At 38.5% G+C, this 72,089-nt stretch overlaps 1 protein-coding gene across 1 annotated transcript; it reads left to right on the top strand.

Annotated features, from left to right (window-relative positions):
• The first annotated feature begins 14,635 nt into the window (after nt 1-14,635).
• On the top strand, nt 14,636-58,738 carry LOC149022390 (uncharacterized). Its single transcript, XM_089150515.1, has 10 exons — nt 14,636-14,908; nt 15,147-15,500; nt 16,329-16,487; nt 18,991-19,077; nt 35,729-35,809; nt 41,036-41,128; nt 41,223-41,366; nt 56,902-57,009; nt 58,083-58,134; nt 58,209-58,738. Exons 2-10 carry the CDS (start codon nt 15,174-15,176, stop codon nt 58,235-58,237), a joined length of 1,080 nt encoding a protein of 359 aa, XP_089006641.1. The 5' UTR covers nt 14,636-14,908; nt 15,147-15,173; the 3' UTR covers nt 58,238-58,738.
• Nucleotides 58,739-72,089: the final 13,351 nt, after the last annotated feature.

The following is a 72,089-nucleotide window of genomic DNA, read 5'->3' as shown; positions in this document are numbered from 1 at the left end:
CCATAGTTAGGGACTATGAGGACTCTAGTGTGAAGGATACCGGAAAGGATCGCCAGGGGCGAGGAATGGACGTATCTGGAACTTAGTTGATGACTTGCATTGGAATAGGCTTAACCCTGACATGCGCCAATACTTAGACCAATGGTGATATGAGAGAGCGGTGACCTAACCCCCAGCCATGGATTGTCCTGAGGGATGACAAACCCATTACCAACCGGAGCCGAGTGATTGAGACTTACCCAGAGAAGTATGGTTCTATGACTTAAAGCATGTATGCCAATAGAGACCAGCATACATAGAGTTTAGATGCATACATACATTATCTATTTCATATTGCATTGCATCTTCTTATGTTCTGCTGCATGTTATTTATGTTGTTATGAGTTAACTTGCCTTGTTGAGTTCATTCGAACTCACTCCTTTTTGTGCAATCTTTTTGTTAGATTATTCTACAGGTATTGACTACTATGAAGGACAATACGATGAAGTGCAAACCGATGAAGCGTACTACACACAAGGTGCTGGCAACAATGAAGATAACCCTGATGATTCCTAGAGCAATCAAGTTGCGAACTACGATTAGACGCAATGTAGAGTTGGAACATCTCTGTTGGATTGATGAAGTCCATTACTTTGAAGATGTTATCTATAGGATAGAAAACTCGTCATTCAGTTTGACTTCCTTTTCCTTACTCTTCTTTAGAAACAATTGTAATTCTTTTTAGACTTACGTGCTACATTCCGCTGTAATTGTGGAGTGAGATTCCGCCTCACTCTACTTCTTTTGATGTGCTTACATCTGGTATCATTTTTTCGCACTCTGATTATACTGATATTCATTTCCTAATTTGGATCTTTTGTTTATAATATTAAAACATTGAATATTTTATGTTCATGATTATGCTATTGCATATGTGGGAGGATGATTTCCTCAATACTTGATCTTCGGGGCTGTGGATCACACACCCGGGTATGCCAGTTAGGGTACCGGCTGGGGGGATGTGGACAGGAGGTGGTATGGGACGCATTTTTATGGTGCCCTTTGGCACTTTTTGCAACTACTGGATGTCATACCTAGGACTTGTCTAGATGAGTTTGGCTAGGAAACCCTATCATATCTAACCCCATTGGCAATGGTATTGAAGTCGAGTGACCCGTGGAAGCAATGGGGATTATGGGGGCGCTCAAGACCGATAACCAACCGATGAGAGGACACAATCACATTGTGGGGGGCATTTATTGGTAGGGTCGCACATAATAAGCCTGGGCTCATGGGTGCTCATGACCAATAACCAACCCATGAGAGGACATGAGAGCTTCCTGTTTATTATATGTGGATAACCAATAGGGTTAAGAGTCTGTAGTCCAAGTTGGTTAGAGCCATAGGATACGATGACTCTAGGGAGGGAGCTACCGGAACAAACGGCCTAGGCACAAAAGGGAGGCTATAATACCGGAACTGACTGTCTAGTGCACGGAAGGGAGATATCCGACTCCAAGTTGATGTGACTCAGTAGAGGACTATGCATTGAGCTCTAAGTATAACCCTAACATGTGCCAATACTCATACCAATGGTGGAGTGAGAGAGTGGTGACCTAAACCCTAGCCATGGAATGTCTAAGATGGATGCCCTAACCCAATTACCGCGGAGAACCCAATATACTAAGACGGTTGAGGGAAGAGTGACTGAGACTACCCAGAGGAGTATGTTGTTCTACCTTAATGCATGTCTGCCACTAGAAACCAACATATATAGAGTTAGAAGCATACTTGCATCATTGTTTCATATCATTTGCATTATGCTTGTTCTGAACTGTTTGTAGTTGTTTATTGTGATTGAACTACTTGTTGAGTTCTATTGAGCTCACCCTTCGGGGGATTTTTTTTTTTTTAGATTCTATTGCAAGTATTGATGAGTACGACAGCCAGGACTACGAGGCCACGGCAAGTGACTCGTATTATATGCAAGATCTTGGATGTTAAGAACATAACGGTGAAGATTTCCAGTGTGACGATGGTGCACACTAGGATTAGTCCTATTTTGGAGCTAAAGCACCTGTATTTGGATACGGAAGTCTTCGTGTTTAGACATACATTATTTTTTATTTTTTTGATGAAATAAAAATAGCATTAAGAAAGGTTAAAAGCAGTTACAAATATTAGGTACTGTTCTATTACAAGTCAACCCCCGATTAGAAGCTATATTAGCATAATTTTAAAAATATGATTGAAGCACCGGGTTTGGGAATTTATCATATTGCACATTTTTTGTTATCTTAGCCAGTTCCATTAGCATGCATAATTCCCCTAAAGACCATATCTCTCTTGAGGGCCATGGTAATAGAGCCGCAACTTGTTCATTGTTGGTCCAGATTTCTTGTACTTGTAACCCATTCCCTTTTGCCTTGTCAATTCCTAGTTGTAGCCCTATTAGTATTGCCTCCAAGATGCTTTTTATTCTTCCTTTACCAAAATTGACAGATTGTATATGTCCATCTATGCATATCCCCGTGCTCCATCCTGCTCTATCTAACAGCTGGTTTGGTACCCCTGCACATAATAAAATAATTTTGTTAGATTTTGGTATAGTGATGCACCAACTATCACCTTGTTCTTGTATATTTCCATTAGATTGTGTCACATCCCCCCAGCCGGTACCCTAACTGGCATACCCGAGTGTGTGATCCACAGCCCCGAGATCAAGTATCGAGGAAATCATCCTCCCACATATGCAATAACATAATCATGAATGGATAAAATCAAGTATAATGTTATAAATAAAAGATCTAATCAGGAAATGTATACTAGTATAATCAGAGTGCGGAAAATGATACCAGATGTAAGCACATCAAAAAGAAGTAGAGTGAGGCGGAATCTCACTCCACAATTACAGCGGAATGTAGCACGTAAGTCTAAAAAGAATTACAATTGTTTCTAAAGAAGAGTAAGGAAAAGGAAGTCAAACTGAACGACGAGTTTTCTATCCTATAGATAACATCTTCAAAGTAATGGACTTCATCAATCCAACAGAGATGTTCCAACTCTACATTGCGTCTAATCGTAGTTCGCAACTTGATCGCTCTAGGAATCATCAGGGTTATCTTCATAGTTGCCAGTACCTTGCGTATAGTACGCTTCATCGGTTTGCACTTCATCGTACTGTCCTTCATAGTAGTCAAGTACTGTGGAATAATCTAACCAAAAAAATTGCACAAAAAGGAGTGAGTTCGAATGAACTCAGCAAGGCAAGTCATAACAACATAAATAACATGTTGCAGATCATAACAAGATGCAATGCAATATGAAATAGATAATGTATGTATGCATATAAACTCTATGTATGCTGGTCTCTATTGGCAGACATGCTTTAAGTCATAGCACAATACTTCTTTGGGAAGGTCTCAGTCACTCGGCTCCGGTTGGTAATGGGTCCGTCATCCCTCTCGGACAATCCATGGCTGGGGGTTAAGTCACCGCTCTCTCACATCACCATTGGTCTAAGTACTGGCGCATGTCAGGATTAAACCTAGCCCAATGCAAGTCATCTACTCAATTACATCAACTTAGACCCAAATACGTTCATTCCTCCCCTCTCGGGATCCTTTCTGGTATCCTTCACACTAGAGTTAGCGTATTCCCTCTCGGACTATGGACTCATCAACCCTATAGGTCATCCACATATAGTAAATGAGAAGCTCTCATGTCCTCTCACGGATATAACTCACCGGTCTTGAGCGCCCATGAGCCCAAGTCTATCCATATGCAACCCTACCCATAAATGGCCCCCACAATGTGATTCCCGTCCTCTCATGGATATAACTCACCGGTCTCGAGTGCCCATGAATCCCCATTTTACCACAGGTCGTTCGGTCTCAATACCCTTCCGAATCGGGTCTGATATAACTGGGACATCCTAGCCAAAAAATGCTAGACAGCCCTAGGTATGACAACCAATGATTAGGGAAAGCGTCGATGGGCATCTTCAAAGAACATCCCATGCTATTCCCTCCGATGTCCAAGGACAGAAGTGTCAAAAGGACACCTCTCAATCCCAAACCATACCTAATCAAACACATTCTTAGATCAGTCAAGACCTACAAAATCAACAACTCATCATACAGAGAGAATGTAAAAGCATAATCCAATCATTAAACCACATGAAGTAATAAGCCTTCCATATAATCTTGAATAATGAAAAAGAAGACATAAGTGAAGTGCTACTGTACTTACAGTAGTACATCAGAAGTATAAAATACAAGAAAAGTAAATAACTCAGAGTTTCTTAAGTTAGAAACCAAAGCATACGCGATCTATGTTATTATGAAATAACTGTCCTTACCTTGATTATCGTTGAAGATAATCCAAAGAACAAAGAGAGAGGCTCCAAACTTAGCAATTAAACCCCTAACAATCATAGATACAACATTAGGAAAGATGCCTAAAAGATCAGAGAGCAAACGAATCAAATTGAGCGAAAAACAAAGCTACTGACTTCATTGATCGATTGATTGGTCTACTGACCCAGTAGACCAACAGAGTCAAGATGAAGCAAATACGGGAATTCTGATCTGAAACTCAATCTACAGGGTTCAAAACTTCATGAAACTTGGAGGAAAACCATAGGATAGTATTCTAACACTAAGGGAGTAAAGATCGGGCACTAATAATGATTAAAAACATTACCTTCAATTTAAAATCACGGTTTTCCCCAATTGGGCGACAACCCTAGAATTCGATAAAAAATATACTATGGAACTCACAGAAGAGGCAAGGGATGATTTAGATCTCATCCAAGAAAAAGGTAATCATAATCAAGTACAAGTACGTCATGAAAATTAGATTCGGTCGGCTAAGAAGTCAGATCCATGGAAAGGATTAGGGTTTAAAGAAGAATTTTCAGAGTTAGGGTTGAGATCTCTATGCTGATCATAAACCCTAAAGATTGAATGAGATCATGGAAGAGATGGTTGCAAGAATGCAGCATCTTCTTCCCAATCTCAATCAAGAACAAGATCGAAGAAAGAATAAATTACAATACAGAAGAGATACTAACCTTAGACTAACAGATCGGAGATGAGAGGCTTCAGATCTAGCAGAGGAATCTTCGAAATCACCGAAGAGAGTTTCAAACGAGTCTTCCCACATTCTTAGAGTGTTTTGGAGGCAGAGGACACTAAGAAATACGAAGTGTGTTTAAATAGAGAGTGAAAAACCCTAAAATTGGAGTTTCTCGGATTTAACACACCATTGGCAACTTCTAAAGAGTATATCAAGAAGGTTAAATTACAGGTCTGGTCTTAATAAGAATTCAAAATGTAACATCAAACAAATGTTTCTTCGGTCACATAAAACACATCCTCATAAGTGTAAATATCCGAAGTCCAGTACAGCTACTCCAACACCAGTGTCGGGCTAATCCTGGTGTGCAGCATAGTCCTCTTCGGTACCCTCACAATAATCTTCATAGTAGCCACTACCCTGAGGGTACTGTGGCTCATCATAGGGTGCTTCGAAGGACGTGCCATCGGACTCTTCAAAACCTGTAGAATAGTCTAACAAAACAAATGCACAGAAAGGAATGAGTTCAAAGGAACTCAGCAAGGCAGTTAATCCATAATACATAAACAATATGATACAAGTCATAACATGATGCAAATGGTATGAAATAGATGATGCAATTATGATTCTAACTCTACATATGCTAGTCTCTATGGTAGACATGCTTTAAGTCATAGCACCATACTTCCTTGGGTAGGTCTCAAATCGCTCTTCCCTCAACCATCAGGTATCTTGGGTTCTCCGATGTGAATTGGGTCATGCATCCATCTCGGACAATTCCATGGCTGGAGTTTAGGTCACCCCTCTCTCACATCACCATTGGTATAAGTATTGGCGCATGTCACGGTAAAGCCTAGCCCAATGCAAGTCATTTACTTAGTCATACCATGTCAGATCCAGATACGTCCATTCCTCGCCCCAGGCGATCCTTTCCGGTATCCTTCACACTAGAGTCACGGATATTACTCACCAAACTCATCAACCCCATTGGTTATCCACAAATAGTAGACGGGAAGCTCTCATGTACCCTCACGGATATGACTCACCGATCTTCGAGCGCCCGTGAGCCCAAGTCTGACTATTTGCAACCCTACCAACAATGGCCCCTTTTGGGTATCCGTAATATGATCTATGTCCTCTCACGGGTTGGTTACCGGTCTTGAGCGCCCATCAAACCATACTACTACCACGGGTCGTTCGGTCTCAATAACCTTCTGATTCGGGTCTGATATGACAAGGACATCCTAGCCATACACCTAGAAAAGTCCTATATATGTCATCCAATAATTCAGGAAAGCATCGATGGACACCTTCGGAGAACATCCCATACTATTCCCTCCGATGTCCAAGGACAGATATGTCAGTAGGACATTCCTCAATCCCAAATTATACTTATTGTCACATGCCGCCCTAAATCCACCAAGGGGATACCCTATCTGGATTACCCGGGGAGTGAATTACAGTCCCGCCGATCAAGTTTAGGAACGATTATAGTCACTTAGCACAATAATATAATCAAAAGCAAGAACAATTCCTTGTATTCAATAATTTAATAATAAAAGTCTAGAAAAGATCTCAGAAGGTTTCACAAATAACATCAGAGTGCGGAAATGATACAAATAGGACAAATAGTCAAAGTGTGAAAAGGAGGGGAAAAACCCATCCTATAAAAATAGCGGAAGATGGTTCGACTAAAATTAAAGATTACAACCGGTTCACCAAATAACAAGTGAAACAATTAAGCTATAGTCCCGACAATTCAAATAAAAAAAAAAGGTTAAAAAGGGAATGAGGCGACATCCCATCCCTAACACACAATTATAAAACTAACTACTCCAAACAAGTCCCGATCTCAGTCTACTCGTCTTTATCAACTGGTTCATCGCCACCAGTATGATACAAGTCTTCAACTCGGCCTCCAGAGGGTTGACTGCCATAGTCAACAGTGGTGGTACCTGCAGAAAAGTCTAACAAAATATGTTGCAAAAAGGAGTGAGTTCGAAAGAACTCAGTAAGGTAGTCATTACATAACATATATACCATATGATACAAGCCATAACATGATGCAATATGAAATGGAACACATGATGCAAGTATGGTTCTAACTCTATGAATGCTGGTCTCTAAGGTAGACATGCTTTAACTCATAGCACCGTACTTCTTTGGGTCGTCTGTCACTCTCCCATTCCATATCTTGGGAATGCCCGGGGAAGATCAGTAAAGTCATCAAAAAAACCGTGGTAAGGGGAATCGGTCACCGCTCTCTCACATCACCATTTGGTCAAGTACTGGCGCATGTCACAGTAAAGCCTAGCCCAATGCAAGTCATCTACTCAGTCGGTCAAGTCAGATTCAGATACGTCCATTCCTCGCCCCCGGCGATCCTTTCCGGTATCCTTCACACTAGAGTCAGCGTAATCCCGGATTACGGACTCATCAACCCTATTGGTCATCCACAAATAGTAAACGGGAAGCTCTCACGTCCTCTCATGGATTGGTACCGGTCTTGAGCGCCCGTGAGCCCAAGTCTAGCCATTTGCAACCCTACCAATAAATGGCCCCTTTCGGGTATCCGTAGCATGGTTTATGTCCCCTACCGGATTGGTTACCGGCCTAGAGAGCCCATCAAACCATACACTACCACGGGTCGTTCGGTCTCAATGCCCTTCTTATTCGGGTCTGATACGATAGGGATATCCTAGCCATACATCTAGACAAGTCCTATGTATGTCATCCAATGATCCAAGAGAGCGTCGATGGGCATCTTCGGAGAACATCCCATACTATTCCCTCCGATGTCCAAGGACAGAAGTACCAGTAGGGCACTCCCCAATCCCAAATCATACCTAAGCAATCACATGCTTATTTCCATCCATTACATATCAACAATACATTATCATATTGAAAACATGTCATAACATCTCATAATACAATGTATAAATAAATGACAAGAATAAGTAAACATAATAAACCAAGTAATTAAGCATGGTGCTACTGTCATAAGGTAACTACAGTAGTCATATGATATCTGAAATCAGCTAATAAGTTATGTCTACTAAGTTACCAACAACAGTGTAAAAGTCATACAGTCTATGTTATATGGCAATAACTGTCCTTACCTTAAGTCACGATGATGATAATCCAACAATCTCAAAAGAATGATCCAAAGATGGTAATAAGACCCTAGACAAACATAAATGAAAGGTTAGAAAAGAAATTGGGAAAATCGGAGGTCGAACGGATCAAAATGGAGCAACGTTGCTGTCAGCAACAAGTTTGGTCGATGGTCTTGGTCGATGGTATCGACCAAAAGGATCGACCAAAACTATCTTCGGGACAGAATAGTTGATTTTGGGAATTTTGGTCCGAAATGGGTCTTCCGGAGTTCGGATCGATTTGAAACTTGGAGGGATGATTCATAACAATATAAGAACACTACCTAGAAAGTATTATCACAATCCAATGGTCCAAATGAAAACCTCCAAATTGAGGTCCTATGTTCTAAAGACAAGAATCCTAGCATTCATATTGATGAAATTGAAAGGGAAGCTAGAGAATTAGTTGGGGAATAGGTTAGGAATAGTAGCAGGAGACTATGTAGCAAGAATCAACATGATCCAATGGTCAAATTGAAAACCCCCAAATTGAGGTCCTAGGTTCAAACTTGCAAGAATCATGTTCTTCAATGAAATCGATTGCAATTGCAAAAGAACTTAGGAATTCAATTAAGGGAATGATGGGCAGTAGATTAGAGATACATACTAACATATAATCAGACCTAATTGAAAGAGAAAATCAGATTAAGAGATGAATTCATGTTGTAAAGAAGAGAAAAATCAAAATAAGAAAGCAAGAACATCATGTATGAGAATCATAGCATGGAAAGGGTGAAGAGAGGTTTAATCAGAGCAAAAGAGCTTGTAGAAGAGGTGGTTGCAAGGTTGCAGCACCTTCTTCTCGAACTCAGTAGCAAGAACAAGATGAGGTAGAAGTAGATTAGAGAGAGAGTGAGAGATTACATACCTTGGAGAAGAGATTAGAGAAGAGAGACAATGATTTTTGTAGAAGATCATCACCCAAGCCAAGGAGGAGCCTAAGAGGAGCTTTCCCACGTTCTCAGGTGTTGAAATGAGTGAAATATCGTTCTAGGTTCGAGGTTTCACTTAAATAGATTAAGGAATATCCAAAAAGCATCTTTTTCTCGATTCTGGGCAACTTTGGTCGTTGGTTTTGGTTGATGGCATCGACCAAAAGGATCGACCAAAATAAGTAACAGGTTTCAGCAGAAAATCCAGAAATAGTTCAGCAACTTTGAATAGGGATTCGGAGGGCTATACAAGGTCAAATTGAGTGAGTTTTTCTCCTACAAGTCAATCAAGAAGTCTAGTTTCCAGAAATACCTTTTGATCAAGAATGGGAGGTCATTAGGTCCACCAACTAAGCTCACCTTCTTCAATGCGCAAGCAGGATTTGCCAAACATAGTTCAGCAACTTCGGACAGGGATTTGGAGGGCTATATGGGGTCAAATTGAGTGGGGTTTTCTCCTAAAAGTCAATCAACAAGTCTAGTTTTGGGAAATATATTTTTATTGAGCAGAGGAGTTCATTTGGTATTTCAACTAATTCACCCCTCTTCGGTGTGCAGATTCAAAACTAACACTAACAATGCTCTCAAGTGAGGGGCATCATCGTCAATGTCCACGGGCTTGGGTTCCGACACCAAATCATCAACCAAAAGGGTCCACAAGTATATTTTCCCCCACTTTGGGTCTTCGGACCTATAAACATAATAGGTCCCGGGCCGGGTCAAGGTTAGGATAAGGCCAGACATTACAAATCTACCCTAAGGGAAAGGTCTGACATGGCTTCCTAAGGTTTTCAAAGATAATAATATTGAAATTAAAGTCCAACTTTTAAGGTCTAACATTGAACCAGTCTTTCTTTATCCCAAAATAAATAGGGTGTCCGGGCCAGGTTTGGGCTGGATGTTACACTTATCCAATCACATTCTCAATTCATCATATCACACATACATGATACATCATCATATTGAAAGTCATATCATAACATCGCAAAATTTAAGTATAATGTAAATAACAATAATTAAATAGACATGATATACAAGAGTAATTAAACATGTTAACTACTGTTAAAAGACAACTACAGTAGTCATATGATGTCTAAATAGAATTGATAAGTAAAGCATATCAAGTTGCCAATCATCATTGAATAAACACATAGTCCATGTCATATGGATATAACTGTCATTACATTAATCGAATCAAGAATAATAGCAAATACCACTTAGAATAGTCCCCAACTTAGTGCTTAAACCCTATACAACATATATGCAACATTAGAGAAAGAAACAATCAAATCGGAAATCAAACGAGCAAGTGTTGAGTTGCTATTTTCCTTTGGTCGACTGACTGGTCAACTGACCAGTCAACCAAGCAGTCGACCAAGAGGATCAGTAACGGGCAACATAGGGAAATTGGGCCCAAAACAGATCTTCCGGGTCTCGGATCGATTTGAAACTTGGAGGGAATGATTATAGCAATATAAGGACACTATACAATGAAAATTATCATGATCCAATGGTCCAATTAGGAATACCCAAATTGAAACCCTATGTTTTATATGCTAAACATCAAGAATTGAAATGGAATTTGTTGCAATGACAATGAATGATGGGGAATCAGCTTAAGAAGTGATAAGAACTATACTAGAATCATAAACCAATAGTAAATCATACCTAGCATGCATCTACATATCAGTTTAGATTGATAAGACAAGTTGGAATGACAAGAATCATAGAAATGCAATGCTATTGATTGTATTGAATCCATAGCATAGCAAGAATGAAGAGAAATTAATGGAGATGAAAGGGGAAACACATGAGCAAGTGTTTGCAAGGTTGCAACACTTCAGCCATAGTCTCAATAGTGAGAAGAGTGGAGGAAAGAGTAGATTAGAGAATAAGAGAGAGAAATCATACCTTGAGGAAGTGAATGAAGAGGGAATGCAATGATTGAGACCAAGAATCTTCACCAACTTCAAGAGAGGGCTTTGGGAAGCTCACTCCTCGAGCTCTAGAGTGCCAATGATTAGGTTAGGCTTCTATTCACGAGTTCCCATAAAGTAGGGTTAAAATAATAGAGAATTTTGTGATTTTCAGATTTATTAATCTGATGGTCGACTGACTGGTCGACTGGCCAGTCGACCAAGCCTGAATATCAACTTTAGTCAAGGAAATGGAAGACCAGACTGATCCAAATTGAGTTGGGTTTTCTCCTACAAGTCAATCAACAAGTCTAGAATAGATAAATACCTTCGGAACGAGATCGGAAGTGCATCACGTACTTCAACTACGCTCCCCCCTTCTAGGTGCAGTTTCTCACTAAACACTGATAGTGTATCCAAGTAAGGGGCATCACTGTCAATATCCATAGGCTCTGAGTCATACACCGAATCTTCGACTATGAGGGCCCACAAGTCTCTTCTTCCACTACTTCGGGTCTTCGGACCTAGAAACACCAATGGATCCGGGCCAGGGTCAGGGTCAGGGTTAGGGAAGGGCTGGATTTCACACTACTATCTCAACTTCGTAGAGCAGTGTGAGAAGCTACCAGAAGTTGCAGTGACAAGTCCAAATCCCTAGTTGCCGGATTTACTAGATCAAGGATAAAGTTTTTCAAGATTTATCGGTGAAACTAGTAGATTGCATTCAATTAAGACCACTTTGGCCATTACATTTAGAATTCTTAGTTTGATCGTTGAGGTATAGAGATTCTTGCGTGAATCCAATCTCCAAGCATAAAGCTAGAAATCTCTCCACACATCAGATCATTTATCCCTTCCAGAATGGGAATACCCTCTTTGTCTAAGTTCATTCAAATCATACAGTTACGATATTCATGGCCAAACAATCCACAAAAGTAGCAAATTTTTGGAAGCTTCTTGTATTGGAAATCAACCCATAGTACCCCCAACTGAAGCCTAAAAATCCGAGTGCCTGGCTTAATAGGGTTGCGAATAGAGCGCGAAAGTCTAATTGCCAATGGTCTTCCAAAATCACTAAGACCCTGCAAAGCCTACATATCAATGAAGGTACCCAAATTTTGCCCAATGAACATGGCAACCTTAGTATTGTACATCGAAGGAGGGATTAAGGGCCAAAATCCATATTTCATAAATGTCAAATAGAATTCTATCAATCGGAATATGTTGCTCCCAAAGTTGGATAATCATCAGGTGACCTTTGATCAACCACAAGCTGAACTGCCGTTTGCACTTCCTCTGAATTTAGTAATTGCAAGCGAAAATTCTGCCTACCAACCTTGACAACCTCCAAATCACGTAAGAGACTTTGGGCATTCGTCGAAGACCAAGAGATTGTTGCTGCACATATCCTCTTTGAGGTTTTCATGTTAACTATAACAGTACTTGCTCTATCTAGCATAGGAATGTTTATCAGAGAAGAGTAATTCGGTGGGTCGTCCTCTGGAAGGTGGATGTCAGCTGAATAAATCATAGTGGAATTAGTGGATATGATTTGGAGTACACTATGTTGGCTTATATGGAATGCCCGAAATGAATTTGTTTTTGAAGGGAAGCAACCCCATTTAGAAGGATTGATGAATTGTTTTTGGGCATTATATAATGAAGGGCAATGTGTACAGTTGAACCTTTCATATGAAGAGATTGGACACACAATATCTGGCTCCAACTCACTAGATGTTGATTATCATTTTCAGTTTTATGTGGATGGCGCTTGGGATAAGCAAAGCAAGAAGGGAGGACGAGGTTGTATTATTTGTGACTGGCATGAAGATTTCCTTGCAGCAAAGGCACATTTTGGTCTTAGCATGTCGGTAACTGCCGTGGAATTAGAGGCGATAAGGGACGGGATTTTGTTGGCGCAATCACTTCAATTTACCAAGCTGGTTATCTTCTCAGACTGCAAATGTGCAATTGAAGCCCTAAATGGTGGGAGTCATTCCTTAGACTGGACATGCTGTTGTCTTGTGGATGATATTTGAAGCTTAGGATGTCTTTTGAGTTTGTGTTTTTTACTTTTATTAGTAGGTCCAACAACACTTATGCAGATTGCATTGCTCGTGGGGCTAGAAATTTTAATATCTCTAAAATTTGGTGGAATTGCCCCCCGTATTTCATGTTAAAGAACTCTTTTATTGCCTCTAGGGATTTTCAGCTGGAGAGCTTTATATAAGCTTACTTTTGGACGAAAAAAAAAACATAGTATTCAAAAGTGGGTCAAGTAAAGGAGGGACTTCTGCTGGTGGGGACGCCATAGGTACCTGCACGGGGACAAACTCAAACTCCACCACCACAAAGTTGATGTTGAAACAAAAGTCAAAATGGTAGCAAACAAAAGACAATAAGCAAAGAGTAACCACCTCTCCACCTGTATTAAAAACGAGAAAAACATAGGGGAGATCACCAATGAAAAAAAAAACTCACCTATTATCTAAAACTCAAGAACCTAGTTGTAGAGAGAAATCGTATAAAATTATAGATTATAAAAAGTAAATATAGCCCAGACTCCTCACGAGAAGGCAAAATCCAAAAGTTCCTGGTGCTAAAAATGGAACCAAGGATCTGAAAATCAAGACAAGTAGCCTTAAGACAAAAACACCTCGAAAAACTAGTGACAGAGACAACTTCCGATAGCAGTCTTGAAATTGCTTTAGTCATGCGCACTTACCATCAAGCGAGATTTTGGTCCGTTGGATCCGAAATCTCGGTTAAGATTTAATTTTGACCATTGAATTTCAATGGTTGAGATTGAAATTTTAATCTAATGATCCAAAATGTTTTGCTTAACTGTTTAATGTGTAGGACTGAAGTAAAGTCCTAGAAGTCTGGTGAGCTCTAAGCAAAAATAAAAGAAAACCCTATTGCAAAGGGTAAAGTTTGAGGAGACAGATGTCATATTTGAACATATAGGACCATGCAATTATAGGACCATGCAACATTGGACCCAGTTCGTCAAGTTGTTGGTGGTGGTTTGTTTAATTTGGTACTCTCATAAAGTTTTGGTCTTGCCATGTTTTATATTATGTAGTTACACTTATATAAAATTATATATTACTCTTAATAGGGGAAAAAAATTAATCCAAATTAAAGGAAAAAATTATCATCTCAGTAGCCCTCAACCCATTAATAAATGGTTGTTCAAAGTGATTTAGGTTGAATCTACTCACAGAATCAGGATAACCAAACAGTTTTTCAAACATATTCACTTTCAGAATCAGGGTAACCAAACAGTTTTTTAGACAGATTCACTTTCAAGGTAACCAAATGATTTTTCAGACAGATTCATTTTCTAGAATCAGGGTAACCAAACGATTTATTTTATTGGAGTCATGATTTCCTGGAATCTGATTCCAGGGAATTGCGGAACCAAACGCCCCCTAATGCTTTCTAAATGGTCCAAAGGATACCCCGGCCCCTTCCAGGTGTCCGGCCTGAACCGGGCAAAAAAAAAAAAAAAAAAAAAAAAAACAAAAGGACAGCAAACCGTCATCCGTCGTCTTGTCTCTCCAAGTCTCATATCTCCACAGCAAGCCCCCGATTCAAGTGGAGTCTACTGAACTTCCCATTCCAGAGTTGGAAGCCGTGACTGTAGTCGCCGTCCGCCGCCGGGTGGTGACAGTTTCACCGGCGATTTCACCACGGCAGTTCGCTCCCGCTCCGACCTTCGCTGGACTTGGTAAGTTCGTGTGCCTCTCTCTCGCTCTCCGCATCTCTCATCCTCCGCCCTTTCTCTCTGTCGAACTTAACAACTGTGCGACAACACACGGTGCTTACCCAGAGCTCCTTCTGGTACTCTCTCTTTCTTCCACATTCTATCCGGTTCTCTCGTTGTAATCGCTTCTGGGTTTCTATCGGTTTTAATCAATTGATATTGCTGATAATCCTTCCCGTGTCAATATTGTTTTCCATCTTGTACTGAATTTTTGCTTTCCCCGAACTTACCGGCAATGATATTGTGTAATTGCTATGCCATTTGGGGACTTCACTTCTTCAATAGAAACTGTAACGGTGATAATGTTCCTTTCAGAAAATTGGAGTGCAAAACTGGCCTGTGATGAACAGTTTGTGGAACGTGTCATCCGCGGCGGTGTTTTCACGGAGTCGAACTCTCATCCTGAAGACTTCTTTGTATGGCAATTGCTGTTCATGGAAAAGATCAATGTACCATAATCGTATTGCAGTCATTAATGTAGATTTCATGACTACAAGGTTTCATATTCAGTGTTACTCCACTTCGCGTGGTGGGCGTCCATCTCGCTCCCGGAAGTTGGACTGTGGATCATCCATGGAGGAGAAGGATGCCTTCTATGTTATCCGCAAAGGGGATATTGTTGGAGTTTTCAATAGTATAAGTGATTGCCAGGCGCAAGTTGGATCTTCTGTAATTTCTATGCTACCCTCCAAGCTGCTTAAATTTTTTGATCTTTTTGTCTATGGCTTGTTATTATTATTATTTATTTATTCCTTTTTAATTATTCATTGTGTGCTATGCAATGTGTTTATGGTTTTCCGTCCAATGGTTTCTCGAACAGTTCTTGATATTTTATTGGCCTAGAGTGCATACTCATGCTTGGCGGGCATATGGTTTATGCTTGTGTCAATTGCACAAAAGAATGAATGAAAAGAATTGTTGGCCATTTTTACCATGAGAGGCTGAATGGTCACTTCATCATTCAACTTGGTTTTATAATTTATTTATTTTTTTCGAAATTTTAAAGTGTCACAGCTCAGTGACAAGAAATTAGTGGCAGCTGGACTTTTTGACATCTAATAATAGGGGGACATAGTCACCTAGGTCAGGTTTGTTAAGTCATTGCTTCTTTATTCATTTTACTTTGTTTTAGAAATTATCAAAATTTTAAAGTGCCACACCTCAGTGACGAGAAACTAGTGACAGCTGGATTTTTCTGACATCTGATAATAGGGCGATATAGCTACTAGGTCAGGTTTGTTAAGTTATTGCTTTTTTATTTTTATGGGATTCTAGAATTCTTATTGGGAAATACTCACTGGTGGCTCAACAAGCATTGCACTGGATTCTTGGATTTATGCTTTTGATGGGGCCCTAGTGGTTAAATTGTGGTTTCCTACTTTGACTAATAATAAAAACTGATCAAGAATATCTGAAAAGCTGCAACTTCGTGAAAATGTGCTTTCTTATGCAAGTTTTTGTTTACAAAGACTAACCAATAATATTCTTGTTTTGAAGGTATGTGATCCTTCTGCTAGTGTTTTCAAAGGCTATTCCTTGCCTAGGGAGGCTGAGGATTACCTCGTCTCGCGGGGACTGAAGAATGCTATGTATTCAATTAATGCTTTGGATGTAAAAGAAGACCTTTTTGGCGAACTCATTCCTTGTCCTTTCCTGGTGAGATAATTGAGGGCTCTCTTGTTTTACATCAGATTATATGGCTGGTATATGGTATGCTTAGTGATTGTTTAGAATTTGAATGATTTGCTCCTGGAATTCTTTAATGTTTTAAGGTCTCTGTAGCTTCTACAGCAGGTTCATATATAACTAGAGAAGTATAGTGTCAAGTGAGCAATCAGAGTATGTCGTAAAGTTTCATCAACTACTTATATGATATATCAATGGCATATCAGTTGTATGGCTATGGTTTTGGAGCCGTCTAGACTCCAAAGTATGTAACACATGCTGTTTGGTACATCTTCTCTTTGTTTCCCGAGCCTTTAGTAAGGTACAGTCAGAGTTCAAAAAGATTAATTCTTTTATAATTCCATCGTACAGGATTGTTCACCTACTATGAAAGAAGAAAAAGAAAAAGAAAAGGAAAAATTAAAACTGGAGTTTTTGATAAAATATGGATGAGTTTGAATCTGTTTGCTTCATTTTGTGTCGAACATTACATTAGGATGTTCATATAAAGATTAGTTTCCTTTCTCTTTTCTCTTTATTATTAATGGGAGAGTTGGGTGTCCTTTTCCTGCATAATGTTTCAGTGGTGTGGGGATGTGTCTTTTTCCACAATTTGGGAGCTGTTGGCATTGTTCTGCATTGAACCTCTGATGGAGCTTTGAGGCAACAACGATAGGGGCTGGTGGTGATCCAATTCAACATCATTGATCTACCCTTCTCTGCCTTCTTTTTCTTTTCCATTCTAGGGTTTTCATCCTTTACCTTCTCGAGGATACGTTGCAAATGAGCCCTAAAGGTTGCTTAAAAAGTGTCAACAAACCCCCAATGCTGAGTTGGTTCAACATCCATCCAGTTAACTGCTTGATGTGAGCATTTCAGGGCTTGGTCATCCAGAGGCATGTCAATTGACTGCTTGGGCGACCAGCTGTTGTCGGCTTCTAGAAATGAAATGAGATTGTTCTGATTAGAAATCATTGACTGCTGCACTAATCAGTCTTCTGGATTTTGTGCCTGAAACACGTTTGACCATTTTGCAGTCCTCTGGCCACTCAAATTTTCATGTCTTCCAAGTATGGTTCCAATTTATCCACTACTTTCTTGAAAACGGGTTCAGTATCACTTTACTGGTTGGATCAGCATGCTAGACATGCCCAAACCCAAAAAAATCTGGTCCAGTGGTACTTGATTCAACAAGGGTAGTTTTTTTCGTTTATTATCTCAGTAATTTACTAGTTTGAGTTACCTGTGTAAGAATAAGTTAGGGTTACAATTTGAATTGTACTTAAAGTTTGGTTTCGTTTCATAATTCAACTAGGATATATGGTAATTTCTTCTTAAAATGCATGCTTATAACCCAGTAATTGATGGAGTCAATTGACACAGAAGTTGAATGTTTTATTTTGAGAAGCATGGTTGTGTGACCTCTTCTCCCTCCCCTTGCAAACTTACCATTTCCTTTTCATTTGACCTCCCTTGTGTAATTTTTCTGTGAAAGAACAAAAAAGCTGCATATTCACTTTTGACTTTTGAGCTTCCCTAATCCCTCCTTTGTTTCCCAATCTGTGACCACAACCAAACAAAAGGCATAAGTTAGTCATCTTTGGGGAGGCAAAGATAGAAAGAAAAAAGTAGAAGAACGAGAAGAGATGCAGTTTCAAATAAAGTAAGAAAGAACAGAAAGAAGAATTAGAGCAGCAGAGCCCTTGGAACATACCTGTGTTCATTGAAGTCTATATTACCAATTTTTGCTGAAGCTCAGGTGCAAATTTTAACTCCCCCCATGGCTTTCCTTGCTGAATTGGACTTCAACCTTCTTCCCTCTTTAGATTCCATATCCCAATTGTAATCTTCTGCCCATCAACAATACATTGCTTCATAATTTTCTTTTTCCGACAACAAGGAATCTTGCAAAATCCTGTTTTAATTCCTGTTGTCTTACTTATTCTTAAGCCCCAAATCCCAGCTTAACAGTAGAGTACCTCACAGCCACCCACCCACCCACTTCGTTCAGATTTCACCACTCACACACAACAGAACAGAGCAACAGCTGTAATAGAAAAGGGAGAATGGCTTCACTAATATTCACCCTGTATCAAGTTGCCTTGGGCACCTAGACAGTCACCTTGCCACCTTGATAACTATGCGTTGTATTGGCCAATCTAAACTATTTTTCTGGCATTTTTACAGTATCTTTTTATTTTATTTTTTTAGTAATCCGGGTGTGTACTTGTACTTATCCAATTAGTTCCTGGTGCTTAAAGTTTCGAAAGTTTCCATTCCATTTCCAAATATTTTGCAACGTTTTTGTGGGTTTGTAAGAAACAAGATAATTACTTTTGTTATGTTATTCATGCTCTACTATTTGCATAGAGATATGCGCGGTATTTGCTGGAACATATTCTATTTGAAGTGTGATGTCTTTCTTTCTTTCTTCTTCCCTATATTCCAGGTTTTTATTTTATTTTATTTTTTAAAATTCGTTTGTTCCCCTCAGGAACCATCTTCTCCCAAGGTTAAAGCATCCAAGAGAGATTCTCTGAAAAAAGGATTGCAGGAGGTTCTGGAGTCAGATGGCAATGTGGTAAGGTGGAAATTAGTCATAGTACTCTCTGCTCTCTGCTTTTTTTTGTTTTTTAAAAATTATTTTATATTTTAAATTAGCTCGTCTTAACAACCGAATGGTGGGGGACCCAAAAGGGTACCCCCAGCTGATTCAAATGTCTCTGATTCCATCAGAGATGACTTAGAGATCACCAAAAATCAAAGCCTGAATCTTCACAGGCTGGCAGAGATACTGCTGTGGACTCTGGTTCAAAAGCTGATATGCTTTAATTGTCTTCACCACCTCCTAAGCTCCCTTCGTTGTTTGGTTTGAAGAATACAACTTGAATATGGATAAACTATGTATAATGTTTCACATAGTACAGCCACTATCTCTACGTTTCTAGCATTCCAAAGAGAGGCAAGGGAGAAAAAGGAGCTCAGTTGACTCTCAAAGCAGATCAACATGCTATGATACCAAGTTAGAAGCTAGGATTGGAACAGTTCTGGTAAAGGAACAGGAGATTGCAGCCAAGGAAAGAAGAAGAGAGGAGAGAAAGAGCAATGAATAAGTGAGATTAAGAGAATTGATTGTGTGAGAGTACTGACTTCTCACACCCATTTCATTCATTAACGATAATACTTGATATTGTTACATAAACCTCCCTAGTGAGGTAATGGTAAAAGGGACTAAATACAATTAGCTATGACTTATAACTAGCCATTGACAAACGTACCGTTTTCAAACATGACTCAAATACTGGTTAGGGCATGAAACTTGTAGGACAACGTATCTTAGGCACTCCCAACAATAGGAGAACCTATATTAGCCCCTCTAGACATAGCTCAGCCTACATTATGCCGTCTAAACATAGTAAACATTTATAGTTTAAAAAGTACACTTGATAGGTATTTTCATATTTTGACTTCAAACTTAGGTTGGTAATTGCAGTTAATTAGGAAAAAGATCTCTCTTATTTTGTCAAGAGAAATTACAGGTTCATATACAAGGAAAAGAGAAATATTCTCCCCAACAAACTAGGAATCCCTAAAAGCAAGGCTACAATAATTTAGGACTCTTAAGAAAAAAAACTAAACCTAAATAGGAGTCAATTTAGCTGTAATTGACTCCCTTTATTCTAGGAATAACATTCCGTCATCCTAATGAATTTAAACTTCCCTAAAATACCTAATCAATCACGGAATTCCACACTCCCCTCAAGTTAGGTGTAGATGTTAAGTAAACCTAGCTTGCAATTAAGTATCCCAAACATCTTCTTAGGCACGACCTTAGTTAGAATATCTGCAACTTGTTGATAGGTTGGGATGTATGAGTGTTATTATGCCTGTCTCTATCTTCTCTTTCACAAAATGCCGGTCGATCTCCGCATGTTTTGTCCTATCATGAAGCACTGGATTCTTTGCTATGTTGATCGTGGATTGATTGTCACAAAACATTTTTATTGGTTCGGCCATCTGGATTTTTAGTTCAGTTAATATCCCGTTTAGCCATATTCCTTCACATATCCCATCAGCCAATGCTCTGAATTCTGCTTCTGCACTACTTTGAGACACAACTGATTGCTTCTTGCTTCGCTAAGTGATCAGATTTCCTCTTACATATGTGCAATATCTTGAGGTTGATCGTCTATCAGTTATAGATCCTGCCCAATCTGCATCAGTAAAGATTTAGACATCTTTGTCTTTTGTCTTCTTGGAAAACAATCCAAAACTAGGTGTCATCTTTAAGTACTTCAATTTCCTGTAAACTGCTTCCATGTGCTCCTCTGTTGGTTCATGAACTGACTTACCATGCTTACAACGAAGCATATGTATGGCCTAGTATGTGAGAGATAAGTGAGTTCCTAACCAATCTTTGTTACCTTCCTTCATCAATGGGTGCACTTTCACCTTTCCTTCCCAGTTTTGAATTGGAATCTGTAGGAGTATTGACAGGCTTGCATCCAAGCACCCTTGTTTCTTTTAAAAGATCTAGTACATACTTGCGGTGTGAGATTGAGATTCCTTTCTTTGACTGTTCTATCTCCATGCCAAGGAAGTACTTGAGATTGCCTAAATCTTTGATTTCAAACTCTTTTGCCAGAAAACTTTTGAGTTGTTGTAGTTCATTATCATGATCTCCAGTTAGTATAATATCATCCACATACATAATAAGTATTGCCCTTTCCCCTTCTGGTGAGTGCTTAACAAACATAGTGTGATCTGTTTGACATTGATCATAACCAAATTGTTTCACTGCTCTTGTGAACCTATCAAACCATGCCTTTGGTGATTGCTTTGACCCATACAATGACTTTTTGAGTTTGCAAACTTTGTTGGTGGTTGCTTGAGTTTCAAGCTCAGGTGGTATCTCCATGTATACTTCCTCCTCTAGATCTCCATTAAGAAATGCATTTTTTATATCTAGTTGATATAAAGGCCAGTCAAGATTGGCAGCAAGGCAGCAAGTGAAAACAACATTCTAGCAGAATTTTGTTTGGCTATAGGGGCGAAAGTTTCATGGTAGTCGATCCCATAGGATTGAGTGAAACCTGTAGCAACTAATCTCGCTTTAAGTCTGTTGATACTCCCATCTGCATTTTGTTTGACTGGGAAAATCCACTTGCAACCAACATGGGTTTTTCCTGATGCTATATCAGATATCTCCCAGGTTCCATTCTTTTCTAATGCACGAATTTCTTCCCAGATAGCTGCCTTCCATTCTGGTACTTTGAGAGCTTCATGAATAGAACTTGGAATCTGTGTTTTGTCAAGATTGCTGATAAAGGCATGGTAACTGTGTGACAGACCTCCATTAGAAACAAAATTCTGAATAGGATGATCAGTACCCAACTGTTTTCCTTTTCTCAAAGCAATAGGCCTATCATCAATAAGAGAATTGATTTGAACACATTCTGTACCACTGTTACATGATTAACTTTGTGGTTCTGGAACCGGATTGATTCGTGACCGTGATCAAATATCTGCAGCTCTTTCCCTTTTTGGGTCTTGTATCTCCTAGAGTAGGCACAAAACTCATTGATAGCTGCAGGTTGTGATTGTTAGGGTGTTTGAGACATAGTTTCAGATTCACTTTGAACCATTGGAACACTTGGGTTAGGAAGTTGTGGATCGGGTTTTTGCTGAGACAAATTTTCTAATTCGGATTCATTTGGATATGAATATAAGATGGACTCGTATTTCTCAGAGACGATGGCTCTGGACTCAATATCCCAAAGCTGATATCTGATTAAGGTTCTCCCCCAGAATTTCAGTTTTGTAGAAAGGTGTTTGTTTGAAGAGACATCCATAGAATTGTAAAATTTTCGAGTGGTTGGGGAATAACACTTATAGTGTTTTTGGTTTGAGGAGTACCCAACAAAAATGCATTTGATTGCTTTTGGATCAAGTTTGCTCCTATGTTGTGTATGAATGTGAACAAATACAGTACAACCAAATATTCTTGTAGGAAGAGTATAGAGAAATTGGGTGTTTCAATAGGATTGAAGAAGAACTTGGCGCGGTGTTGGAACTTCAAAACTCTAGAAGGCATCCTATTTAGATTGGCAGCAGTCAAAATGGTTTCCCCCAAAAAAATTAGGAACATTTGTTGTAAACATTAGGGATCGAGCCTTCAAGAAGGTGGCTGTTCTTTCTCTCGGCAACCCCATTTTGTTGGGGTGTATCAACACAAGAATCCATATGAATAATTCCTTGGCTTGTAAAAGTATTCCCCCAGAATGGTGTCAAAATACTCTCTTGCATTGTCAGTTTTTAACATTTGAATTCTGGTTTGAAATTGTCTGAATCATAGTGTTAAACTGCTTAAAAATAGAATTGACTTCAGATTTTTCTTTCATTAGAAACAACCATGTGACTCTAGTGTGATCATCAACAAAAGATACAAACCATCTATTACTAGTGAGGTTTTTGACTCTAGAAGGTCCCCATATTCCTAGGACCGGAACTACGAGTATGTTTTGAAAATTGGGACACTTCACATTGAAAAAGTTTAGGACTTTTATTGCTGAACAAAGAGGTAAACATCTTTTGAAAATACATGAAGTTAGGATGTCCTAGACGATAGTGCCATAACATTATATCACCATCCTTTTTTAAACTAGAAAGGGAAAGGGAAATTTTACTGATCTGGTTTGTAGATTGAACACACACTGCATTGTGAGTTTGCCCTCTAGAAGTTTCCTCGACTTGTAGAAGGAAAAGACTTGAGCATATCCTAGCACTGCCAATCTGTCCTCCCCGAATCCAAAACCTGAAGTTCACAAGTATTTGGGAAGAATTTAGCAACACAATGAAGATCTCGAGTAAGTTTACTAACTGATAAAAGATTGCAGTCCAATTTCGAAACATGAAGAACAGAGTATAGAGTGAGGTCCTTTGAGATAATGATTGAACCTATTCCTGCCACTTTAGAGAGAGACGCATTTGCTATTTTTACTGTGAGATTCTTATAGCATGGGCTGTACTCATGGAAGCGGTTTGCATCTATAGTCATATGCATGGTGGGAGATCTCTTGAGCGAGATCTTGCCACTTCAAAATACCGAGATCTCGATCGAGATGGCAAGGTCTCGGTCGAGATATACCAATTTTCTGGCGTAAACTCGGTGGTCCATCTCGGTGGGTTTTAGGGCCCTGGTTTGGCTGAAACTTGGAATTTGGGTTATTTAAGGGCTTTTGAATACACTGGTGGCCTTGGATAAGTGAGAAAATAAACCTAAGTATGTCGTCTAAGTTGACCCTAGGTGTAAAACAGAAATGATGGGAAATGCAAGGTTAGACAACATGTAATGTAGAGATATCAAGTGATTCAAGTTATCAACTATCAAATATATTATATATCAAACCATCAAAGAACAATGTCTTCAAAATTTTACAACCATAAGAAGTTTTAGTAAGTCATGAATCATATCCATAAGTTCACAAGATTGCAAGAGTATCACTCAGCATTCTGCATCAATTGATTCTGAAAGGTGACCACATATGACTCCCAAGTCAACTCATCATTGTAGTATGTCACATATCGGTTTATATGGGACCGATATGTCTCCACGTTAGAATACTGGAGGAATAGCACTTTGGGGTAACCGTCAATCATGGGTTGGTGAAAGAGCCATTACTACTATTGCTGTTCTTGTTGCTGTTGAATATATGGGTAGGGGTTTGTAAACCAGTTAGTCAACAAGCCACCTTCACTCCCATATGTGTACTTTCCAGGTTGAGGAATAACATGATCTCCATAAGAAGAATACCCAGTGTAATCTGACTCGGTGTTGTGATTCCCATATAGGTACTTTGATGATTGCCAATTGGCCAAACTCTGCTGTTGTGAACCACTGTGACCATGATCTAGGCTCATGCTTCCTATGTTCAATTCAAGATCTTGCATGCTTGCATCATCATTCGTTTGTCCCTGGTTTGATCTGCTCTTCCTACTCCTAGTATAAGTCCGGGCAACAGGGGAATTGTGGCTCGCATATGTCGGATGACTCGGACCTGGTGGAGGTAACTCCCTTTGTTGACCTTGACTTCCACCAGCAACACCACTAGCCTGACTGCCTCCATGACTTGATGGCTTACTTGGAGGGATGGTATCATCGGCATCATCTGAACTTCCACTACTAGACATCACCTCAATTGTTTCAAGTCGACTAAGGTGGCTCCACAAATGGTACACTTGGTCCTGTTGATGCTGCTACAACAGCCTGATCCTTATCAGAAGACGTGTGGTAAACCACAGCAGTTGGGCCCATGGCAACAACAATGGTAGGATCCGGCTAACCTCCTGGCCCATCCAACACTGGGCCACCTCAATCCCTTACCCAATGATATATAACATCATCTTCCTCATCCTTTGTGGGGGTCTCGTGGAATTTATCAGTCAACTCAGTCGGTTCCCGATTTTCGTTATCCCATATCATCTTGTATGTGCCCTACCCTCAACCTTATGTTGTAATGCACATACACTAAGCCCTCGAGCTTCTTATTGCCCAATCTGTTCCGTACCTTACTATGGATGAGCAAGAAGGTGTTCCAGTCCCTCTCGCAACCAGAGGATGAGCAAGTCTGTGAGAGTACTTTAATTGCTATGTCCTTGAGATTTGGCGAATTAGTTCCATATAACACTCACCAGTCAGCTGCATAACCAAATATAAGAATGCATTAGGCAAATATATTTTAATACTTATATAACTTATAGGTTATAGTCTTATGGGCTTATCATTTATCACTTATAGAGTTATAGTAATGGACTATTTACCAAGATCATTTTTTTGCCTAGTTGCAACCATAGGAGGCTTTCCAAAACTCCCAGAGGCATCCCTAAACTCCCTGATTTGTACCAATTGTTCAATTATTGTATTTTTACTATTGGAATGCAAGAAGTTGAAGAAACAATTGAATAAGTTCTCACCTCTCTGTCCCCTGCATGACGGGATTTGGCACAAGCTTCTGCACCACATCTTGCACTGCATTCATCAACCTTACATTAAGCCTCAGAGCATTCTTGTAATGGTACTTTGGGTTGAGGTAGTAAGCTTGTATTGTGGAAATAAAAAATTTGGTTAGTGATTTGGTTGTTTACTTGTATATAAATTATAAGTTATAACTTACAACAAATTAACAATGTAAATTAAAGTATACAACAAAAACTTAAAGACTTAAAAGTACTCACTAGCCAAGTGCAAAGGATGCATCAAGTGCGTCTCCCATCAATCATTGGTGATCCTCTCGTAGGATTTGAAGGAGCCATGGGCAACAGCTCTAACCAACTCTTTCATTTGCTGGAGGACAACATATATATGTGGGGCATCATCGGCTTCTTCTCTGAATCCACCATCCTTAAAACAAACACAATAGGCTCTAAAATGTCCACTGTCCTATTCAGCTGCCTCCAAAAGGAATCATCAGAATGGTTTGTTGGACTACCACTACATCAGGATGGCTAGATCCACGCCAATTAAACCACTCCGCACTTGCAAACATGTGCCGTAGACCCACCACTTTTTTCTGGAAGCTTTTCAGAGCTACATAGTTGGTGGCGAATCTAGTCAATTTAGGTCTGACTAGATCACCATTACAGTGGTTCCTTATCATCTTCAACACATAACCATGTTATAACCATAGTTGGTGGATCTTGCTGCTCTTCTTCTTCATCAACATTTCACCAGCTTTCTTGAAGTTAGCACTGTTCACCATTGTTTGTGACAATTGGGACAACATTGCTTGGCCCTACCTCGTGGACCACCTGGCTAAGAAGCTTGTAAAGGTAGTCAGCATCTTTGATTTTATCTGAGGCATCCATTGACTTAAGGAGGGAAACATATTTGAAATGCTTCTTTGATAGGTGTCTTGATGCTTGAAGAGGGAGGGGTCTCGGTCAAATGCATGGTTATTAAAGTGGCAAAGTGACCAAAGCGATTGATTAGGCGACTAAGTGGCGCTTAGGCGGCAATAAACTTACCAAAGCGGTTTAGTCAATATTTTTAATATAACTACTTTTAAACTACTTTTTAATACAAATACTTTTTATAATAAACTAAAGTACTAAACAAACATTCAACAATCACATTCATAAAAATAACAATAAAAAACATTCAAGAATCACAATTATGAATAACAATATTATTCACATATAGTTTAGTGAAATTATTACACAAATTATTTTTAACATGACTTTTTTGTTAAATATACATGAGTAATATTCGAATTGGAATCAGAATTGATGTATCCATTTTTCCCTTTTTTTAACCAAATAGTGCTGACATGATAAATTAATAGATCTCATCATTCTGATTTCCAAGTCATTGTTTATTTAATGATTCATTGATTATCAATGTTGAATATGGCTCATGCTTCACATTCTGCTGCTGACAGGCACTTTGCCTCGATTTTGAAATGGCTCACATATTTAAATTTATATACGGCATTGTAGAATAAATTATGATTAAATAATAATAATAATAATATGCACAAATTACAAAATATAAAAAATGCGGCTGCTTTAGCATCTAGGCGGCAATATGGCGCAAAAGGCTGCAAAGCGGTAGTGCCTAAGCAAAAAAGCAGCAAGAAATCAGCCCGTTAGTTAAGCGGTCACAATTTAAGTGGTTTAAAAACCGCTTTGCCGCCTAGGCGGACGCTTCGGCGCGCCTAGGCTGACGCTTTGATAACCATGGTCAAATGTGGCATCATAATGTGCAATCTTCCTCTTCCTTTTAGTCCTCTCACTTCCCCCAATTCCATGAAAACTATGTCTAGGTGGCATGGATGCCCCTGACCCCGAACCACCTACTCCTCTTGTTTGAGTGAGCATCCTTTGCAGCATTTTAAGTTGTTCTTTGCTGAAAGGATTAGCATCGGTGGAAGGAGGTTGATCATCTACAGAGACATGGTTTCCTTAGCTTTCTTTGTCGATGGTAGGTCTTGAAGGCTTCTTGTTTGCTGGTTTTTGGATTTTCTAGCAGCTGTCATGTGAATGACCTGGTTTCTTGCAGTAGTCACACCATGGTCTTTCCTTATTGTCTATTGTCGCTGTTATGAGAATGTGTTCCACGTGCAGCCAGGGCAGAGTTTTCATTGGCTGAAACTAGGGTGGATTCTCCAAGCATAACTTTTTTTCCTGCTTTCTTCTCTACGAACCTCAAAATATACTTCTCTGATGTTAGGCAGAGGCTTCATTCCTAGAATTCGTCCTCGAACCTCATCAAGATTCTTAGTGAGTCCCATTAAAAACTTAAATATCCGCTTTTTCTCAATAGTCTTACGGAATTTGTTTGCATCATCTGAGTGGCGCCATTGATGTTCTCCAAACACATCCAATCTTTGCCAATATCGAGTGAGGGATATTGTAGTATTGAGTGATTGAGAGATCTCCTTGCCGAAGATCATGGAATTTTGATTCAAATCTTCAATCTAAAAAATCTTTGAGGTATTCTCCTTGCTGGAGTAGAATTCTTTGACTGCTTCCCAAATCTCATGAGCTGAGCCATAGAGTAAGAAATTCTCACCAATTTCATTGGTCATTGAGTTGATCAGCCAAGCATGACCATGTTGTTTTCCATCTTCCAATTTTTGAATTTTGGAACTTCGGCCTTTGGAGAAGTGACTCAACTTATAAGATATTCATATTTTCCTTTCCCACAAATGTACATCATGACTGATTGTGACCACTGTATGTAATTGTTGCCTTGACTTTGTGTCCAGTAATTTGAAGTTGCATGTTGTCTACGCTGCCATGATTGTTGGCACTATGATTTCCAGAAATCGATGTGATTTCTGATGAAGAAGAGGTTTTCTCTTCGGTAGCCATGAGAGTTTGGTGAGTGATATTTGAGAGTTTGGAGAGTGAAAGACAATGGTTCATATCTATTTCCCTGATACCATGTAGTTAATTAGGGAAAAAGATCTCTCTTATTTTGTCAAGAGAAATTACAGGTACATATACAAGGAAAGGAGAAACATTCTCCCCAACAAACTAGGAATCCCTAAAAACAAGGCTACAATAATTTAGGACTCTTAAGAAAAGAAACTAAACCTAAATAGGAGTCAATTTAGCTGTAAGCGACTCCCTTTATTCTAGGAATAACATTTGCTCATCCTACTGAATTTAAACTTCCCTAAAATACCTAATCAATCACAGAATTCCACAGTAATCTACATTAGATTCATTCTCTAACTGGTCAATTTCACATAATCTTTAGTACTTGAAGACATGTGTTAGGGCCCTAGGATGATGCCATGTGGAGGAGAGAGAGTGTTAGTGTTGGTTGAGGGGTAATAAATAGGGGGAATTGGGAGGAGAGGGCATCAAATGTATATGTGAGGGTTTTAGGCAGCCTATGGCTTAGGGGCAGCATTGAATGCTGTGGGGATGACTAGCACCATTAAAACCAGATAATTTTGGTTAATTTCTTGATTTTTGTATTAATTGACATTATCAATATGCAACAAATAATGAACACAAATTTGTCCATACTTGAAGGGAGCAACAACAACAAACACAACCTTATCCCTGATCAATGGGTCAAGATTATCTACGTGGATTCAAAAGAAAAATAAGGGTAATAAGGAGAGAGAATAGGGGGTTGGAAATGAGCTTAGAGGTGCATACTAGAAAATGACGTATCAGAGAGAGAAATTGGAAAAGGGAAAGAAAGAAAGACGAAAGAGGCATTACCCATCAAATCGGGAGAATCTTAGCTAAATGACGTTTGGCTACATGGATCCTTGCCCTCCACTAGGCTCTTTATGTGATGGACATAGTAGGTAGATGACCTAGACAATGCGTCTCTTCCTCAACTTGTCCTATGGTCATTTTAGGCCTCCCCTTACACTTTTATCTCCTTCAATAAATAGCATATCACTTCTAAATGGGGCATCCAAAGGCCTTCAAACATGAGCATAGCACCTAAGTTGATTCTCTTGGAGCATGTCATTGATCAAGGCAATGCCTAAATCTGTTATAATTTGCTAATTCCGTACTTTTTCCTCCTAGTTTTTCCACATATCCATCTTGACTATGCAAAGCTTCTCAATATGATATTTGTTAATTACCCGACATTCACACACATCGTAGCCATTCATATGGACTTTCTGTTTTAGCTTAAGAGGGATAGATCACCCACAAGCACTCTAGATGCCCCCTCTCTATTTTTACCAACCCACTTTAATTCTCTATTTGACATCATCCTATGTCACCTTCTTTATTTGAGATGGATCCTAGATATTAGAGATAGCCACTTTGTGGTATCTCTTTTACCCTGTCAGTAACCATCATACTATCATAGTATAACTAAAACTGCAAATCATATACTTCATCGTTTTACTAAATTTAAAGCCCTTCGTTTCCAGGTTGATCTCCAAAGCTTCAGCTAAGCAGTATTCCTTACCTTATTTCATCCACCAAAACAATATCATCAGCATAGAGAATGCACCGTGGGACCTTGTTAAATGTTCTTGGTTGTAATTCAAGATAAGTGAAAATAGAAACAAGCTTAAGGTTAATCCTATCGGATGGATAATAGTCGGTAGGAAAGGGGTATACTGTATCTGCATCATATTAGTAATTGGACGGATTCGAATACCCCTAAACAAATGCGGATGCGAATTCGGGAGTGAATTTTGGTTATCCATTTACACCTCTACATATAGTGTCTTTTTTTAGCAATATAATTGTCCAAGTAATTCTATTCGACTTTTCTCTATTTTAGCAGGTCCCAAATCTACTCATCTGAATTTCTTTTTTTTTTCACTCTCTTCGTGAAGGTAACCATGGTCCTTTGTATCCTACAAGGAACCCTGGGGCTTCTGGCCATATATCTCCTATATCCACGTGCCAAGTGCTACTTTAGTCTAACAACACCACCTCCTTTGGGCATTTTTCCTTGCAATAGTTGCCTTGGGAAAAGTTTTTCATACCATTAAATTTTGCTACATCAGTTATAAATCTTATGACAACAAGCTCTTTCCTAATTTCTACTTTAGCTTTGTGTTTTTTCGCTTGCTTACATCACTACTTGCTTACAACACTACCTTTTTGTAATTACTATTAAATAGTGTTGACCTAATATTAGGTTAGAAGAACACATAATTCTTTTTTGAAAGATAGCTAATACTTGAAATGTTTAGTAATGTAGATTTGCATGTGATGACCAACATATATAAATTGAGGTTCAATCACTGAAGCTCTCTCTGGTATAGTTTATATTTATCTTTATAACCTATTTGCGAATCCGTAAGGAAACAAGTTATGGACTTTAAACAATAACAGTTTGGTTACTGGTAGACCTTATAGATTATATAACAAAAAATAAATTTGGCGCATACGTTAGGTATCAGATCTGAGTTGGTTTGGGAGTTGCTCCCATAAGTGATAAGCTTCGAGAAAGTCGTTTGAGGTGGCACGACCACGTTCAACGGAGACCTATAAATTCCCCTGTATGGAAAAGTGATATTATCCAGATCGTAGGGACTAGAAGAGCTAGGGGTAGACCTAAGATGACCTTAAGAGAAATGGTGAGAAATGATATGCATAGCTTAGGCTTTGTATCTAGCATGACCTCAAATAGAACTAATTGGAAGACAAGAATCCATGTAGCGGACCCCATTTAGTTGGGACAAGGCTTATTGTTGTTGTATAAGCTTAATATTGAACATACGTTAAAGTTCAAATTGAAATACTTTACTGAGTCCTAGTTATTTTTACTTCATAATTTTTAATATTTTTTGATAGATTTATTATTTGATATAGACTTAATATTGAACATACCTTAAAATTCAGATTGAGTATGCTTTATTGAGTCCTATTTATGATTTTTAAAATAACTGGCATGATTCAGTGTCTCATGAGATTTCGGTTTTGTTAGACCTTGAGATGAGACTTGAAGCGAAATGTAGAAACTCGTAAATCTTGGCCGAGATCTTGGTTTTAACCTAGATTTTGGTCCAACCAGCTCCTTTAAATACCAGATCTTGTCTAGTCGAGATGAGATATCTCTTCTTGACTCGACTATCTTGCATTCTCTTGACTCAACCTCTGCCCACCTTGCTGTTTTTTATCTTTTGGCTGGAAAAGTGCTCCGACCTCCCCTTAGGCATCAACACTCCAATTAGCTCTTCTACAACAACTAATCAACAAGGATATGGTGATTTTGAAGCCATTCTTCAAGCGAAGTGAGTGCTCTTCCCATTTTTTTTTCTTTTCAAAAACTATGTTGTACTTTAAGTGTTTGGATGCAGATTAAATGTATGTTGAACATTTTTGCCCAATCTACACTTTCATGGAAACATTATATTTTTATTAACATTTTTGAATATTCTAAATTTAAAATTATATTTTTTGAGACATTAAAATTAAAATATTATGAAAAATAAAAATGTTTCAAAAATATTTATAATATATGTTATGCGCCATTCGAAGGGAGACAACTTCACGGAGTCCAAATTTTGTTTTTCATTCCATCAGCTTATCGGTTTCAATGTTAGGGTTGAGTTGGTACTTGATACTCATATACACACTTGCTTTCACAAATCTAAGGCCATCACTGTGTTTAGAAGGCTTAAAATAGGCTAAATACCCATGCTAGCCCAAATTGAGCCCTAAAACCCACTAAGATGAGCCCTCGAGTTCACTCTGGTTGAGCCCAAAAAAAATACCAAATCTCAGCAGAGATGTCAGGAGATCACATGAGATCTCGATTTTTTGTGTTAAGGATATAAATATTCATCCAATGTAACCTTCAGTTGTTTATTGACAGTATTCTAATCTTCCATCCTCCATTGCAACCAAACATTCAAGTCATCAAAGCAACCCAGCAGTTTTCAAGTGATCATCAAGCAGCCATTCAAGCAACCTAGCATGCAAGTAAGTAAAGAAGCCCCTTCCCACCTTTCCCCTTTTCCTGCACAACCCTAGGGCCTCTTCCCTCTCCACCATAGCCTTCCCAGCCCCTTCCCCATTGCCTAGACCTTGAAAACCACCCAGCCCCATTGCAAGTACTCCCCTTCCCTTCCCCTTCAGTTTCAGTCAAACCCTAGCCCCTCCCCTAGCAGCCATAGCCCTCTCTTTTCCCACTTCTTACCAGCGATAGCAGCCACACTCTCTGCCTGTTAAACCTTGATTCCCAGCCCCTTTTAGGCCCCTTTCACCTCCATTAGGATTGCATTAAACCCTGGGAGCAACTCCTATTGTCACTTCCTGCAATTCAGCCATACTTCCCTAACTTTGAAAACCTGCACTTCATCTTCTGCCTTGAGAAGTTGCAGAATTTTTAAATTTGCTGAATTCTGGTTCTGTTGAGTTCTGTTCTATCAGTTTACCTTCTGAGAGACTGAATATTAATAGAGATCCGTTCTGCAAGTGCAAAACCAGCAGGGCTAAGTCTTCTCCCCCCTAACTGAACCTACCCTAAACTCTATTTTGACTTTTAGTTCAAAATTCAAAATCTGAAATTTAGTTTGCAGAAGAATTCAGATCTGATTTCCAGTTGCAGCACACTCTAGAATACCTTAAAACCCCTGAACATCCTTCCCCTTTTGCTGGATTTCCTGGGCAAACCTTAAGTCTAGGGAAATTAGTAAAATACTCCTAACCCTAGACCTGGTTTATATTACATTTAAACTTCCTCATTGATGTTATAGGTTGAAATAAGGAAAGTGTAGGTTGAAATAAGAGATAAAACTATCATTTCATTGGACAAAGAAATAGAACAAAGATTAAGTTAGGTTAAGCCTTTTAGATTTCAATCCTAGAACTAGATTTATTCGTGACCAATATTAATGACTCAAAAGAGAGTGGAGGAGATCAAAAATCTTATTGGGTCAAGGAAGGGTTTGCAACGACCTCTTACACCTTCTTCTTCCTTCTTTTTGTTTCTTCCTCTTCTCTCTTTTTCTTTCTTCTCATCTCCCTTTTCGATGATGGTTCTATTATATGTTCTTTTTTCCCCCCTTAGCTTACTTTTTCTGTAATTAGCCCCATCTTATTTATTCTCTAACTACCTTTATTATGTGATCGACATATTCCTTTAAAGCTCAAAAGAAATCCAATGGGACTGCCATATGACTGGCTATGATGTATGGTGCGTAGTGTTGGACTAAGAAACATCATATATATAAACTCATTGTAGTAGAAATAAGGATGCTAAGATGGATGAGTAGCAAAAACTAAAATATAAGGTAATGAATGATCATATTAGAGCTGGTTTGGGAGTAGTTCTGGTAAATGATAAGTTACGAGAAAGTTGATTGAGGTGGCCCAGCCACACTCAATGGAGGCCTTGAAGGCCCCTATGGAGAAATGATTAGTCTAGATCGGAGGAACTAGAAGAGCTAGGGGCGGACCTAAGATAACCTTAGGAGAAGTGGTGAGAAAGATTATGTATGGCTTAGGCTTTGTATCTAGTATGGCATCAAGTAGAGCTAATTGGAAGGTAAGGATTCATGTACCGGACCCCATTTACTTAGGATAAGGCTTCTTGTTGTTGTTGTTTATAAATCAATGCACCTAATGGGTCTTGAACCCTATACCTCTATTTAATTAACTAAACTACAAGCCACTGAGCTAAAATGCAAGTTATTGTAAAAGCCCCAATAATATATATAATTGTATTATTATAAGCCTGGATATTGCATATGTTCCACATAATCACCCTCCAATCTGTGATAGAAAAGTGGACAGGTTATTTTAAAATAATGGGCCTGTCAATGCAAAATATGTCACTCTGACCGTTATCTACTCAACAGTCTAAGTAGGGAAATCCTTAAATAGATGAGCATTCCTTTCTTTCCATAATCCATATCCCAGATACAGAAGTGCACAGCTTTCTTTAAGATTTGCATCTTACCCTAAATAGAGCTACATGTCAGTACCACATCAAACTAGTGTGTTTTTGTGAAATATGCTAACCAGACTGAGCATTGTCTTGAAATTTGGCCTAACGGAAATTACAACTAAATGAGGTTGGCTACATGGAAATTAGTACTTTAAATAAATTCTTTCTGAAATGGTACGTTTAAGAAACATATAGTCTACAGATTTCCTTCATTCTCTTCACGCATAAGATGGTTCCAACTAATTGAGGTTGGCTACATGGAAATTACTACTTTAAACAAATTCTTTCTGAAATGGTACGTCATATAGTCTACAGATTTCCTCCATTCTCTTCACGCATAAGATGCACCACTACCATAACAAGAAACAGTTTGGACTCATGGGTATCTGGCATCCAACTTTTTTACTAGTTATCTACACCATATAGTGTTGCATTTGGAGGACATGGGTTTTCCCAGAGATCTCACAAATAAAAGGGCCTGGTGTTGATTCAACAAAACATTAATAAAAAGGAAGTAAAATTTCCATTAAAATGTAAGGTCCGAACTCTTCTTTCCTATTGATCCTGGAGAAAATCCTGCAAACAATCTAGAAGCTCCTGAATGCCTTGTATTTCACCTTCGCTAAACTCTCATTGGAAGCAAGAGTCTGGCTTGCACCCCCGGCTTTGAACTACACACTGGTTCACTATCTTTTTAGAGAAATTAGACATGGGATGCAGCCTAGGAAATGCATTTAGCATCCCTGCAGAACAAGTCATCCCAAATTTTGCCAACATCATGTCTCATTGAAGGGAGCATCAAAGGCAACACTACTTTCTCTCTCGTGCTTCTGTTTTGCTTTTCCCTTTTGGAAGTTTATATTCTGTTGCCTTGTTCTCCGTTTGTTTTACGAAAGAATGTTAGCCACATTAAGAATAAATTTAATTACTTTCTAAATGTTGATTGTAGACATAAAGCAAAATGAGAAAGCTGCAGTCACTTGGAGTAGAAGTACTCTTAGATTTTTAAGCTATAGCAAATAACCCCATCATGGTAAAATTTAAAACTCAACTACATCATGCTCTAAAGTTATAACAATCAACATACGATGTGTTGGCCATTAGTTTTGTTAAACATGCACATTTCATCCATTCTGAGTAGCTTTATGCCCTAAACTATTTGAAGTTCACAATGGTCTTGACATATATATTTATTCATATGGAAAATTATTGGCTGCAGTGATGATGCCATCTTTATAATTTCAGTATGCTGTAGGTGAATGGCATATGAGAAATATGCTAGTTTTATGGTTTGTTGCCTTAAATGTATATTGACAAAGTCATGTTGATGGTTCTGCAGGATATAGATGGGTCGGATCCTGAAAGAAAGCATATCGAACTAGAAACTTCAGTTGCAACTCAGACAATCCATTCTAAATGTGTAAGTTCAAATTGTTTTGATGATTATAGATGCATTTGCTTTTTCTTTGTTCAGTATGAAGAATTGCGGTTGTACTCTCAATTAACAGAAGCAGATTGATTAGCTAATTGAGCTCCTTGCACTGTCAAGTATTTTCACATTTATTATGTGAATCTCAGATTTGCTGAAGCTGCCTTCTCCCATTCTATTGCAATTCTCTTGATTTTATAGCAGGTTGAGTAAACCAGTTGACTTTTGCCCTGTCAAGTCTTTTTGCTTTAATTATGTGAATGTCAGATTTGTAAAGGCCTCCTTTATCTTTATGTGTGTCAATTGTCTTCAAAGTGTCATACTCTGTTGTTCCTATAATATTTACTGTTCAGGCTTGCATTAGATAGATTTTTTAGAAATTTCATTCTGAAAAAGGAACTGATTGGTTACTGAAGTAAATCCAATTCTAGGGTTAGGGTTTCTTAGGAATATTCCCTAGAATTTAGGATTTGCCCATAATCTTCCAACAAATAAGGGTGAAAATATTATGGAATGTCTAAGATTGGTAGAAAGAAGCTAAATAATTTTTGGATTGTGGAAAGGATGAATATGGGTCCAATCAAAATTATGTGGGTAAGGGTTCTGGAGAAAAGGTAAAAATTGGGGTTTTGTGATGGGATCATTTACGAGGTGGTACCGTGGTAGGATATCCAAAATATTATTAGGGAAGACGGGAAGGGTAAGGGAAACCTGCGGTTGGGTGTGGGGAGGTTTTAGGATTTTAACAAACCCAAATTGGATGATGATGTAATGGGTATGGGTTGGATCCTGAAAGATAAGGATTTCTTCTATTCTTCCTTGCTTTCCTCTTCTTTTTTCTTTTCTTTTTCTTTCTGTCTTCTTTCTTTTTTTCTTTCTTATTTTTTCTTTCCTTTTTTTTTCTGTTTTTTTTGTTTTCTTTTTCTTCTGCAGGAAAGAGAGAAGAGAGACTCTGAGAGGGCAGGGAGGGAGAAAGGAGGGTCTTAGCATAGGAACAGGGTGAGGGAGGGGCCTGCTAGGGTCGTGGGAGGGTAGGGGAGGGACTGGGGTTGTCGCGTGGGGGTGGGGGGTGGGAATGCTGCTGCACATGTGAGGCAGCAAGTGCAGGGGAGTGGGGGATGTTGCACAGAAGATGGGAGGGGCAGGGGAGAGGCGGCATCTAAGAGAGGTGAGGGGAGCATAGGGAAGACTCTGTACTTGGATTGCTGCTGTAATCAACTGGGCTGCTTGTTCCTTGATTGTAAAAGGCTGGAATGAAGAAGGAGAAGCTGATCTTGATGGTGGATGTGCTGATCTTGAACAACCTTTACTCAACTAGGGCCCCCTCAACTAGGAATCCCTGATCCTCAAACTTAATCAACTATATTCAATCATCAAAACTGAAGAATTATCAAGAAGACTTGGCTATTTAGCTTTTGAAAGACTTTGACACCATTTGGGAATCTTAATAGACAAGGACCCACTGCTTGACCTAAACCCTTGATTTGGAATCTAAATAATTAAAGACCTTAACTCTAGGTAGGATTTCTTTATAGATTAGGAACCCACCATATGAATTAATCTCAACCATCCAATACATAAGATCTAAGGGACACTAAAAATACGTGATGAAATAAAACTTTAAGTGGCTTAAAACTCTAATTAGCGCATGCTAAATTCTATTTAAATAGAATCTAATTAACATCTGCTAGACTAATGACTTAAGGACTCAAAACTAACTCAATTTAAGAAATAAAAACAAACTCAAACTCTAGAATTAGAGCTGGAAATAATTCCAGCACTCAAAGGGTCTAAAATGCCCTAAATACCCCTTGGGTCAGCATCTTGCGGCCCACTTTGGAGTTCCGCCAGCATCTTGGGGTCTACTTTGGAGTTCGGCCAGGGGAGGGTCTTTTTGTTTACATCAGTTACCCAGGCACCTCTGATTTCTTGTGACCTATGTCTAACTTTAGCTATAAATTTGTAATCTTCGAAGCCATAGCATGACATTTAACTCCAATAGTGTTTCATTGTGAAAAAAGATTGTCTGAGGCTAGAGGCATGATTTGATTTTCTGGATTGTAACATGGCCATCATGGACCAAAAGGAGTAGGTAGTGTTTGACATAAAGCTAGTATTCTATTTCTGGTGATGTAGTATCATAGTAACAGAAACAGAGTGGGCATAATTGTGGACGAAGACCTAAAAATTGATGTAGTAGAGATCCAAAGACTAGGAGACAGGATTATGTCAACCAAACTGATATTGAAGAAAAAAGGTTATTGATATTTTTTTCCCTATTCACCACAACTTAGGTGACTGTCTCAATATGTGTTAGATAAAACATGTTATTGGTCTTTTGAGTGAGAAGGTGACCTTAGACTATCACTTAAAGACATCGTACAAAATTCGATCAAAACCATTGAATTATTTATTGAAATTTTCCATTTTGAGAACCTCACAACGAAACCTGGGAAATTTCCCCCAACAGGTTTTGACCCAGCTAGACTAGCTGGTTCATGAGAAAAAATTCGAGGGAAACCTGGGAAATTTTGTAGAAACCTGGGAAATTACGGGGAAACCTGGGAAATTTCGTGCAAACTTGTGTTGGGTTTGAAATAGAGGAACAAACACACAACAAAAGAGAGAGGAATGTTGATGACCAAACTTATAGAGATGCAATTGTCGATTACCTTGACAATCATGGGCATAACATGTCGTGGGATGTCTATGTTTGTTGGTCGGAGGAGAGGATGTTATAGGCACAATACTACTCGGCTCACGCAATGGATCCACAGATCCTTTTGGCACTAAGTTGTACTTCCCTTTTATTGTTAGTTACTTTGTATTTGATGTTTTGAACTTAAGTGATTAAGTTTATAGTGTACTTTTTGGACAACTCTACATTGATGTTATGTAAATTGATTGACATATCTAGATTGACTTTTTTTAGCAAAATGCATGTATCAATGTGTTCTTTATACTCTAATTAGCTTAAATGCAGAGTCTTACCCCAAAATATTCCGTAAAACCTGTCGAAACTTGCACGAAAAAGTCCCAAGTTTTCTCAAAATTTTCTAGGTTTCCACTTAAGTTTCTCATTTTCATATGGTAGAAACTTGAGTTTCCCTCGAATTTTTTTCTATGCGTAAAAATACTTCAATGAATCCTTAATAAAACTTGGAGCATCTGATTGCAAGGAGTTCACAGACAAACTTATTTATTGTATTGTCAACAGGCCTGAATTTCTTCATTTTTTATATTAGTCAATTTGTTAGGCGGCCTAAGGAGGCCTGTTGGGTGGCGGGACATCATTTCCTGCAGTATCTTAAAGAGAGTTCCGAGAGAAAATTACTTTTTATTTTTTATTTTTTATCTTCATACGAGTATCATTGTTTATTCTAATGCGGATTGAGCTGGTGCAGATGGTGATTGAAGATTTACAAGCCATTGTATGTTTCTTGGAGGTTATCTTGATATTTGGAGGGGCAGAAAGTAAACCACAATAGGCTGAGTATAGGGCTATGTGTCATACTGCAACCCTGAAATTGAATTAATGTGTCTACAAACCTTTGTTCAGTAGCTTTGTTTTCCAGTCAGTCAGCGTATGGAAATGCTTTGTTATAATTAGGCGGCCATTATTATTTGCTAGTAATCCAATCTTCCATGAGAAAGTTAAATATGTTGAGGTGACTGTCATTTCATTCAGGATGCACTGATAAACAAATTGATGAATTCTACTATATGTGAAATATGGCAGTCCTTGAAAGAGAAAGAGAAAAAAAGTATGGGTGGTCCCACTTGAAGACTTAGGCTCTGTATGGCAATTTTTTTTTGGTCTCAGACTGGATCAGGAACAGGTTTTTGTATTTGTGGACTTTTGGATTAGTTCTTACCAATTGATGCTCTATGGTAAAACCTTGGAAGATAAAATGTCAGTACCAAAAAAAGAAGAGAAAAAAGAGACTTGTATGGAGTGCATCTCCCAGAAGTATATCTTCTGGAGGTGGCGGGTGGTTGAAGATTTGAAGTTCCATTATAGGTGGTGGAGGTCATGGTGGTGAAGGTGGAGTCATGCATGCTTTTGGTTTTTCTTGAAGCTTCTTTTAGTTCTTTTGAAAGCTGTCCCAGTTATGTTTTTGTATTTTGGTTCATCAAAAAAATAAAATAAAATAAAATATCAAAAAAAGAAGGATTGGAAGACACAAGTTCTCGCCCAAAAAGTATATGTTGAAATTATGAGAGAATCCCGACTTATGTCCTGTGTGACATAGCAGGGCTTTATTTATAGTTATAGTTATGAATGAACAAGTACAATGTTCCCCGATGTGGAACTAAAAACATAAACATTAAAGACTCTCTAATAGACCAAATTACTGGACTCAAACTCCTAATTGAACTCAACTTATTACTTACAACAGTATAAAACACCAAAATCAAAATTTTTTTTGGACGTTTCCATAAAGACCCTTTTGCTGGGCCTGGTGATATGCATATTCCAGCTTGAGGTGGAGCATTAAGAAATCATTGGTATTGTAGGGGTGTTTTCCCTGCTAACTTTGTGTTATGTCAATGTGTTACTTCATGTCTCTTTGTCCTTTGTTGTAATTTTACATTCTCTCACTGTTATTTGAAATTATTCCAGTTATATCTAATTGTGGGATTTTATTCACTCCACTTCCTCTCTTGTTCTATAGTTGCTTCTGCCTTCTTCGTGTGCAGTTAGTGATTTTTTTTTTTTTTTTTTTTTTTTTTTTCTATCGAGGATATCCAGGCCTTTGGCCTGACTATTCCTTCAAGTCTGGGCAAGGCTGTGAGTTCCCAGTTAGAGGACCATGTCATTCAAGGATTTAGATAGAAACCAATTAAACCCAAGGCAAATGGCCCAGGCATGTAAGTGGAGTTAAATAGTTGTTGATTTAGACTGGCGCCCATGCCAACTCTGTTACCCTTGGTGTTTTCCCGTCAACAGACTTCACTTGTGAATGGCAAGAATTTTCTCTTGTTGTCCCCCAAAACAAACTCCACTGATCCAACTACAAAAGAAAAAGGGGAAAAAAAAGAAGAAAAAAGGATAAGAAAACGAGGGGAGTGGGGAATGGTAAATTCTAAACCTTTTCCACAAGGATCTGCATGGTTCTAGAAAAGTGTTGCTCATATCCTAGGACACACGACTTTGCTTTATACATCTGTTGTGCATAATTGAGCATTTAAACCCAGTGCCATATCCATGTGTAGGAGTCCTGTATTCTGGAGTTTGATGGTGCTTCAAAAGGAAATCCCGGACAAGCTGGTGCCGGAGCTGTACTGCGAGCTGAAGATGGAAGTGCGGTATGCATTTAGTTGAGTACATTTTGGGCTTGTTCCTTAGAATGTATTCTATAATCCTGAGCCTTGTTAAGTGCCTAACCCTTTATCTTAAAAGGTTTTCCGATTACGCGAAGGTTTGGGCCTTGCAACCAATAATGTTGCTGAGTATCGAGCCATCATTTTAGGAATGAAATATGCTCTTAAAAAAGGGTTTAAACAAATTCATGTGAAAGGCGACTCCAAACTTGTCTATATGCAGGTATGTTGGTTTTTCTTTAGCATGCATTGAGTGACTGGACCTCCATTTATGTGCTTATGAGTTAGCTCATCATTGGTGGTGGTCATGCTATGCTTCTTTAATTTTTGTTTCTATTTCCTTGATAGATTTTTATTTGAAAGGAACATTGTCTTGTTGAGTATACATGTTATTTGGATGGCCAGGATGTCATCTTTTGTATCAAGCTTATATGACTGACACTATTTTATGTTAAATTGCTGAATGTTATAAAATTGGATATTTGGAACTTGAATACTTTGAATTCATTCCTTCTATGAGGCTATTGGCCATCTTTTTCTGTGTTAGAATTCTAGTTCTGCAGGTTATTCATGTAATTTTATTATGTTAACTGTGTCCTTTATTGAAATTCTCAGCACTTGTAAGAAAATGTTGGTAATATCTATATTTAGTACAGATTGGGAAAAAGAATGCTGCTTGGTCATGTGGCCCGTGTTTGAAACACATGCATAATTACTGCCTAATCCCTTGAAATAAAAAATCCGATTTAAAATGTGATGTAAACCTCAATCCTAGAGTTAGTCTTTCAGGCTCAATTCTAGTGAACCAGTAGTAAAATCAGGGTTTCCAACCTTGTAGTTCAGGAATAGAGGCTGATTTGTGGGTTCGAGGGCTTGAAGAACTTCAATCCTGAAGCTTGCTATAATTTAGAACTCAGAACTAAAATTAAGGTTAAGGAAGATTGCATATCCAATCTCCATTTATAAAAGCCTTATGGTTTTCCTGAACCTTGAAATCCTGAGACCTTTGATGAGGGATTGCGTATCCAATCTCCGTTTATAAAAGCCCTATGGTTTTCCCCTGCATCTAGACTTAGCTCCTTGTATTTCAAGGCTAGAGTCCCCCCAATCTGTACAAGAATGGTATAAGATCGTAGAGGGCAGCAAAAACTACCTCAAACCAAGCTTGATTAATGAGTTCCAGCAGCCCTTGGTGTTCTTCCAGCAAAATTTCAGCTCCCCTGGTTCCTTGCTTCCTTCCCCACCTCCCTTCCTTCAAATGTCTTAAAGTTTAGAACAAGGGGCATAGTAGCGTTTAGATCAGTCTCTAGAGGGGTGAATAGGGTATATTAGGTCCTTTCCGATGCACTAAATCCAATCAACCGGTAGGATGGGGCAGTTGATTGGGGCAATCAACTGGTTGGTTAGAATCTGATTGACTGCCTCCATCTTGACAGTGGCAGGAATTGACCCCTTCCAGCTGTTTGGACAATAATTCCATCGATACTGATCCAGTTGATTCTTTTTGCATTGTTTACTAGACTAAAGGGGCTTCATTTTGTATGCAGAACATGAGGTCGAATTCTGATGCTGACCCTCCTTAATCTGGGTTGGAACTTGGCTGTTGTACAGCCAGCCAGGGTAATTGACCCCTGGTCAACGTTTGAACCATAATTCCATTGATACTGATACTAACCCAATTGACTTGATTCTTTTTGCTTTTTTTTCTAGACTCAAGGGGCTGCATTTCAATATAAAGAATAGGAGGTCCAATTCCAATGCTACCATTCCCGAATTTGGTCTGGAACTCAGCTGTTGTGTAGCTAGCAGGTAATGGGATCCCGTACAACTGGGTCTTCAGGTCCAGGTCCTACATCGCACTAAAGGATTTAGGAATCTTGGTAGGGCTTTTACAGTAACGCTGTGTAGGAAAACCTCCCCTCCCTCAGGGACTCTGCTTGTGCAGAAGCCTTTGGCAGTGGGTTTGCCCTTTTTATGTTTTATATGTTAATTAAATATTGTGGATAGCAGCTTGACTACCACAGCATGAGAACACAGGTGCACTGTGAATGACTCGATAATTCCAAGCTCTCCCAACACAGTTGCTATACCCGAATTATCTCAAAAGTGACGTGCTGTTGCTTGATTCTCTTGACTCTGATTGGATCAAACTACCATTCTTGGCTTCCTACTTTTCCATGACATATGGTTTCCTCCAACAAAAGTGCAACCAATAGTTGACCTTTTTTAATTGGTGACCAACCCAATTTGCTTTAGAAAACCCTCAGCATATCCATGACTGTGGTCTGTGCTGAGCAAACCATGCCCAAGAACCTTCTTTAGGTAGCTTAAAATTTGTATGTAGCATCTCAATGATGTTCGAGGAGCTGATAAAAATTGACGCAGGTCGAGTTAGTCGTACAATTCAGTTTATCAACATGCCTCTGATACTATAAGAATTGTTCCATCATCTAGGACAAGATTTAAATTAGGATCCGCAGGAGAGTTAAGAGGTTTAGATCCTAGCATTCCTGTTTCATATAGTAAATCAAGTATGTTCTTCCACAGATAGAAATTCCTTTTCTTGAATGAGCAACCTCCATACCTAGAATATAGTTGCGTCTTCCCGAATCTTTTGTTTGAAGTTGTTGGTATAAGTGTACATCAACTTCTCATTGGTTGGAGAATCATCATATGTGATGATATTGTGATGTAGTGTCGCAAGACCACATCGGTAAGAAGGCCCGAGAAAGTGGGCCAAGAAATCATGGCCTAATTAGTCCCTTGATTAATTAAGTTTTCAATGTTTAAAAGCTAAATCAATTGAACTAGATTCGTTGTTGGTCCAATATGAGTCAAATGGGTTTATTAATTGGTCCAATCATAGTAGGAAATATCATTGAAACTTGGCAATATTTTGGTATTCGGGTAGTAGCAGCATGAAACCCTGATCGAAAACGAAAATTCCAAAATGTCGGCAATATATTAGTGATATAGGGGCGATATTTGGCCCAATGGTCAATATTTTGGCTGTTGGGCAACATATTGCCAATTTCTCGGGGATGTATCACCAAGAAATCAATAACAAAAGGCAACATTCGGGCGGCATTTCATCTCATTCGGTCAACATTTTGCCCAGAACCTCTCTCTCTTCTCTCTTTTCTAGTGTTTGATTTTTGCATCTATCTTCAACATCTTGGGGGTAGTGCTTGCATGATTCTTGCCAGCAAATGCATTCATTGTGTAGATCAAGCAGCGTTTTGCTCGAATCTTGGAGATTTTCATCTCAGAGGTAATCGCACTTCTCCAAACTTCATTTTTACAAAATGCATGATACTATTGTTGGATTGGTATGGCTTTTCACCTAAATATATACTTTATACTTGTATAATGAATTTTAGTTCTTTTTTTTCTTGCAATTTATTGACGATCTGTGTGTTCTATTGCATCATTTGCAAATTTACATTTGTTTAAATTCATGTTCCAGACTTCTAGTTTCACTTGCTTACAAGCGGTCATGTACCGATCAAGAACACCCCTTAGGTTAGGTTGTAGACAAAAATAACACTCCTAGTGTGTTTATTGGCCTCAAATTAGGCTAGTCACCAAAACCAGCTCAAAATGACCCCAAATGCCCCCCGAGACTGGGGTGAAATTTCACCAAAACATTTCCAAATTTCTGCGACACATCACTGAAATTTTGGGATTTCATTGGTTTTGCTAGGTGGCGAAATTGCGAGTTTCGCTGAAATTTTGCACTATGGGTCTAATTAAGTTAGGTTATTAAGGGTTTTTTTCCCCATTTACTTCATGTAATTAGAATAGGAGTTCTGCACATGGGATAAGTAGGAGCTTCGTTGATTTATAAGTCCTTTTAAGAAGGTAGGCTGGTGGTTATTAATATTATTTGGTTAGAATCCCTTATGAAAAGGTGGGCTGGTTTGTTAGGATTATGTAGGGTTTTATCTTAGACTTTGGATTAGGATTCTTTTATTTCTATTTTAGTTCAAAATGGCTCCCTGTTGTACAGTATTTGAACACCCCCCTGATGTAAACCTAGCGTTTAGGGTCTTGGGATGCTTATCTCCCTAATCTTATGGTTACCCCAGAATCCTCTCTTTTGAAAACCAGCAAGCAAGGAATCAAGGTTTAGGAATTTAGGGTTTTAACAGGACGTGATGGGACTAGAAAAAAGGGTTCAAATTTGCAAAGTTGGGTTATGGGGAAAACTCAGTTAACAAAACCCTAAATGGGTTGGGGAATTAATTGGATAGATGATGTTAGGGTTGTAAGTTGTAACAGATCAATATGGGTTGGTTTTGATGTACCAAACTACCCAAAGATGGAAAGGGAAGTATGCGACTGGGTCTTGGTATGGTTAAGGTTAACTAAAGCTATATGGTTAGGTATTGGAGGGGTTTTGGGACTGATTAGGAAGATTTTAGGGTTTTATCAAATGTTAAAAATGGGTGGGGGTTTGAGACAAATTAAGGTTATAACCAATCCTTAATGGGTGGAAACTTTGGAGGGAAAGCAATTCAACTCATGGGAGGGGGATAAGAGGGTAACCATTAGGGATGTGGAATGAGGATACTTGCATTTGGGTAGGTAATGGATTCTTGATCGTGCCTTCTTTCTATCTTTTCTTTCCTTCTTTCTTTCTTTTCTCTTTTCCTTTTCTGTTTTCTTTCTTTCTTCTTGTTTTGAAAATTCAGAAACCGCCGCAAGATCCCGGAAGAGGGAAAAATAAAAGAAAAGGGGAGAGAGGGTTGCTACAAGTTTTAGAAGGGGCTGGGAAGGTGTGCACAAGAAAAAAGAAGGGTAGGGGAGGGTTGCAAGTGAGATGAAGGGGGAAGGGATTGTGGTTGTTGTACTTGGATTAGGTTATGAAGCTGCTGTAGTTGAAGAATGCTCGATGGACTTTCAAGAACTCTTGCTTACTTTGAAGAATGCTTCTAAACATGGTAGAAGATCTCGCCACCTTGAAAAAGAGAGATCTCGACCATCTCGGTGAGATCTCGGTCGAGATATACAATTTTTTGGCGTCAACTCGGTGGCCCATCTCGGTGGGTTTTAGGGTCCCAATTGGGTTGAAACTTGGTATTTAGCTTATTTAAGGCCTTTTGAACACATTGGTAGCCTTGGATTTGTCAGAAACAACCCTATGTATGATTTCTAAGTCTACCCATAGTGTGAAACCGAAATGTAGTAGGATTAGGGAATGCAATGTTATACAACATGTAATATAGAACCTTTAACATATAAATGAAAAGCAAGTATATCAAATGCATCAACTAACTTAAATGTTATCAAAATTCCATCCATATGAGTATCACAATCTCAATTTTCAAGAATAAAATAATTATACAACCATTAGAAGTTCTATATAAGTCATTAAATCATAAATTCATAAGACAAGTAGAGAATGATTGATCTTCCTTGTTGTAGATATGCTAAGAGTAATTGCAAGTGAAAATTCAGCCAAAATCCACAAAAAAAAGGCAAAAATTAAGAGTTCCAGCGAGATATGGCGAGATCTCGAGCGAGATATCCCAACTCGCAGATCTTGACCTCCATCTCGTCTCGCCAATGTGAAAAAACGAGATATCTCTCTAGATCTCGCGAGATCTCCCACCATGCTTCTAAATCTACCGTGGCCCTCCAAGATGACCATGACCTTGTTCGTCGCCAAGACAGAAACTTTATTCATCAAAATCAACTTCCTTTATATTGTAGCCTTACAATTGGAGGAAAACAATTGGACTCAATCTTGGAAACCTAACTTGACTCAACTAGGGAATCCTTTATAGACTAGGATCCCCTTAACAACTACAATTAAAAAGAAAGCATCTAGCAAAATAACAACTAATTATCCAAAAGGGGTCTAAATTTAAAATTGATTCCGATTGGGACTCCAACTCTAACTGAACTCTCAGTACTAACTCTGTTATAGAAATAAAATTAGATATGGACTCAAAGAAACAAAATTACTACACCAAAATAATAATTAAAAAAAGTGGGAAAAATGACCAGCATACTCCTGGCAAGGTTTGGCCAACCCCATTAAGTTGGGAAAAGGCTTGTTGGTATTGTTGTGGTTGATGTTCTAATATATATTTTGAGGTCATAATGTAAAAAAGTATTTTTCTACTTAAGGTCTCACATGGTATTGTTTATCAATTGTCTTGTGCCTACCCCTTCCCCCCCTCCCGGGCAAAAACAATTGTGTAGCCAAGTAAGAAAGTACATATAAGGGCCACCTAATCTCCTATTATTTGAAATGACGGTGGGCAACTCTTTTTGGGCTGGCGCCATTCTACCTGCGTGTTATCTTATTATCTTACAACTTCTATTTTACAGAGATGGTATTCCATGTAGTTTTTTGTTTCAATCAACTCATCTATTTGAATTCCCAACTCATTTTTTTTTACAGTGTTTAACTTATTCAAGATATTAATCCTGGTATTTGTAGATTAGATCTCACATCTCTTTATGTTTTGTTGTTATTCCCACACTCAAGATGGTTATCATTGTAATTATTTTGAGTTACTTAAGTAGTTTGTTAAAATGAATCCCTTTTTGAGTCCACCTCCTATTCCATAATCTTTTAAGTACTTCTGACATTGAAGATGATCTCCTTTTTCATGTTGATCAAATCATGTTTCCATAGGTTTCAGCACAACATTATTCTTTTTTGTTTCCTATCCTTCCGAAGACCTCTGTCATCAATGTGCATGTTCATCGTCCAAAAATAGTTGCTCCCCCCCCCGGCTCTCGCCAGCCCTACGTCTTTGCCTCCTTTGTCAAATGTCAATGGATTTTGCGGTTAATATTCGTTCATCTAATCTTGATATTTCAATTATCCTCCATAAGGGTACTAATCGTATCGCTAACCAATCAAAAATAGAATCCTATACTAATCTAGCTAGCAGAAAGTATGGGGTCGAACTACGGGAAACTAAAAGGCTAAGTTACTAAGATTGAATTCAACAAAACCTAATTTAAAGTAAATCTAAATTGTTTTTATTCTACTTAAGAAAAACGTAAAGAAATTAAACAATTAATCAATGCTGAAACTTTAACTATGGATACATACATGAGGATCTTTGGGATTTTGAATCCCCAATGCTTTTCACTAACCGATGTAACTCTACGCTTCAAAACAAAAGAGGATCTTTCCTAGATATGTCCTATCTTTGCAAGACTATCGTCCTTTGCCGAAGCTTGGCATGCTTAGTCTGCTTAGCTATAAAGCTTCTTTGGCCAGACTCAAACACAATTAAAAGCATCAACTAGAAAACAGAGAACAATCAAATTAATGAAATAAGCAATGGTTCATCTACATCCCAAAGAAAAGGAACTAACTACTCATTATAACAAAGCTCATAAAACAAATAAAGATGAAATTTATAGAGAGGGTTGTGATATTCTTCTTACGCAATGAGAGTGAGATGAGAGCCAAGATCCGTTTTCGCTTTTTTTTTTTTTTTTTTTTTTTTTCTTCTTTCTGTGGTTGACTTCTCCTTTTTTATATATCCCGCACACAATGAATTCGTCCTCTTTACCCATCAATTAGACCTTTATTCGTTTGAATTCTGGGAAAACTCAAAATTAGAAAGTTGTAGATATTTTCTTTATCTTTCCATAGGATCTTGAATAACTGCAATCCGAGTTCAGACGAGGATATGCCCAAAATACTAAAGGTGGGTTTGTTTACACGCTTTTCAGTTGTTATTACCAATTTTGTTCCTTAGACCTCCACCTATTTCAAATTTGGCTAAGATTCATTCTTTGCATTAATTAAGTTGGATCTCAACATTCATGATTTCTTGGGCAGCAAGATTGAATCCCATGATTTTATTTTGATTGAAATCCTCCTATATCTAATATATTTGCAACTTTGCTCCATATTGTTTGTAATAACCAAAATCACCTTATTCTTGAAAAGACACAAAAATACTCAATTAGCTCTTTTTTAGTTAATTAAGTATGAGAAATTATATCAAATAAATAATGATAAATGCATGCTTATCAGTACTTGGTTAGTGTCCCATTTTTAACTTACCTAACTCATCCCCTGGTAGGCAGGAATTGTAGAGATTTTGGGACAATAACGGTTAATCAATTGTTTAAACCTTAGTTTATACGAATTGATAACCATTTCAATACTATCAAAATCTCTTGCCTCTGAAGTTATACTTGACAAAGTTTTCTTTGAAAACTTGGTGTTTCCCTTGTTGGTTTGTCCTATTGTTTACACTCTCCTTTGTCTACCATTGAGAATCATCTTGTCCCTATCTGTATTTTAGAGGCCTTGTCTAGTCCTAGGTGGACTGCTGCCATGATTGAAGTGCTGTTTGTGTTGGAGGAGAATCAGCCCTAGGTTCCTATTTCATTACCCTCATGGAAGTCCGCTATTGAAGGCGAAAACTTGTGGAAAAGGGTATGCTCAAGTGTATTTAATGGGGAATAGCAATAGAGAAGAAAGAAGGATGAAGACGATAGGGGGAATAAGGAGAAATCTTAGAAGAATCAGTTTTGAAAAAGGGGGAAGAAGGAGCAAAACACTCATTTTAGAATAAGAAGAAGAAGAAGAAGAAGAAGTGGAGAGGAGAGAAGGGGGGGGGGGGTCGCTACAAATGCACAAAGCTGAAGCTTTTCTTCATTTTTTTCTATTCCAAAAGTCTTCTTTTTAATTGCAATGTAAGGGCCTGTTTATAGCTTGGCTAAAGCTTTAAAAGAAATAGAAATTTAGTATACTAAAATTAGAAACTACTATCCTAGTAACATATGACAATAGAACCTTATAAATATATAAAATAATTAAAATTAGAAACTACTAGGCTTTATATTTCAATTGCATGCATGAATAACTAAAATAAAAACCACCAAAATAGAAACTAAACTAAGGTCCTAAATATCCTAAGAAAAAAAATCTTCGTACAATCTGATCTTGGGCCCCACAAAATCCATTATGAATATTCCAAATATGCTAAATAATGGGCTGTGACACTGTTCATGTGAACAGTGACGTCAACAGTATTTTGGCTTCCCTTTTTTAATGTTTTCAGATGGCCTTCAATGCTGGTTTAAATGGGTTCTGGGCTGGTTGTCCTGCATTAGTATTTTATTGATTACTTAGATACCTATTCCAAAATGGCAAAGATCACCTCTGTTGAGAGTGGCTGTTGCCTTGATGCTGAAGTTATTGAGTTTCTAATTTTAGAGATGGTGACTTGATTCACAAGTTTTGGAGAATTTGAGTTACATACTTTCATATCTTGGAAAAGGTTCCTTGACAAGGTTTAATAGAATTAAGAAAGTATAGTTTCTATTTTCAAGTTCTTTGAATTTCATGTACTTATCATTTCTTTTTTGGAGAACAAGATGGCTTGTTTTTCAATTTGTATTTTTGGACTTTGAAATCTATAAATAGAGAGGCTGTGAGTCTAGGAGAATAAGCTAGAATTGCAGCGCATTGTTGCTGCTTCTTCATCTCTTTCTTCTCTGATTTTCTGATTTTATGTTTTCCTTTATGCCCTTCGAGTGTAATTCAGTAGGTGATTTTGGTTTGTTAGATGATATTAGAGCATTAATCAGAATCTTGGGTTGCTCCTTTTCGATTGCCAGTTTGAGAATCGTTTAGGTTTTGAGTTTTTAGAATGGAACCCTAATCCTAGTGTTCCCATTGAGATTTAACATTAAAGGGGGGGAAAAAGTTTGTTTTCAGTTTTCTGACCTTCGATTGGAGGTTTGGAGGTTCTGCTTCAATTGGAAGTTTCTTGAAAATTCTAGTGCTTTGTTGTTGATCTGCTTTTTTAAGTTTGTTACTATTTGACTTTGAGTTCTCCAATGAATTTTGTTATATTCTATTGAAAAAAAGAAAGAAAAAAGATTAGTTGAAGAAAAGAGGAAGAAGGTGAGGGATGTTGAAGTTGCAGGTACCGTCTCATTATGTTCGATATCCAAGTTTGAGGATCTTTGAGGAAGAAGATGGTTCAGTTGGTTTAATTTTGATTCAGACTTGGATCCGTTTTTTTGTTCAACTGTTGGTTCAGGTTTGGGATAAAGTCTGGTTAAAATCCTGGCTTGTTTTCTAACTCTATTTTATTCCTAATTCTGGTTTCTGATTATGTTCTCTAGTTTTGTTCTTGGTTGTAGTTTCTGATAATATTTTCGGATCTTTTTCCTGATTTTGGTTTCTGATACGGTTTCCTGATTCCTAAACTTGCTTTATTTTCTGTTTCCATTATTAGAGTGCTTCCTTAAATTTAGGCTTCCAAATTTACTCATTGTGTTTTCTTTTGTCAGTGTTTCCTTGTCAAGATCTCACTCGAGTGAGATCTGCCCTTTCCAAAAACCGAGATCTTGATCGAGTTGGCGAGATCTCAGTCGAGATATGTCTTTTTTGGGCCAGTTCGATGGCCCATCTCTGTGGGTTTTAAGGTCTAGGTTGGCTCAAACTTGGTAGTTAGCTTAAGTTAGGCCTTCTGAACACACTTGTGGCCTTGGATTTGTGAGAAAACAATCTTAAGTATGAGTTTTAAGTCGACCCTAAGTGTGAAATCAAAATGCTGCAAGATTGGGGAATGCAAGGTTATACAACATGTAATATAAAAAACCTTTAAGGCTTATAAATGAAAAATAAGTGTATCAAGTATGTCAAATAATTTAAATGTCATCAAAATTTCATTTATATGAGTATCACAATCTTGACTATCAAGAATAGAATAATAAAATTATTAAACCATTAAAAGTTCTTTATAAGTCATAACTCCTAAGTTCATAAGAAAAGCATAGAATGATTGATCTTCTTTTGATGTTGCAGATGTGCTAATAGTAGTTGTAAGTCACCATCCAACTAAAGTCTCAAAAAAAATTGAGCATTCTAGTGAAATATGGCAAGATAGGCAAGATCTCGAGTGAGATGTTGGAATCTTGTCTCGCCTTCTTAAAAAAGCAAGATATCTTGTGAGATATCTCCAAGATCTCAAATCATGCCTTTTAGGGATTTCTCTAATTACATTTGTGCCATTCCTGTTTCAATTTTGTGATATTTACAAGTTTGCCATCCCTTTCCTTCATTGTCATTCTCGGTCGTTTGGGGATTTTCTATCTTGGATATTAATCATCATTAATTGTCCATATGTAATGCCACATATGAGGGGGAGATTGGAGACTCTTTCTATATCTATTCAGAATATGTTGAAGAATATTTTGTGGTGAAAAATTTATCCTTCAAAGATGGTATTCTACAGTAATCTATACTACCTTTTATGTACTTGTGATCTGTAGCAACCTATACTACCTTTTACCTACTTGTGGTCCATGGTAACCTATACTATCTTTTTACCTACTTGTGGTTCGTAGTAACCTATACTACCTTTTACCTACTTGGTCTATAATAACTTAAACTACCCTTTACCTGCCTATTTGGTCCACATTAACCAATATTGTTTCTTTACCTACCCACTCCGTTGTCTACTACTTTGCCTCTTTGCAAGAGGTTGTGTAGTCATTGAAGTAAGGATTTCTTTATCTGTTAGTTTAGAGATTCCTCCCTATTACCACTGGTATTATGTGGAAAGTGTCTTTGCTGTTATTCTTAAGGATTTTGTTTGTCTTTAGTATCACTGATTGTTCTTAGTATTGGATGGTTCATTCGACAAGAATGAAATTTTATTATTTTTTTTAATGTTGATTATCTCCTAGATGAAGTATTGTTAGTGTTTATTGGCGTCTGCTATTGCTACACAATTCAAGACTAGTGTTGCCTTTCAAGTTTATTATTATTGTCCAAGCTAGAGTTTTCTCCATCTTGTGGGTGAGTGTTGAGAGTGGCTGCCTTGATGCTCAAGTTATTGAGTTTCTAATTTTAGAGATGATGATTTGGTTAAATTTTTTTGGAGAATTTGAGTTACATACTTTCCTTTCTTGGTAAAGGTTCCTTAGTGATCAATGTTTAGAAGAATTAGAAAGTATAGTTTCTATTTTCAAGCTCTTTCTAATTTCATGTACTTATTATTTCCTTTTTTACAGGCAAGATGGCTTGCTTCTCAAGTTGTATTTTTGGATTATGAAAACTATAAATAGAGAGGCTGTGATTCTAGGAGAGTAAGCTAGAATCACATTCCATTGTTACTGCTGCTTCATCTCTTTTTTTTCCTGCCCTGTGGCTGCACTTCAGTAGGTGATTCTGGTTTGTTACAACCTCTATTTAGATTTTGAATTCTATTACTACGACTTACCACTGGCCCTTCTATTAGGGGTGTCAATGGGTTGGGTTGGGCCCTGCCATCCTTAAACCCTAATCCCTATCCTAGAGAATGAAATTGAAACCCAAGCCCTACCCAAACCTTTCAGGGTTTAGAAATCCCTAACCTTAACCCACGACCTCTTTGTTGAAAGTTGTTAGTCTTACCAACTGAGCAATCATGCATTGGTATACTATTTAAGTATTAAATATAACTTTTAAGTATAACTTTAATTAAATTAAATTAACATAGCATCGGGTTGGGCTATGTCGGGTTGGCCCGAGGGTTGAACCCAAACCCAACCCGACCTTGTCAAGACTCATTGTTTTTTAACCCAAGCCCGCTAGGATCGAGCTGGGCTTTAGCGTGGATTTGGGCCGGGCTGGGTTATTATTGATGCCCCTACCTTATATTGTTTGATGGAAAATTGCTTTCTTTAATTGTAGTTTGTATGAGGAAGTCTCTATGGAGCAACCTCTTGTCTTTGTTGTTCAGGGAGAGAGTGATAATGGCTTGTTGATTCAAAAAGCCATTATATGGGGCTGAAACAATTGCTTCAGGCTTGGTTTGTCATATTCCCTACAGTAGTGTCAGTTTGGGCTGGCACGATGTGAGAGTGATTATTTTGTGTTCATCAGCATTTTGGTACCAGAAGAATAATTCTGGAAGTTTATGTTGATGACAGTGTGACTTAGCCCTTGTTCGTGTGTCCAAGCATCGCAATTATACTCCAGGATCCTATAAAAAAGAACCAACTCTGACTATCTACAAACAACACTGTGGGCTTCTTTATTTAGAGGGGTTGGTTGGGTGGGCATTTTTGAGGAATGGCTTTAAGGTAGGACTGATACAGATAGGAGGATGACTGATCTGAAATTCAAGCTCAATGGAAGGCACCTAAAAGATAGGGGTTAGTTGAGGGAAAGTAGGGATCTAGGTTAACAATCTTATAGGGTGCAGATTAAGCTTGAATTCTAATCGAAGGACGGCGAGGATATGGAACTGTAGTTCATGAAAAGGGAAGGGATTCCAGTGAGGGGATGAAGAGTTGTTAGGATTTTAATTTGGCAGAAAAAGGGCCTGTCGAACCAGGTCTGTTACTGGCTGTTAAAGGCTGAAAAAAAAAAAAAAAGACGAAAGAAGGTTGAATATGAGGGCCTTTTAAAACGCTTCATATATAAATAGGAAAATAAGTACAGAGGACTTAAGTTCAAAACGAATACACATAACAGAAATAATCAAGTTAGGTGAAATTGAGAAAAAGTCAACATCCAGTTTGGGGGAAAGGACTGATCCCAAGACTTGTGTTTCTACTCTCCTTTGTTTCTCATGCCCCTTTTACCTTTTATTCAAATATTATGAAATCCATCCACCCCCACTTTTTCACCTGTTATCTTTCCCCAAAAAGGATGTTACTTAGGATCTGATCTCTCTTCCACCTCAGAGAGAGACAGTCTTGCAAAGGGATTTTACTGTAACCGCAAAATATGGATGGGACATTGGATCAGTACAATGCCAGGTTGGTTGCAACTTGCAAGAGGATTTATGCAACCTTATCGTCTCGATTACCACTAAGAGATGCTTGCACCAGTTGCAAAAATGCCTACCGTCTCTGTGATTTTTTCTTTTGCTGTGAATCTAGAAGGGATTTGCAACAACTTAAACGTCAAGAATGCATTTCATGGTGAACTCGAAGAAATGTACATCGAAATTCCTCTGAACTTTGTATGTCTAAAAATGAATAGTAATTTGCCAGCTCAAGGGATCTTTGCATGGATTTAAGCAGTCCCCTCATGCCTGGTTTGGGAGATTTCACAGAGTTATGGCTTTTCTAGGTTACACTCAAAGCAATGTTGATCACTTCCTGTACATTGAGTGGACTGGTTCCAAGTTTATTATTTTCGTTGTGTATGTTAATGACATTGAAGTCATTGGAAGTGACATGGGAAGTTTCTCGTCTAAATACAACATTATCTTGTCAACAGTTTGAAGATCAAGGACCTAGGCTAGCTATATTACGTTCTTGGTATTTGGTTTGCCTTTAGTAAGGGTATCTTTCTATTTCAATTGAAATATACCCTCGACCTTCTATGGAAACAATAATATTTTGCAGACCGTCAGATACTCCTCTTGAAGCAAAGATCATCTTACGAGCAAGATTGGTGATCCAGAGGATAAGTGACACTATCAATGACTGGTCAGAATGCTGATTTACCTATCCCACTATTCCCAAATTGTCCTGATATTGTCTTTGCTGTGGGTCTGGTAAGTAACTATATGCATGATCCTTGTTCTTGCACTTAGAATTCGTGTTCTGGATATTACACTTCTTGAAGTCTACACCCAAAGAGGGAATCCTCTTGTGTCGTGGCCATTTATGAGTTGAGGCCTTTACGGATGTTGATTGGGCCTGCTCTCTATATGATTGGCAATCTACCACCAGTATGTCCCCTTTGTGGGAGGCAACGTAATCACTACGAGGAGCAAGAAGCAGGCAGTTGTGGCTGGTTTCAGTGCTGAAGCTCAATTTTGTGACATTACTCATGGCATGTATGAGTTGATGTGGCTTCAAGGTCTCTTGAAAGTCTTGGACCTTCTTGTTTCCCTTCCTATGATACTTACAGCAAGTCTTTGGGCTAGTATCACTAGCTGTCCGCTCCATCATGATCGCACTAAGTATGTGGAGATAGCTTGTCATTTCATTGAATAAATGTTAGATCAAGGACTAATTTCTATTCCCTTTGTAAAATCTGAAATCAGTTATCAGATCTTTTTACATTGAGGTTATGTAGCAAGTTGTTACATCCTATTATATGCATGTTGTTTGCATGTCACATGTTTGACATCTATGCACCAACTTGTGGGGGAGATTTCTAATGGGTGTAATATGGTACAAGGATAAATCCATCCCTAGGGTCATTATTGTACTTGTGCCTGTATGTTATTTATCATAATTAGATTATGGTTGTCACTTTGGCATTCTAATAGTTCCTCTTAATCAGACCTCCAATTAATCATGTTAATGATGATCTTTTTTTCTGTATTATCTATGGTTTGCTCTACTATGACAAAAGAAGAGTGAGTGCTTAGTTTTGTTCCCTTCATTACCTGTGTTGGTAATCTAAGTTGATCTTTTACGTGAATTGGATGTTGCAGTGTGTTGCAGTGGAACTGTGGAAGTCTATTGCTTATATTCTAGTTTGCTTACCTAGCAGTGAATCATCTCTTCATTTCCAAGAAGGAAATGAAGAGTGAGTACTTAGTTTGTTCCCTTCATTACCTGTGTTGGTAATCTAAGTTGATAACTTTTATGTGAATTCAATATTGCAGTGTGTTGCAGTGGAACTGTGGAAGTCTATTGTTTCTATTCTAGTCCTGAGACCAAACCGCTAGTTTAGATGTAACTCCTAATGTCCTAATCACTAGCTTTTGTCTTTACAACCCTCTGCTTAGTTATGCTACTCAGTGTTATCATACATCTCTATAATTCCTCTCTTCCTTTACTGAGTAAACTTTATGGAACAGGTTCTAGGTCAATGGGAAACGAGGAACCAGAACATGTCTGACTTGTGCAAAGAAGTCAAGAAGCTCAAGGACAAGTTTGTGTCTTTCAAGATCTCTCATTTTGTTAGGGTACGTAAGTCAATCACTGTGGCATTTTGATGGTAACTGGTATGTTGTATCTGCTTTTTAGGTGCTATTCCTATCTGCCTGTTTATTCTTTACTGGTTGTTATCTTTGCATTCTAAATGTTATTTTTTTTCTTCTCCCAATGAATGGACTGTAGCTTACTTCTTGTAAAGAGTTATCTTCACATTCTAAATGTCATTTTTTCTTTTTCCAATGAATGGAACTTGTAGGGTTTACTGCACTGGCTTTTTATTTTTTGATTATCATTTACAACAACTCAGCTTTAGCCTGATTATCCATGGTCAGCTAGATGGATCCTTCAAAAAGAAGTATGGAGAACTTCTCAATTGAAAGTTAAAGAGGACTGCAAATTAAGATAAAGAAAGGATACGGAGAATGAAAGTAATTTGAAAATTTTTTCCTTCATCACACTGGTCACCCAATCCAAATATTTATCTTTGGTTCGTCTTTATCTTTCCTAATTGATTTACTGCAAATTTTGTCTGGTAAATTTGTCTTGCCTTCCTGAGTCTGTCTGGCTTCAATGGAAACATGATGGCAAGATCCTATTAACTTTCCTGTGAACTTGTATCAGCCTTCATTAGCTGCATGTGTAGACCATGCAAGTTTCCTACTTAAACACCAATTTGATTGCTACTGTTGTGATTTGATATGTTGAGAAATCTTCTGCTTTTGAGCAATTAATCTCTTGGCAGTAAATTTTTCCTTCTCTTGAAATAACTGCTGCATTCCTTTAGTTGCTTTCATTCCATGGTTTAACTACTCTATGTGCTTTCTCGTTGGCAGCTTGACTGAAACATCTGTTCCTTATTCTTTGTCCCTACTCAACATCTATTATTTAGTTTTTGTTTTGAGATTTCTGTTCAGTTTTAGGTGTTAACAGCTTTAGATTTGTCTCATTCTTTCTTTGTTCCCCTTTTTTTTGGGTGGTGGTGGGGGGGGGGGGCACTTTGATGTGAATGTTGTTCGTGTTTTTTCTATCACTCAGCTACTTCATCCATGTTTTTCTGCGGTTCTTCATCCATAATCTGACACATTCTCCTATCTTTTGGAAGAGCTTCAACTCTGAGGCTGATGCTCAAGCAAACTTGGCTATAAATCTAGAAGGTGAGGCTTTGGCATTTCTGTTCTCATATTCAGTTGATTGAGTCTTGGACGCTGATTTAAATTCCTTTTGTCAGATGGTGAAGTTCAAGAAGATTGTACCTAGAAATGATTCGAGCAGTAAGAGGCAGACGGATGTCGCTTCACATCTATTGTTGACTTATTGTTTGCCAAGGAAATGCAGAGATTTTGTTGCAGGTTTTATTGTTTTTGGGCATGGGCAATAACCTCTATGGAAAAGGAGATCTGAGGCAGCAATTTGATTAGTGGAATTCCCACGAATGAAATTACGAGTAAAATATGCGATTGTGCCAGTACAGTTACACTTGGTGGGTTCACCATTGGTTTGTACAGTCATCAATTTTTGTTACTGATGGCATCTTATAGACTGGAGAAACATGTTTCTTTTGGAGATTTAGTTTTTTCCTTTTTATTATGGAACTGTAATCACACAACCACACACCATGTAATGGTGGATTTATGGGGATTTAGTCATTGATAGGTGTACAAGAAGCAACTGTGAAGAGGGTGGAAAATACAGATGGAAATGTTTTTCCCCTTGAAAAAGAAATAATAGAAGTGGAGAAGTATTTTTTTATTTGTTTTTTTTTTTTTTTGGTAATCAAGTATTTTTTTTATTTGTTGCATGTTCGCTTTGATAGTTTCACAGGGTGTCAGAGCTGCATGAAGTTTCAGATCTAGAATCAAGGAGCCGTACAATGGCTGCAATGCTTACATGTAAAAATAAAAATTAAAAAAAAAAAAAAATCGAAATTGCACTCTTTTTGTAACCTTAAACCTTATATATTTTGTTGATTTATTTGTGGATGACGTATCCAGAACTTTTGCTCCTTCTCCAGTTAGTATATGGAGTCTTTCTCTAAATTCCTCAACAATTTCTCTAAATTTCATGTTTAACATTGGTTGGAGTTTTGAAAGTTGGGATTCAAATCTTCCACAGCTATAGATGTTTTGGCCATCCTTTGGCCGATTAAGGTTGGTGTGCCAAGCGTCGTTCAAGTAATCTTGCACTGCTGGATGATCTGAATTTTCAAATTTGAGTTCAAGCTTCAGTTTAGTTTCACACCCTTGCAGCTGCAACAGTTGAGTTCTTGACCATTGTCTTTATTAAATACAGTTTTAAACCTTCTTTCGGAGTCCATTTAATAAATTCCTTAGCCTTCCACCATAAGACTGCCGTTAAGTTACTAGAAACTCATGAGGTTTTTTTTTTTTTTTTTTTTTTAATTTTTTGGAGCTGGCGAGTTGATATGAGGGGATATTACTAATATATGTGCCGCTGGATGGGTGCGAATGCAAGACCTCCCCGTGGGAGCTTGGGTTGTTAATCGCTCAACTAACCTACCATTCTCATATGAGGGGTTTTTATTATGTATCCAAACTTATGAAATCAGCTTGTTTGATCTACAAGGTGTGGTGATGATGTTCAAATGCAAAATATAAATTATTTGCGACTAGGATGATTACTTCCAGAGAGCCTAGATTGGGTTCCTTTTTTCCTAGAAGTATAAAGTGTATCCAGGTAGGAAATTACATACTTTTGGCATGGATTTCTCATCTCGTTTCAAATGAGAAGTTTCCATGGACCCTTTGGGCTTGCCAGGAAGACTTCATATGTATCAGAGTGGGCTCGTGTGGATGAGGGAAACCTCGATGGGATTCCCAATACGGGACCATCATAATATATTCATAAAGTGTAGATACATAATAGAGTAGTTAGACGACTATGTACAATAACATTCTCTATTCCCTAATACCCTCCCTCAAAGTCAAGGTACTCAGTTGTTGTACTAGATTAAGCAACAATGTTTGCTTCCTAGACTTCCTAGACTGCCAAGATACCACAGTAGATCCCTAAAAGATAAGATAGCCACCTTGAGACTGACGATAGTCAAGATAGCCTGCCTAGTCCACATTAGAGTAAGCCCCAAGTGATTAGGTGGAAGATTGAGTAATGTGTAATCCAAAGAGAACTATACCCTTGAGATACCATACTAACCTCTACAAACTAACCCAATGAGCCTCTGTGGGAGAGGAGAGGAATTGACATAGGTTGTTGATGAAAAATGTGAGATCTAGTTGTGTAAGGTAACATATTGTAGCTTGCTGACAAGGCTTCGATAGAGTGTGGCATCAGCTTGCTACCCGAGCATCATGAATGTTGTGTAGAAGTCATCGAGGAGAAGATTGGTTTGACACCAGTCAACCCTACTTTATCCAAGAGACTATAGATATACTTATTTTGTGAGAGAAGAATGACAATGGACATAGAAATTATCTCAACACCCAAGAAAAAACAAGCAGGAACCAAATCCTTCAGTGCAAACTCTGAAGACAGAGAGTGTAATAAGTACTCAATGGCTTGAGAAGAGGGTCTAATTACTATGATATCATTAACGTATACAGACACAAAAAGAGGCTCCAAGGGGTGATTTCGAATGAAAAGAGACGAGTCAGTCTTAGACACCTTAAATCCAAGAGTGACAAGATAAGAGTTGAGGCAATGGAACCATGCCCTGGGTGCCTGCTTAAGCCCATATAGAGATCTTTGTAATTTGCATACGAGGAGGGAGAATGAGTATCAACATAGCCAGATAGCCATTGCATGTAAACATCCTCCATGAGATTGCCATGAAAGAAGGCATCATTAACATCATGGTATTAGATATGCTAGTGCCAGGAGATAGCCGAGGTGAGAATGATGCTTATAGTTGTGAGTTTGATAGCAGGACTAAAAGTCTCATCATAATCCAACCCATGTTCCTATGTGTACCTTGTGGCAACTAGGCAAGCTTTGTAGTGCTCAATGGTTCCATCATACATCCTCTTAATGCAAAATAACCACTTGCAACTAACAACCCTTGTGAAATCCAGCTCAAACCCTAATCCAGAAATCTAATTGTTTGTAGGTCCGAAGACCCGAAGCGAAGGTAGAAGATAATTGTGGACCATCTCAGTGGAACCCAGGTGTTTGACTCAAAACCTGTGGAGATTGATGATGGAGTTCCCTACATGGAAATCTTACTTGACTTGGAGAAGAAGTTGCAACTTATCGAATAAGAGCTTGTATGATGGACTTGAATCCTAGTTTGACACATTATGGAAGGTCCCTTAATGCTAGGTAAGACTCTTGGTTAAGTTGGGAAAGCCCCCTTTGGAATTTTGGTTTTTGGAGTGTTAAAAACTGATTTTAGCCTCACTGTGAGTGTTGGTCGATCAACCTTGGTTGATCTGAGCGACCAAGCATGACCGACCAAAGGTGTCAGGGATTGTTTTGTCAATCTCTGTGTTTTTAGGTTTTTGAAGCCCTATATATTATAACTTCATGTTAAACTGCCCCATAATGTTCTGAAGCCTCTAGAGAACGTGGGAAGCATCTCTTAGCACTCTCATTGGAGCTTTGGAAGAATCCTCAACCATTCACCAAAGTTCTTCGGTGAATCTTCTTTCTCATTGATTTCTTCTTACCATTGTGATTAAGAGGAAGGTCTTGTGACATTACCATGACCTCTTCTTCAATCTTTGTAGTTTAGAGTGAATCTCCATTCACTCTATTACTTTGTGAATTTACACAATTGGATTTAAAAAGGGATCTTGTGTGATCTTCATGAATGTGTATTCATTCTAAGTTTTTGATTACTAAAGCATACTAGATTCATTCCTAGGATGGTTTTTGACTATGATCTACTATTCTTTCTTTCCTAGAGTGAATTCTCATTCTCTCTAGTCTTACTGTAGAATCCATGGATTTGATTTCGATAGAAGCCTAGTATAAAATGATTAAATTATAATTCTATTCCATTGACCATTGTTGATGCTTAGACTATGCTAGATAATCTTAGTTTACTATTTTAGAATTTCCCTAAAAATTTCGGAGTGTTTTGAATCCTGGAAGATGAGTTTCAGATAAAACACTAGAGGTTCTGTCCGTACAAGACTGCCTTGGTCGATCTAAGAGACCAAGCCTGACCGACCAAAGTAGTCAATGACAACAAGGTTGCTCTATTTTGATTTGTTTAATCTCCAATCTTGGAGGGTTGTTCCTAATGTCTAACCTATGCTTGTTTAGGTTTCTTTGGTAACTTTGGACCTATCCTCATACTTTTCTTTGGAGTTTTACGAAGTTAACTAAGGTAAGGACGTTGTTATCAAATAACCTAAAGTACATGATTGCTTGTATTAAATTGAATTGCATGATCATACTACTGTTTTTAGGACTTGTTTATAATTATATTATTACTGTAACTACAGTAGGACATTGCTCATGTGACTCACTTATTTATATTGAATATGAATGATTGGTTATTACTCATGTGAATGGTTTAACAGTTATGACTATGAATGACTGAATTGAGATGTGATTGCCTAAGTTGTAACTGGGGAATGGGGAATGTCCTTTTGACATTTCTATCTTTGGACACCAATGGAGGTGATATGGGACGCTTTCCTATAGTGCCCCTTGACTCTTTCCCTGATTACTGGTTGACATACCTAGGGCATGTCTAGCAGTGTTTGGCTAGGATTACCCCGTTATATCATACCCTATCAGAAGGGAATTGAGACCGAGTGACCCGTGGCAGCAATGGAGATTTGTGGGCACTCAAGATTGGTAACCAACCTGTGAGATGACATGAATCACATTGTGAGGGGCAATTCATTGGTATGATTGTATTTAGTAAACTTGAGCTCATGGGCGCTCAAGACTGAGAACCATCCCGTGAAAGGACATGAGAGCTTCTCATCTATGATTCATGGATGACCGATAGGGTTAAGAGTCCATAGTCTGAGTTGGTCAGTGCCATAGGATATGAAGACTCTAGTGGGAAGGATACCGGAAAGGATCGTGAGAGGCGAGGAATGAAAATATCTAACCCTGAGTTGACATAATTAAGTAGATGACTTGCATTACCCTGACATGCGCCAATACTCAGACCAATGGTGGTGAGCGATAGTGTTGACCTAACCCTAGCCATGGAATGTCCGAGAGGGATGCAAGACCCAATTACCACCGGAGAACCCAAGATATTGAGATGGTTGAGGGAGAGTCATTTCAGACCTACCTAGAGGAGTGTGGTGCTATGACTTAAAGCATGTTTGCCACTAGAGACCAGCCTACATAGAGTTAGAAGCATACTTGCATATTTGTTTTATATCACATTGCATCCTGTATGTTCTGCTGTCATGTTATATGAATTGTTTTTGAAATGAACTGCCTTACTAAGTTCTTTTGAACTCATCCTTTTTGGAACAACTTTGTTAGATCTTTCTACAGGAACTGATGACTATGAGAACCAGTACTACGAGACCCCAGCGGATGACTCATATAGTTCCCAAAGTGCTGGCTGTTATGACTACGATAGTAAAGACTACCAGTGTGAAGTTGGAACTTATCAAGATTAGTCGGACTTGGGTGCTTGTGTGTCAGTGTAGGGATATTGAAGTCTTTACATTTAGACATACTTTTTTATAAATTCGAAGAGACTTTTGTTTAGACTTAGTTTATTTCTTCTTATACTCTTGAGATGGTTGTAATTTCATTACATTTTGATATACTTTTCTTCCGCTGTTATAGAGTGATTTTCCACTACACTCTATATTTGATTTATTCTATTGGTATTATTTTCCGCACTTTGATTAAATTGTAATATTTCTATGAACCTTTTTTGATTATTCATTTATAATATTTACACATTGATTTAGTATTGTTCTCGATTATATTATTGTGAATGTGTGAGGATGATTGCCACGAATTGGTCTTTGGGGCTGTGGATTACACACCCAGGTATCGTGGTTAGGGTACTATCTAAGTGGATGTGACAGAGTGGTATCAGAGCCCACAGTTCATGGACAATCCAACCACAGAAACAATAATGAAACATTTTTAAGTCATAGATCCAGAAGTTACTCGAATCTTCTTAGAAGTGAATAATAGAAAACCTTGGACTAGAAACTTGAATAAATGAAGCATAATATATTTTGTTGAATAATGCACAATAAACATGGTTAAACAAATATAACTTAATGTAATAGAAAGAAAGCATAATATACAATAAGAAAGTGAAACAAAATGAATTTCATTAATTTCTAGGATGTTTTTACAAAAGAGTTACATCAGTCAAAGCATAAGAGAAAATCCTAGTACAATCTATCTAGGAGATCGTTTCTCTGTGCCAAACTGATCTCTAAAGGCTAAAATATCCTCCTTTACTCGTGTGAGCTGCGTCTCCATCCTCTCTTGCTTGATATCCATCCGCTCCTGCCTAACCTACATACTCTCTAGAATAGATGTCACATCCACCAAGCCGGTACCCTATCTGGCATACCCGAGTGTGTGATCCACAACCTCGAAGATCAAGTATCGAGGAAATCATCCTCCCACAAGCAATAACATAATCATGAACGGATATTATCAAAGTATAATATTATAAATAAAATATCCAAATAAGGAAATGAATGACAGTATAATTAGAGTGCAGAAAAATGATACCAGATGTAAACACCAAAAAGGAGTAGAGTGAGGCGGAATCTCACTCCACAGTTATAGAGAAAATGTAGCACGTAAGTCTAAAAGAAATACAAATGTTCTCAAGGGAAGGTAAAGAAAATAAGTCAAACTAAACTAAGAGTCTTCAACTCTATACATAATGTCTTCAAAATAGTGGACTTCATCAATCCAACTCAGACGTTCCCATTCTACATTAGGTCTAATTGTAGTATGCAACGTGACCAAACGTGGGATCATCAGTGTGATCTTCATTGTATCCAACACCTTGCGTGTAATACACTTCTTCAACTGGTGCTTCTTCATATTGGCCTTCATAGTAGTCAGTACCTGTAGAGTAATCTAACACAGAAGGTTGCACAAAAAGGAGTGAGTTTGAATGAACTCAGTAAAGCAAGTTAAATCATAACAACATAAATAACATGATTTTAGAACATAACATGATGCAATGCGATATGAAACAGACAATGAATGTATGAATCTAACTCTATGTATGCTGGTCTCTATAGACAGACATGCTTTAAGTCATAGCACAATACTTCTTTTGGAGGGTCTCATCACACAACGCCGGTTGGTAGTGGGTCCTTCATCCCTCGGGACAATCCATGGCTGAGGGTATAGGTCACCGCTCTCTCACATCACCATTGGTCTAAGTACTGGCGCATGTCAAGGTTAAGCCTAGCCCAATGCATGTCATCTACTTAGTCATATCAACTCAGCTTCAAATACGTCCATTCCTCGTGTAATATCCAGCCCTATTCTAACATTGACCCTGACTCGGATCCACTGTTGTATTCAGGTCCGAGGACCCGAAGCGGTGGAAGAAGAGATTTATGGACCATTCTGATTGATGATCATGATTCGGAGACCGAGCCCATGGACATTGACAATGATACCCCTTGCTTAAATGCATTTTCAGTGTTTAAGGAAAGTCTGCGCATCGGAGAAGATTAATATGGTTGATGTACCAAATGACCTCCTGTGCACAATCCAAAGGTATTCCCCAAAACTAGACTTCTTGATTGAATTGTGGAAGAAAATCTCACTCAATTTGACCTTGTATAGCCTTTCAAATCCCTACTTGAAGTTGTTGTTCTAAACCTGAGTTTTCTGCTGAAAACATTTTGGTCGATCATTTTGGTCGATACCATCGACCAAGGACCATCGACCAAAATGTCCCAGTCTGCCAAGTTAATGATTCCATGGAATATTCCTTTTCTATTTAATAGGACCTCGAGCCTTGAGCCTTTTGCAATCATTTTTCTCACCTGGGAACGTGGGGAGAGCTTCCCAAAGCAGCTCCTTGGTTAGTGTGAAGGGTATCTCATCAAAGACACTTAGTTTATCATTAATTCTTGTCTTCATCTTCCACACTAAGGTATGACTCTTCATTCCACTCTCTAGCCTACCATTTTCTACTCGTTTCTATTGTCATCTTGCTGATGGGACATTTGGAATGGTGCTGCAACCTTGCAACCACCACTCCAAGTGCCTACTCATGCTCAATCCATGATCCCCTTAGCCATTCATTGATGCTAATGCTTATATCTCATGCCTAGCATATGTATTCCATGATTTACCTATTAACATCATACCATTTGATATCAAACTGAGCTATAGAGTGTATTATGTTCATGTTTAACATTGCCATATGATTCCAATCGAATTTCTATTAGTTCCTCTAGCTATTGCATGCTATTCCTCATCAATGCAATCAATTCCAACTCATGCCATGATGTTTATCACTTGAACTTGATAGCTCAAATTGGGGCTTTTTAATTAGACCATTGGATTGGGTTAATTCCTTGATTTATAGTGCCCTACTACTGTTGTTAAGTATGCCTCTAAGTTTCAGATTGATCCGAACACCGGAAGACTCATTTCGGACCAAAATCCCCAAAATCCACTATTCTGCCCGAGGACTATTTTGGTCGATCATTTTGGTCGATACCATCGACCAAGACCATCGACCAAAGTTGTTGCCGATGAAACAACCTTGGTCGATTTTGACTCAAATGACATCCGATCTTCTCGACTTCTTTTCTAACTTATTATTGATGTTTGTTTAGGGCCTTAACAATTCTATTGGACTATTCTTGGTATTCTCAATTCATCATCAACTCATCCAAGGTAAGGATGGTTATATCCATAAACATATAAGTCATCAAGTATTGAACTGTGCTTTATTCAAAGAATGAAATCCCTAGATTTCTTTCAATCATTATGATACTGTTACATATGTGTTAGAACAGTAACATTTAAATCTTTATACATTGGTTGTGTTACTTATCATTTTGATTTGCTTATGTTTATAATGATTCGTTTCAATATCATGATTTGATTACTATTATGAATATGCATTGGATGCATGAGAATGATGAGATTTGATGTGTGATTGCTTACGTATGACTTGGGATTGGAGGGTGTCCTACTGACACTTCTGTCCTTGGGCATCGGAGGGAATAGTATGGGATGTTCTCCGATGGTGCCTATCGACACTCTCCCGAGTTATTGGATGACATACATAGGATTGTCTAGTTGTGTGGCTAGGTTCATCCTTGTCGTGTCAGATCCGAATCGGAAGGGCATTGAGACCGAACAACCTGTGGTAGTGTATGGTTGGATGGGCGCTCTAGGCCGGTAGCCAATCCGGTAGGGGACATAAACCATGCTACGGATACCTGAAAGGGGCCATTTATTGGTAGAGTTGCATATGGATAGACTTGGGCTCATGGGCGCTCAAGACCGATAACCAATCCGTGAGAGGACGTGAGAGCTTCCCGTTTACTATATGTGGATGACCAATAGGGTTGATGAGTCCGAAATCCGGGATTTCGCTGACTCTAGTGTGAAGGATACCGGAAAGGATCGCCGGGGGCGAGGAATGGACGTATCTGAATCGACTTGACCGACTGAGTAGACGACTTACATTGGGCTAGGCTTTACTGTGACATGCGCCAGTACTTGACCAAATGGTGATGTGAGAGAGCGGTGACCGATCCCCTTACCATGGTTTTTGATGACTTTACCGATCTTCCCAGGGCATTCCCAAGATATGGAAATGGGAGAGTGACTGACGACCCAGAGAAGTACGGTGCTATGACTTAAAGCATGTCTACCTTAGAGACCAGCATTCATAGAGTTAGGCTCATATCTACATCATATGTTCCATATCACATTGCATTATTATATGTTCTGAATGTGTATGATTTCTAATTATGGAATAACTTCCTTGCTGAGTTCTTCGAACTCATTCCTTTTGTGCAAATGTTTTAGATTACATTCCAGGTACTGAAGATTACAATGGCACCTTCTATGAGGCAGACTATGATTCCACATACTACCCTCCGGGTAGTGGCGTCGGTGAGGATTCGTATATTGGAGCCGAGGAGGATTATTATTCGCACCAGGGTTAGCCCCACAGTTGTGCGGGAGCGGCAGCGCTGGGTTTACTTCATCCGTACTGTTGAGGAGACTACCATTAGTATAGAAGAAACCCTAGCATAGTGCCCCATTCCCCTGGTGTATTTGTGGAACCTTGGATTTTGTAATTAACGTATCTTTGAATTATTCCGGTGATACTTGGATATGTAACTAACTTGATTTAATACTTTTCCGTTGCTCTGAGAGGGTGACTACCACATCTTCTCACCCTTTATGATTTTGATCATACCTTATTTATTATCTATATTCCGCACTCTGATTTTGGTTAATCTTGTCTTATTCATGATACTTGATATTAATTGTTTTTACCATTGATTATTACTGTTCATGATTGTGTTACCGTGTATGTGGGAGGCATGGACCTCAGATCATTGATCCTTGGACTGTGGATCACATCCCGGGTATTCCAAATGGGGTACCAGCTGGGTGGATGTGACACCTCGCCCTTGGCGATCCTTTCCGGTATCCTTTACACTAGAGTCAGCATAGTCCCTGATACAGACTCATCAACCCTATTGGTCATCCAAAAATAACAGACGGGAAGCTCTCATGTCCCCTCATGAGTTGGTTACCGGTCTTGAGCACCCATGAGCCCAAGTCTACTATTTGTAACCCTACCAATAAATGGCCCCTTTCAGGTATCCACAATGTGATTCATGTCATCTCACGGATTGGTTACCGGTCTTAAGCGCCCATGAATCCCCATTCCTACCACGGGTTGTTCGGTCTCAATACCCTTCAGAATCGGGTCTGATATAACTGGGACATCCTAGCCAAACACTGCTAGACAACCCTAGGTATGACAACCAATAATCTGGGAAAGCGTCAGAGGGCATCATTGGAAACATCCCATACTATTTCCACTGATGTCCAAGGATAGAAATGTAAAAAGGACACTTCCCAATCCCAAATCATACCTATTCAAACACATTCTCAGATCAGTCACATCATACATAACTGACATATCATCATATAAAAGAATATTTACAAGCATGATCCATTCATTAAACATCATACATGAATAAGCATGCATAAATATACTTGAATAATGAAAAAGAAAACATAAATAAGGTGCTACTGTACTTACAACAGTACATCATAAATAGAAAGTACAATATCAGTAGCGAATCTAAGAGTTTCCTAAATCAGAAACTAACGTACACACAATCTATGTCATTATGTAGATAACTCTCCTTACCTTGCATTGATGATTATCCAAAGATCAAATAGAGAGGTTCCAAACCTAGCAAATAAACCCTAGACAATCATAGATACACCATTAGGAAAGAGGCCTAAAAGATTGGAGAGCAAACGAATCAAATTGAGCGAAAAACAGAGCTACTGACTTGCTTGGTCGATTGGTTGGTCTACTGATCCAGTCGACCAACTGAGTCAGTACAAAGCAAAAACATGGATTTTGATCTGAAACTCAATCTACGAGATTTGAAACTCAACGAAACTTGAGGGAAACCTTTAGAACAATATTCTAACACTAAAGGAGTATAGATTAGGCTTTAACAATAACTAAAAACACTACCTTCCAATTTGAAATCATGGTTTCCCCAATTTGGTGAAAACCCTAGAATTCGATGAAAAATATACTATGAATTCATGGGAAAATTAAAGGAGATTAGATCTAATTCTAGAAGATAATCAGTAGTCATTCACAATTCCATCATGAAAATTAGATTCAATCATGTTAAGAAAGTGAATCAAAAAGGGAGAATTAGGGTTTTAAGAAGAATTTACCAGGGTTAGGGTTAAGGTCACTATGATGATCATAAACCCTTAAGAATGGCAGGAGATTATGGAAGAGATGGTTGCAAGGATGCAACATCTTCCTCCTAGTCTCAATCAAGAATAAGATCATGGAAGAATAAATCACAATACCGTGGAGATTACTAACCTTGGATAGTCAGATCGGAGATGAGAAGCTTCAGATCTCGCAAAGATCCTTCGAAATCACCAAAGAGAGCTTTGAAAGAGTCTTCCCACGTTCTCAGAGAGTTTTGGAGGCAGAGGATACTAAGAAACACGAAGTTTACTTAAATAGAAAGTGAAAAACCCTAAACAGAGGATTTTCTCGGATTACTGGACCTGTTGGTCAATTGGCCCAATTGACCAACCAGTCGACCAAGCTGGTCAGCAAAGCCCAATCAGGGAATTGGAGGCCCAACTCAAGTCCAAACCTCATGGGCTTCTCCCAACACAACATATGACTTACCTAGTATAAAAAAAATGCCTTCGAATCATGTCTCACTATACTTTAAGTCCATCAACTTGACTCATCTTCAACAAACTGTAGCTTCCTTTCCAGATTAGCACAGACTTCCAAGTATGGAACTCCATCATCAATTTCCATGGGTTATGGGTCAAACACCATGTCTTCCACTGAGATGGCCCATAGTTGGCTTCTTCCTTTACTTCGGGTCTTCGGACCTACAAACAACTGGGTTTTCGGGTCAAGGTCAGGGTTAGGATAGGGCTGGATTTCACAATAGAAGTCATCGCGGACAATTGAAAAACCATATCTGGTGCCTTAGGAGCTGCATGTCAAGGACCCCCAACCTCGAAAGTGTGGTGGCACAGGAATCTCCTGGTGTCCCAGATCAACCTTGTGCATAGGCATCCTCATCTCCATGATCATCTCTATCCTGATCATCACCCCATCTCTCTAAGCATCAGCTTCAACAGCCTGATCCTCCACATCAGCCTCATCCTCACTATCATCCTCACCCTCAGACCTACTGCATCATTAAGCTGCATCTGTCCGATGGTCCTAACCCCGATGTCATTACCTAGATCTCTGGTAAGCATCTCTCTGTTCTCTAGGTCTACATCGAAGTGCCTAAACACGAGTGTTAGTTGTCGGCCAAAAGAAAGGTTCCTGACCCTGGAATGCTCAACCCTATCTATCATGACATGCTAAATGATGTAGGAAAGGTCGATCTGATGACCCAGGTAGATGCTATAGATGACAAAAGCCTCCATCACAGTCACCCAGTGGTGATGCCCGGCTTTGGGAACGATGTTCCGACTGACTATGCGTGCTATGATTCTAGCCGATGGAGTCATCCTCGCACTGTTCCGTGGATTGTAGCACCTAATGTCATCCCAAAGTGTGGAACAGATCTTGTGAAGCTCATGCGATAGTAGGACCATGTTTGTCACACCCCACCCGCTGGTCTCAGTTACCCACCCGACAACCCGTGGGTGCGATCCGTCATAGGATCCACGGTCTTACCCATCAATAATAATAAATGCAAGTATAGATAAATCAAAAGCAAGAGCAAGTTTGATAATTAATAAAAAGATACAGGAGTCCAAATACTCCAATAAAATAATCAAAGAAAGAATCAATGTTCAAAAAGAATAACGAGTTCAATGGAAGCAATCAAAATAAACTAAATAAGTTTCTTTCCAGTTTCTTTCTCTAAAGCTAAATACTAGTTTTCTAACTTAGCAAGAAAGGGGTTCTCCAGTTCTTCCCCATACCATCTGCAAAATGTCTGGCAATTTGCCTCCTTCGGCCATCAAAAGGTGCTATAAGCACACTCCAAGCATCCGCAGGAGGCTTCATGTACGCTATCTCCATCTCCCACTGACGGTGCCACATCTTCTTCATAGGTGATGGTTCGATCATACAAATCCTCTCCAATTGCCGATGACGTGTAACCATTTGTGCAGTCAGTATAACATACAAGAAAATTGAATGAGTTCTGATGAACTCAGTAAGGATAACACATTTCTCATCCATATGTCAACACAATTATCAATGCATATATGATATGAATGTTATGCAATAATATAAATGCTACTAAGATCTAACTATGCAAGTCTCTAGATAGTTGACATGCTTTAAGATATAACACCAGCCCTCCTCTGGGTAGGTCTAGTCACTCTGATCCCTCACGACTGGTTACCTCTGTTGGGATCCTGGGTAAAGTCCTCATTAGGCATCCATGGCTGGGGATTAAGTCAATACTCTCTT

The sequence above is a fragment of the Hakea prostrata genome, chromosome 3 (assembly GCF_041222555.1).
Source record: "Hakea prostrata isolate BN-2017 chromosome 3, UWA_Hpros_2, whole genome shotgun sequence".
Classification (NCBI taxonomy): Eukaryota; Viridiplantae; Streptophyta; class Magnoliopsida; order Proteales; family Proteaceae; genus Hakea; species Hakea prostrata.
The sequence above is the reverse complement of the archived record's forward strand: the minus strand, read 5'-3'. Positions and strand labels throughout refer to the sequence as shown.

Bases quoted from the DNA above. Each gene is read 5' to 3' on its own strand.
- LOC149022390 (XM_089150515.1), top strand. From the start codon at position 15,174: ATGAACAGTTTGTGGAACGTGTCATCCGCGGCGGTGTTTTCACGGAGT. The intron at 41,367-56,901 runs GTATGTTGGTTT...TTTATGGAACAG, and splicing joins CCAAACTTGTCTATATGCAG to GTTCTAGGTCAATGGGAAAC. The intron at 57,010-58,082 runs GTACGTAAGTCA...ATCTTTTGGAAG, and splicing joins AGATCTCTCATTTTGTTAGG to AGCTTCAACTCTGAGGCTGA.